Consider the following 72,089-nt stretch of genomic DNA (forward strand, 5'->3'; position numbering starts at 1 on the left):
ATTTTAGCCATTGATCGTAAACATGTGTGAACACGGGCATTGTCCTGATGAAAGAGGATTTTTTTCCTGTTTAAATGAGGCCGTTTTTCTTCAATTTTGTTTTTTAGCTGGTCCAATAAAGATGCATAATAATCCCCTGTTATTGTTTTTCCTTTTTCCAAATAGTCAACGAAAATAATTTCACGTGCATCCCAAAATACAGTAGCCATAACCTTACCAGCTGATTTTACGGTTTTCGCCTTCTTTGGACATGGTTTGCCTTCGCAATCCACTGCTTTGACTGTTCTTTCGTCTCGGGAGTATAGTGGTGTATCCATGTTTCATCTACAGTCACAAAGCGACGAAATAATTCATCCGGATTGCGTTGCATGAGCGACAACAGGGCTTTAGAGGCCACCACCCTACTGCGTTTATTGTCGACTGTGAGCAAACGCGGCACCCATCTTGCAGAAATATTTTTCATGCCCAATTTGTCATGTAAAATAGAAATGACGCTACCTTTTGAGATCCCTGTAACCTCAATTATCTCACTCAACTTTAATCTTCGGTCACTTAACACCATATCGTGGATTTTATTGATCATTTCTGGTGTAGTCACCTCTACAGGACGTCCTGAGCGTGGTTCATCCTTTGTTGATGTACGACCACGTTTAAATTCATTTAACCAGTTATAAATAGTTGCAAGTGAAGGAGCAGATATGCCGTGAACTAAATCCAACTCATTTTTTATTTCCTTTGCTGTTAACCCTTTTATATTAAAATGTTTAATAACAACTCTAAACTCAATTTTCTCCATTTTCCATTTTTCCATTTTCCACAAGCAATTTTTTTTTAAATGTACGAGAAACACACAACAACCCGACCAATCTGATTGAAACTTCGCAGCATACTGAATCGGTAGTGCCGCTGCATGAAAACAAACCGCTTGCAGTACTAGTCGCGCCACCTGTCGGCTTTTCTAAGGACTTATTGACCCACCCTCGTATAATCAATAATAAGTCGTCAAAACCTAATAGAACATTAGTAATTATAAACAATAAAAATAGGTACTACACTCAAGACGTGTAAAACGTCTATCCTTAACCATTACGGAGTTATCGACGAGACGGCGCTGATTCGGCTTAATCAGCCTAGGATCGCTCTTTACCGGCAGAACGAACATATCTGAATTTGACCAACATGTCTACCAACCTAAATTTTTGCCGTATTATGAATTGGAGATATGTAGCTGCCGATAACTGTTTAATGCATGCAATTCCTTCCATAATAATTTGGGTAATGAAAATAATGGAAACGTACTAAAGTGAATAGATCTGCTGGAAAGATACTTCTACGTCAATAATTTATTAAAATTGAGCGTTTCTGATTTTTCTTATTTGAAAGATGACGTCATAGTGTCACACCTTCGAATTGTCCCCATTCGAGGGTGTCTCCTCTGGGGTTCTAGAGGCCGGAACCATTTCCGAGCTAACTCATAGTAATGGTTGGTTAAGATAAAAAAAATATCCGGCAACGCTGTTTGTCCGAACGCAAAAAAAGGCAACGCTCCATTTGTGTACACCGCATTTATGGTGGGAGATCACTTGCAGTGCTAAAGCGCGTCTCGCTGACAGCGATATCAAAAAACGCTTCTCGCTGATGGCGAGATCGAAAGCGAACAATATCTAATAGGCTTCCAGAGATTGCAATTGTAAACATATGCATTTCGCATTACGAAAAATTGATGAAATTATAATAAATCGTAAAAGTGTATTATGTCAAATAAAAATCGCCGTTTTAGACCATTTCGAGGTGTTTATTTGATCACTCCCAAGTCACAAACGATGACCAGTAACCAGCATACCGAGCGAAGAAAGAGAATGCATATTCTTCGCCCTGACGGGAGATGGCAATAACTATATGGGTAACAATGATGAATATCATATTAATGAAGTTTCCTTGTGCGAACAGGTGCTACTTATTATGAATGGGATAGTGTGAATAAAAACGATTAAAACCAAATAAGTTTCCTAATTTCTTTATTTATAAATAAAATATAATATTATCACTAAATCCAGCTTTTAATCAAGCTATCGTCATACTCAGCAGATACCTTCCACTTGTCAAACGGCTAATAATGTTGGGTTCATTCATTCAAAACAAAAACTTCCGTCGGCTGACATTTTATTTAGACAGAACCAAGTCCAATTTATTTGGACATAACAAGGCAAACGTTTAATATTAAGAGGAGAATGCACAGAACATTAAAATAAATAACACCAATTTACAGGCTTAAACGAAAATACGATGAAAATTGTACAAGTGTTAGTAATTAGTGACGTCACATGTATTATGATTCAATTAAGGAGATGTCTTTACCTACCAGTGCATCTATCTTATATACAAAACTGATATCGGCAACTATCGATTGTAGTTGTCCATTTTTTCTATCGAAGTATTAGTATGTATTGTAACAAATACAAGAAGTTAGTTGTAATTGTTACAATAAGTGCTATGTTTTGACAACATCTCTATGTGTTAAAGTTTATAGTGCGATAGACAGTTTTACTGTTTAGACGGCTAACTTATTGTAAATGTTACAATGCGTGCTAATACTTCAGTAATATAAAAATGAAAAACCACCCTCGATAGCAATCTTGTGTACAGAATAGATGTGCAAAGGAACCTAGCGCAAAAATACGAAGCACACATTAAAAAATTTATAAAAATCGATGTTTTTTTAAATAAATATAAAAAATATTAAAACTATGAATTAGTGAAATTAGTACTTTATAGAAAACCTAATAAACTAATTTTTAATAATACCTAAATATTACCTACCTAATAATAAGATGGGGTCCTTTGACAAATTCACAGTTTATAACATTTTTTTACAATTGTAAGTTTACTTTTGACTCAAAATAAAAAATATTTTTTTTAAATGTTATCAGATACCTACATATTTATTAATTAATACAGTTGAAATTGTAAAATATCAAAAAATGTATATCGTCTTAAACCCTGCGAAACCAAACCATAACAAAATATACTTTGTCCAAAATACTCATTATCTATAAAATATCTAAAATTATGCCAATTAATCATACATAAAATAAGATATTTCATAGATAGAATAATATTTTTATAGATTATAGTTTGGTTTAGGCAGGGCATAAAAATTAAAAAAAATATTAACATGTGTGATATGTATTTCTAATTCAACGAAAATATATAAATCTGAATGGAAAAGTGTGCACCATATTGTCAGATCGCCTAAACAAAGCTACGAGCTAGCTGAGAGTCCAACGATGGTCACGCGGTTCAAGCGTCGGCTTATAGCGTCGTGGATTCCAGGTTCAAATCCTGGGTCTGGCATGTACACATATTGTTTATCAATTTGTGCAGGGTCAGAGTATGGACTGACTTAATAGGTTGAGAAAGTGGCTGACATCCGTTTCTCGTAAAAACAAAATCTGTTGGAGGCCCATGTGTTCACATTAAAAAACAACTAGCTTACGGCAGTGGCGTTCGATACACTTCAATTTATGTCACAAAGACCTAACGTCCTCTTACACAAATCCAAAATACACAAAACAACAAACGAGATTTCTTTGAGCAAGTGGGTTTGAAGTATTCAAAAACTGTATTTAGCAGACACAATAAGTATTATTGTATGGTTTAAAATAATATTACATACGGTTACATAATATCATGTCGCTATAGAATAGGCTACATAAATATTAATTATTTACTTTAACACCTTTATTGGCATAATATATTATATTGAAATAATGTCCTAAAAATGCGGAATTTCTTTTTAAATAAATAAGTCGTTGTGAAATATGCTACCAGAAGTTATGCATGAGTAATTATATCACATTCAAATGGCCTTGTCTGAATACGCCAATTAGGGTCGCCCTAATACAATAGATAAATTTTTACCCACCTGACAATTTGACCCTTGCCTGGGACGACAAATAACGGTCAGTCATTCATCAACATTCCGTCACGCATATAAACATTTACCTACGCTAAACCGTCAAGTGCCACGCACCGGATGACCCAGTGAACAATACCGAACGAGACTGATAATACGACCAGGATTGACAACCAAACCATGGAGCCAGCCTAAATAGCATAAAAGGTTAGTGCCGGGCATCCTAAACATACCCTCCCCTCTTCTCAGCATCCGAATCATTCCTGCACAGTTTACAGTTCACTGAAAAGCAAAGCCAGTGTCTTTTATTTTAGTGTTTTTACAAACAATTTGCATGCGTATAAGCATTTACACGAATTAGCTTTTCACCGGAATGGGTCCTTTCATGTAATTTCATCTTATTAAAATCATTACTACTGTTATCTCATTAAAATGACCTTTCAACAGAATGAGTCAATTTTTGCGATATTATGACACTGAACGTTGTGCATGAGTAATTACATAAATATAAGATTTAAATGGCTTCTCACCAGAATGAGTCTTTTTATGCCATTTAATGCTACCAGATCAAATGCATGAGTAAATATTAGATAAATCACATTTAAAAAACTTATCACCAAAATGAGTCTTCGTGTGTATTTTCTGCTACTTAACGTTATACATGGGTAATTACATTTATCACATTATGACTTTTCACCAGTATGAGTCAGTTTGTGTCTTTTCATGTTACCAGACGTCGTGCATGAGTAAGTGCATGTGTCACATTTAAATGGCTTTTCACCATAATGAGTCATTTTATGTGTTTTCATACTACCAGAAGTCGTGCACGAGTAATTGCATATATCACAGTTGAATGGCTTTTCACCAGAATGAGTCATTTTGTGTATTTTCATGTTACTTGAACGTCTGCAGGAGTATTTGCATTTATCACAGTTAAATGGCTTTTCACCAGAATGAGTCATTTTATGTGTTTTCATGCTACCAGACGTCGTGCATGAGTAATTGCACTTATCACATTTAAATGGTTTATCACCAGAATGAGTCATTTTATGTGTTTTCATGTCATTTGAACGTTTGCATAAGTATTGGCACTTATCACATTTAAATGGTTTTTCACCAGATTGAGTCATGTTGTGTGATTTCATGCCACTAGACTGTCTGCATGAGTAATTGCATTTAACACAGTTAAATGGCTTTTCGCCAGAATGAGTCATTTTGAGTGACTTCATGACGTGACCAGGACGAAATCTTGAAAAATGACCATCGTCACATTTAACCAGCCTTGCAACGGAATCGTTCGTTTTCGCAATTGTGGTTTTGTGTATCGCTTTGTGAAGCAACATCAGGTCTAACGATGAAAAAAAATCAAAACAGATACTGCACACAAAATTTTGTTTATGAAACGATTTTTTTTCCAGTTGTAGAACTGCCACTAATAATACTGTGTTTACCATATTAATCGATTGAAAAATATCCCGTTTACTATTGCGACAGGCGACATCTTTGAACATTTCTATATATTCCTTCAGTTCTTTCTTGATGTCTTGTTCCTCAATCTGCAGGTCTTCGCTAGACACCTGTGCTTCAGTCGCATCCCAGGACGATATGAGACGCGGAACATTGGCCGCTACAGTGCTTCTAGCGATAATCTAAAAAAGACATACAAAAGTTTTAATAAATTATGAGAATTTCATATAACCCGTCATTATAACCATTATGTACCATGTCAGTCGTAGCGATTCTAATCATGCACAAAACCCTTTTATTCGGCGCTTTTGTTTAAATTATTAAAATATGTATTATTTCTCCACCGTTGATCCATTCAAAAATTCACCTGTTTCGTTTAAATGCGTTATCTCAAAAATTTTGTATAAATAGATATATACTTATATATTTTAAAACTATGTTACTCTTTGTCTTTTCATTAGTCTTCCTCATTTTTCTTAAGTAATTTCTTTATATTTATGTTATTCTTACTTTCTATCTTGTTAGGCTTAATTATATTATAATTTATATATGGAAACTTTGCTGGTTGTAATAACTTTTCTATTATTCTATTGAAAAAATATTTTTGTAATTAAAAAGTAACTGTTCGTTTCCTTAATAAATTAAAAAAAAATAGTAAAAGATCCAGAAAGAAACATTATGCCTAGACACGGCTAACGTCAAATACTGTCGGGGAGATGATATCAGTAAGTAAAAACCCAACCATACACCAATGGTAAATGCACATTGATTATTCATTAATAAATTATCATTCGTTAAAATATAACGAGGTAAAGGTAAACTAAAAAATCAAATTTGAATTATTTTAAAAACACACACGTGATGTATCAGACCTATAATAAAGTTAAGCAGTTTCTATTCACTTATTGCGCAGAACAGCGCCATCTTAATCAATAGAAATGCCCTGACAAATGAACACGACAAGACTTCTATAAGAATTTCCCAAATATAATCTTTCGACTGTCTGACCTGTCGAGCAGTTTTTTATTGGAAAATAATGTAAAAGTAGTTTTTGAGTATTCTATTAAAAAGTTAAAAAATAATAATGAGTTCTTGAGATTCTATCTTTGACCCCATTTCTAGACAAATGAATAACTCTTATTCTTTGAATATATTATTTTTGCTTGTTTTCAAATAGGTCGTGGGAGCATTTTAACCAAGCTTCTTTTATAGATTTCACATAACTGAACGGTTTTCCATTTTCACTGTCTGTCAGAAATACTACTACTAGCTCCACCAAGTTTTTGTTTCTTATTTCGTACAGGCATTTTTGTTGGTAATAATGAAATAGTTTATTACTGTAGTACTCAGATGAGGCATTCTCTCACTACAGTGGTCTCAAGCATTGTAAAGCGATCAAAATCAGAAGTTCGCGGAGCGGCTTCCTGAGGCTTGATGGGGTAAGTACGACACGAATGTCATTTGAGTACGACACGAGTTGCGTCGTTTGCGCATCGATTGGCAAATACCGCTGCTAAAAATGATAATAAAAACTGTAGAAAATACGCATAGCTATGTCGTCACTAATATTTAGTAGTATATAAGTACTTAAGTATATTTATTTTTATCAGTTCTTTGTATTGTTTTATTAAATATTATAAATTAATATTATTTTTATTTAATTTAATTATTATTAAAACATTCGCGTGCCATATGTCATCACTGCTATAGACTAATGATTGGTCAGCAGTGGGAGGAGCAGGAAAAGTAAGACCACTCGTTGTCGGAAAGTTTCCGAATGCTTAGACTTGTACTTGAGTCGGCGTTGCGCGGAGTGATCGATCGATTAAAACCGACTGTGGTACTGGGTGGTGCAAATTGGTATATAATCTTTGTTTTTACTTCGATTTTTGGAGTCCCGAACATACTTCAATTTAAATCAAGCACAATCTTAAAAAGCTTGACATAATCATAATTATAAATAGATACTTATATCATTTTATAAAACGCGTTTTCTATCCGAAACCGTGTTCTTTCAGATCTTCAATTCCATCGTGTACAAATTAATTATTGTAATGTCCTTTAACACTTTATATAAACCTACTCGATATATGTGAGAACGTGACTATAGTGTGGTACTTTTATATATATTTATGAAAATCCAGAATGTGGTTCTCGTTGACCTCATGTATGCCCATCCCTAATCTATTGTCTGCTTGTTTGCAGCTGTCTTGAAAATGGGATTGGTTTGATTTTGATAGATGAGGTTCATCATAATTACTACACTAACATTAACACATCTTCCACAAACGTAACGTATAGCTTAACGCTACATAAGACATTTTTTGGAAATCGATGTTACCACCGTTTTTTGCATGATGAAATAATTTGACTTTGATAACTCGTCTCTGTTCTGGCAGAACACACTAACTGGAGAATACTAGTTTTGAGTAATTTGACTTTGAAGTTGTTAAAATGTTTGAAATGGTCTATCATGTGAGTTTATTAAGAAGGTTTTAGTTTAAGGAATTAGTGTCTTCTACTAGAACAGTGACGAACTGACGAATAACAGGAATGTATATTTATAAAAAAAACACATATAGGTTATAAATTTGATTTGTGATTTATCTAGAATTCAATACGAAACGAGAAAGACCTTATAATTTTGTTGTTTTGCAGGCAATCTGGGATCTAATTTTGACAGCTCAACAGTGGGATCACTCATTTGAGAAATGCTTGTACATAAAGAAATGCTCAGGCTTTGTATCTTAAGATGACGCTGATACTGTTCACAATATTATGTATGGATGAAATATCGAAAGTAATTTTAAAGTAAGCACACGTATAAACTGTTCATTGAAATTAGATCATTCAAAATATTCTGCGGAATGACGAAACCACAGACTGACTTTGTCGCCATGCCAGCATGTGACGTGAGCATTATGTCATCGCAGCATTATTCTGCTACCTACAAACAATAATGTTATGACAAAAGTACTTTCTGAAATAATCGGTCGATCGGTCATCATCAGTGACAGACATCAAATTCAAATACTGTAGGTCAATGAACCCACTCATACTAAACCAGATAAATAGCTGAGTGAAATAGTTGTACGAAGCGTGTATAATCGAGACGAGGATAATATGTACCTTTGGAAATTTAGTCACAAAGCTGTGATAGGATACATAGCCAATGGAAGAAAATATACCTAGCATAATATACAATTACCTGCTGTACTGGTCCGTTATCTGAATGCGAACATCCAGGTGTTGGATCTTCATCATAGAATGGGTGTGTTGCGTCTGCAACGCACTCGCGTTTAACGTCAACCAGCTGGAGGTCAATCTCGGGATTAATTTCAGTGAAATGCGTTGCCGGGTTCTGAAAGAAACGTTATAGATTTTTGTAATCATATAAAAAAACAATTTTGAGCACGCGTACTTATTTTATGACAATACTTACTTATATAATTGAGGTAAGTACCTACCTAGCTGTCAAAATGTATGTCAAAAGGTTTTTGAAAGAAAGTTTGACATCCTCGTATGTTCTTAAACAATTTGTAATAAATATAAACCTATCGTAAGCATTCTGCTAAAATAATTATAAAAAATCGCAGGAAAGGACTAAATAAATAAAAACTAACCTCAAAATCGCAACTGAAATCGTCTGTGTTCTCCTGCTTTATATAGGTGCGCGTGTCAGGGTTGTTTTGATGGCTAGTCGTTACATCAAACTTGTCTTCAGTACCAGATTGGTCTCCATCACATTCTCGCTTGACTTCCATGTTTGCGTATCAACAATCGTACCTATGCAATGTGCTAGAGACAACTTGAATTTTTCTGTTCTGTTATATAAAAGTGTTGCCGAAAAACAGTTAATAATATTCCATGTAGCATTTATCTGAAAAACCAGAATGTACATAATATGCTAATTTCAAGAACAGCGACTAAACGTAGAACTTTTATCGTAACTAAAACCTATGTCCTGTCGCTGGAGATTAGCAGAGAGAGGAGCCGTCACGAAAAAGATATCGTCAGAGTTGCTATCATAGGAGAAAAAAAAAACAATTGGATTAATTTGTTATTATATACCGAGATGCGCTGTTCTCGTTATGATGGAGGATATGCTGACGATCATTTTCATACCATTGTTTTGTTTAGACAACAAAATACTTAAACATATTATTAAATTGTGTCACCATGTTAAGTGCGTATTTTTATTATAGTAGTGCTCCCGGAAATACTTTTCAGTATGTCGGCAACACTATTCTAACATTACCTTGAAAGGATCCTGTCTGTCACGTAACACGTTGATTCTGGAATATATACACTTAACATGGATGTAAACAAAGAATGTGATGGAGAACACTCGGATATAGAAGACAAGCCTTTGTTTGACACGCTGACGAGCCGTGCAATCAACCCGGACCCTTGCACTCATGTAACGCAAGAGAATGCGGACATTTCAAGTTGCAATTTCGAGGTTAGTTTTTGGAAACTAAATTCTTTTACAATCACTTTAGATTGAGAATAATAACGATTAGTATACTATTATAATAATATGTTGCTTATTTACAATCTATGTAAGGTCATTCGATGACATTAAACGTGGTTTCAAAAGAATACTTTATTAAGCAATTTGGCAGCTACGATACATCTGTTATATTATAGGTTAGGTTAGGTTATCTACTAATTCTTGTTAAATATAAATATTATACAATGTTATATGGTGATTACGAGACCCGAAACTGTTTTCACCGTGTTTACAAAATGTAATAATGCTTCTTTCAGTACCTTGATATGGCGGACCCCTCTAATATAAAATCTGAGACAGATGATCAACCAACTGTCGTCAAGCGCGAGATTATTGAAGATATAACACACCCATTATATGATGATGGGTTGTTAGAATTCAGATTACAGGCCAATTGTAAGTAGTTATAGTGTGTGCTGTCTTATATAGAAGGTTGGAATTTGAAATTCAACTCTGAAACTCATTTCTCCATTATTAATTCGCTCACACTGATATTTTAAAACAATTTATGTGTACCTAGGTTTATAAATCTTTCGTCAAATCATGAGCATTCATTTATGATGATTTATACATCATAATTATTCGAATGTAAAGCAATAATTAATGCGATTATCTAAAATTGCGATTAATTGTATGGTGAATGGCCCGTGAGTCCTTTTTAGGTAGGTAATACAAGGTAAGCCTATTGTCTATAAAAAAAACTACTTGCAGTCGTTAAATACGTGAAATTGGGTGAGAATAGACCAATTATTCTATTTTCAAAACTTATTGTAACAGATTAATGTTGTAAGCCTCAAATTCTACTAAATTATCTACCATGCTACACGACAACATAAATTCAGGCGTTCCAGCTAAAGGGTTTGACAGGTCAAAACTGGCGCACTGCGCATGCGTTATAAGTAAACCGGAATAGTTTTAGATTTAACGTTTAGTTCACTGTGCTAGCTAACTTCAAAACATTTTCTGACCGTCAGAAGTGGTTTGGTCGGAAACGTTAAATCACTTCTCACGATTTGTCATTGTAATAACTGTCCAGGAGGACCTAGCCTAAAAACGATGTCATTTATTATATTCCGTACCTATGGTATGTTCTCTACATAATATTATTGCGTTACCTATGAACATTTTAATAATTTTAGGATTAAGAAAAATTGAGATTCTTCCGCATTTATATAATTCGTGAAATGTTCATATTAATATTTTAGACATTTACACAGTAAGAGTTCAGTAGAATAAGGTCGGTTTATTATAGCGTAGTAACCGATATCTATTATTCATTAGTAACAATAAATCGATTTTGGTCGTATTTTCCCATGATTCCACACAAATGTTGTATGCATAGAGTTCGATTCGATATCATCACTTGTTTGATATTTAGTGAGAGGTGGTAGGATTCGCTACTCGACTGAAAAATTACAACAAGATGGATTGACTAGACTAAATGATTTTACTAAAATACCCGACTTAATTTGTCTGTTCGTACACGTTTAGTTACTAAATTATTCGCCACTCGACTTAACTACTCGCCTGACCCGGAGCGGGTTTAAGGGTGTTTCCATTAGCGCAGCGACAAAATTAAACCGCATTGACGTGCCTATTCAATCGTGAAGACTCAACATCTGAAGGGCGAAATGAAGCAGTACGCAAACAAGAAGCAAAACGCAACATTATCTTCAAAGGAGGTATAGTGCTACGAACGGTATCCAATAATGCAACAGAAATACTGAATGGATATTTATGATCGTGTAAGAGTTTGCATTATATTTTTGATTATGCTCACATGACATGATCAACCCCAACTAGCGGGTTGACATTAGATTTTCCAGCCTGGAAATGACCTGCCAATGGTTTCGATAACCGGAATCGTTTCACAAACGCCTCGTCTGTCATTTTGAATGGATCCGTCCGGTAACCAGATCTTAACAACAAAATTTCAGCGTGAATCACTTCCATTTTAGGTACGTGTACAATAACCTAAATTGTAGTAATGACATTTTAATATTATTTAATCAGTTCTAATTAGTTATCACTGAATTTTTAAAACGATTGATTGTTAAAGTACGTAGCAAATTTATCCTTAAAGAAGCTACTTACTTCACAATTTACCTTATAATAGTGTTATTACAATATTCAGTACCTACGAAAATTTGAACGGAACTTCCAATGTATTTTACATTTGCCACTCTTTGACTGTCGCCGGCTACTTTACTACATGGCACTGGTGTCGTTAACTTTGGTTGGGAAGAAATAATTTATGATATACCTATACATAGATTTTATTCTTGCGCGCCCGGCAAAACGTAACTTCGTTAATATAAAATTTTAACAACAAGGAACTTTAAAAACTAAATACATGCAATACTATCTCAATAACACGAAATGGAACGCAATTTTTAATGAACCCACGAGCCGGAACGGTATCTTTTAAAATTTTACGAACCAGAATAGCGCCCCGGTCTATTTCGAGCCCTGATTGGACCATCACTGATTGTAACTTGGGAACTATCTTACATTGATCATTCATTTGTTGAACTTTGATTTATGATAATTTAACCATGTTGCGTGTTCGCAACACATAAAAATAGTATTGGAGGGCCATTTTAGAAAAAATACGTATTTTTTATAGGAGAAAAAGGTTGCATTTAATTTATTTTGAATAAAATGACAGTATTCTCCGATCGTAGATATCTACCACATCATGCAGACTGCATTGTATATAGGTACGTACTTGTTGTATGTTATCAATGTCATCCATATATGCAATGTGTTTCATTTATGCTTCATTTTTTAATAAATTAAGATCGATGATTTCACTAGAATGTGAATCGCAAAAAAGCAGTGCATTTATTTGATGTAATTGAGTCTGTAGGGTCTCACCTAGATTGGACTCCATTGGGTCTATTCTATACTTATCGAACACTAAATTGATAAATAGTATCAAACTTAGGGTAGGTTTGTATCAAAATATTTGCACTTATTGTAACAATTACACGAAGCCGGTTTTTATTGTTGCAATAAGTGCGATATTTTAACAGCATCAAGATAGGTGCTGTTAAAATATAGCACTTATTGCAACAATAAAAACCGGCTTCGTGTAATTGTTACAATAAGTGCTAATATTTTGATACAAACCTACCCTAAGTTTGATAATATTTTTCACTTTATCACTTTAGCGGTCGATAAGCATAGAATAGACCCACATGTACGCCAATTTTGTCTATTAACCAATCCGTATAGTCAAAAATGAGCGTCATCGCATAAGTAAAAGATTATTTTGACAATTTGGAATCGGTGAGCGGTCGTTACTCTATTCATGGTTGCCTGTCTAAATACTGTTCATTAATGTCAAAAAGCATGCGCAGTATCAGCTCGGTTTGACAGCTAACCCGTTCGTTGGTTCTATCTAAGCAAACAACAATCAGAAAGGCAAATGACATTTAATGAAAATCGGGCTCAATTTACCGAGAGTACACCGCAGAGAAACGGCAGATTTTTTTACAATACTTGAAAGCATCTAAGCGACACTTTTTGAGCATAGACAATCATTGAAAAAATTGGTATTATATGGCTAAATCGCTATTATAAGCGTAGACAATAAGTACAAATATAAAAATCTTTTACAATGAATAAAATTCAAACATTTTCAATTAGGTATCTAATAAAATACGCCGTTTTCAAAAATCAGTATAGCATATTAGAGTTCGTCAATGCATTTCATAAAATTTTAATAATTATAAAGTTAAATTTGACACAAAGACACACGTGCTTAAACTTTCGTATAAAAACGCTCTAAATAGGTAGGTATGTATGCAAAAATAAGGAACATTTTTCAAAATAACGTTATAGATAACAATATTTTTTATATAAAATTTAGCCGTGTTAACTAAACGATATTGCTATTATTTCAGATAATTCCGACTTAAATTTAATCAATAAAATAAGAAATACGAGTGAAAATGGCTCGAATGGCTTTTATTTACTCTTTGATTAGTGATTGTTTTTATAAGATAATAATATGTATCCATAGTCGGTATTCCGTATTTATTTTGTATTCATTTAATTAAATGTATAATAAATAAAACAGGCTCCAGTTTATGAGCCCCACGAAAACATTTCGCTTCCACAAACAAATGTCCCGGTCAAATAGCCTCGATAAAACGGCTCTTACTGATTGAAATTAAACGTCAATGGTTTTCATTAAAATGCCACCTTTCCTACTTAAAACTTACCTTTCGGCATAATTTACCAATCATAAATATTCATGAAACGTGTTATCTTTTATATTAAATATTATATTAAACTAACCTTGTATTTTTTTAAATCTTAATTTTCTCGATTATGCGTTAATACGGAATACTGACTATAGACATATATTACAATCTTATAAGAAAAATCACTAATAAAAGAGTAAATAAAAGTCACCCAAGCCATTTTCACTCGAATTTATTATTGTATTGATCAAATTTTAGTCGGAATTATCTCAAATTATAACAATGTCGTTTAGTTAACACGGCTCAATTTTATATATAAAATATTGTTATCTATAACGTTATTTTGAAAAATGTTCCTTATTTTCGCATACCTACCTACCTATTTAGAGCGTTTTTATAGGAAGGTTAAAGGCTCGCACAAACCAACGCAAATATTCACCAAGTACCCCGTCAAAATATCCCGAAAAAAGCACCCGCCATCGGTACGGAAGGTCCGGTCAAAAGAGTCTCAAAAAAGCCAACGCCGCAGATGCATCCTACTTACCTGTTGTTAATGAACAAACGTAATATTTATTTACGTAGGGGATCAAAAGATACAATGAAAGCCATCAATTTGTCATATATTTGGCTATTTTTTGAGACCCTTTTGACCGGATCTTCCATATCGATGCAGGTTCTTTTTTCGGGTTATTTTGACGGGGTAAATGCGAATGGATGGCAGTGTCGGAGACAAATTGTAACTTTATGAATTTTTTTATGAAATGTATGAAATAACTTTGGCGAACTTTATCTATACTGATTTTTGAAAATGGCGAATTTTATTAATTTAAAATGTTTGAATTTTATACATTGTAAATGATTTTTATATTCGTACTTACTGTCTACGCTTATAATAGCGTTTTAGCCATATATTAGCCGTTTTTTCCATGATTGTCGATGCTCAAAAAATCTCGCTTAGATGCTTTCAAGTATTGATATAAGAAATCTGACGTTTATCCAGGGTGGACGTTCGTAATATAGAGCCCAGAACACGATATAATTATTGTTCTCTATGATGATGTATACACACATATAAGTGCATTGTTTTGAACCGCCTATGGATCTTTCCGTAACAATATTTGACTCTCACTTCGCTATTTGATAATGTCTGAATTAGCTGAAAAACAAGAGCGTCAAAAAAACAAATTGAATGTTATAACTCATAATTGATAATATTGATATCGATTATTACGATTTTTCTAGGTTTCTACCAAGGGATTTTTCACGAAGCATCACGATACAATTGAGAGTCAACAATCATCAGGTGATGGCATCGAGGATAGAACGATACAGTATTCAGAAGTGACTAAAGACGAGTATCACATTAAACAAGAAATCTTAGAACGAGATGCGCCAAAGGAAATTCGACTTATTCTAAGAAGAGTAATCCATTTTTCACGTAATTTCATTTGTTGCATTTGTAACGAAGTTTTCGGTTGCGGAAATGCTCTGAAAACTCACAAAATGGTGCACATGGACGTGATTCCTGATCAAAATCAAAGCATAGTAGCCTCACAACATAGTAATGTCAAAGTACATTCAAAGAAAATTACTGGTGAAAAACCTTATAAATGCAAACTATGTTCATATAGAAGTACGATATCTAGTAATCTTAAAAAACACACAATGACACATACTGGTGAAAAACCTTATAAATGCAATTTGTGTTCATATAGATGCTCGCAGATTAATGATCTTAAAAGACATAAAATGACACATTCCGGTGAAAAACCTTACAAATGCAATATATTATGTTCATATGGGTCCTCGAGACTCGATGATCTTAAAAAACATAAAATGACACATACCGGTGAAAAACCTTAAAAATGTAATGTATGTTCATATGGGTCCTCGAGACTCGGTGATCTTAAGAAACATAAAATAAAACATACTGGTGAAAAACCTTATAAATGCAATTTGTGTTCATATAGATGCTCGCAGATTAATGATCTTAAAAGACATAAAATGACACATTCCGGTGAAAAACCTTATAAATGCAATGTATGTTCATATGGGTCCTCGAGACTCGATGATCTTAATAAACATAAAATGGCACATACCGGTGAAAAACCTTATAAATGTAATGTATGTTCATATGGGTCCTTGAGATTCAGCGATCTTAAGATACATAAAATAAAACATACTGGTGAAAAACCTTATAAATGCAATTTGTGTTCATATAGATGCTCGCAGATTAATGATCTTAAAAGACATAAAATGACACATTCCGGTGAAAAACCTTACAAATGCAATATATGTTCATATGGGTCCTCGAGACTCGATGATCTTAAAAAACATAAAATGACACATACCGGTGAAAAACCTTAAAAATGTAATGTATGTTCATATGGGTCCTCGAGACTCGGTGATCTTAAGAAACATAAAATAAAACATACTGGTGAAAAACCTTATAAATGCAATTTGTGTTCATATAGATGCTCGCAGATTAATGATCTTAAAAGACATAAAATGACACATTCCGGTGAAAAACCTTACAAATGCAATATATGTTCATATGGGTCCTCGAGACTCGATGATCTTAAAAAACATAAAATGACACATACCGGTGAAAAACCTTAAAAATGTAATGTATGTTCATATGGGTCCTCGAGACTCGGTGATCTTAAGAAACATAAAATAAAACATACTGGTGAAAAACCTTATAAATGCAATTTGTGTTCATATAGATGCTCGCAGATTAATGATCTTAAAAGACATAAAATGACACATTCCGGTGAAAAACCTTATAAATGCAATGTATGTTCATATGGGTCCTCGAGACTCGATGATCTTAATAAACATAAAATGGCACATACCGGTGAAAAACCTTATAAATGTAATGTATGTTCATATGGGTCCTTGAGATTCAGCGATCTTAAGATACATAAAATGACACATACTGGTGAAAAACCTTATAAATGCAATGTATGTTCATTAAGATTCTCGAAATCTGGTTATCTTAAAACACATCAAATGACACATACTGGTGAAAAACCTTATAAATGCAATGTATGTTCATATAGATGCTCGCAACTTGGTAATCTTATAAAACATAAAATGACACATACCGGTGAAAAACCTTATAAATGCAATGTTTGTTCATATAGATGCTCACAACTTAGTAATCTTATAAAACATGAAATGAGACATGTTGGTGAATAACCTTTTTAAAACAATATTATTCATATTAGTTGTATAAAATACTATTACGAAAATGTACGAAAATACTATTCATACCAGAATAGTATTTTCATGTGACCCACGAAATGTTGGTATGATTTGGAATTATGCTAAGAGACTTCAGAGCGACATTTTTTCTTGAAGGCGCAGTGTCGTGTCTAGCTAACAAGGGAAAACAATTTAAATATAATGAATTATGACAATTACATATTGAAATTTCTCTTAACGTGTTTACTGTCAACAAATGGTGATACTGCATTGTATTATTAATTTAATAAATCGCAAAATAATAAATACATATTTTACTTTTACTTTTTAATAAATCTAGACCGGTTTCGTCCTCTTCAAAAGGACATTATTAACTTTAGAATTGCCTCTTGAGGATGTACTATAAATTTTGCTTTTTATTAATTTAACCAATAATATATATAGAAATATTATATAATTATTTTTTAGGTTCATTATCTTGAGTAACAATGACATACCTTTTTAGTTTCACCGTCTGCTTGAAGGGTGGTTATATGGATTATTATAACACAAAAGGATTACACTGGTTTATAATGTTGAAACAAGCATTGCTTTCTGTTGGCATGGTATATCCGCCGCGTGGGCAGTGGACCCTTGCGTGGTACTACCGCTTTCGCATTTTTTTTTCATACTGATTGGAAAATATCTCTAATTATTATCTTGTGAAGAGAGGGAGGGAGATGCGTAGGAAGTCTGAAAAGTATAGCTAAATTCCCGAATATTCTCAGGTCTTTTTGGGTTTTGAAAATGTACCGTTGCTTGGGATCGAAGCGACCTTGGCTCGGCCGAGGCTAGGGGACAGAAAATAGCCTTGGGCGCAGGCAGGTATTCGAAGATCGCCTTCCGCAGAAATCGTTTGCGAAATGTTATTTATTTTATAATATTTTTCAAGGATTGCAAACTTTTATCAGCGGTATGTTTGTTATTGAGGTATTGTTTGTGATATGAAATTGGTGACGTTTTTATAAAGAAGGGTTTTACCTCATCACACAGTTCTTATTTTAAAAGCCAACATTGCAAAGATCAGATGCTACATTCATCATAATAATAAGTATATATTGTATTTTACTGCAGACAGGAAACATATTCAAATACACTGACAGAAACGCTGTGGCCATGTTTACTCTTTTTAAAGAAGAATTAACGCGTGCCATGTGTTAAGACGCGCAAATAACCTACGACGTGAATTGTCCACACTTCATTTAAATGATAATATGACCGAATGATTACACGCATTTAGTTTCAAACAATTGGTACTGCGCCTTTATTGGTATGCGTCAAACACTGTACAATTAGACATTATCTACCTACTTTATGACACGACCTTAAAATGCGTGCCTTCTGCCAGCATTTCTTACGACGATTTTATGACGTCACAACTATTTTGGTCCGATTGTGAATGTCGATTCCGTGTTGAATTATAAATATTTTATTACATAATATATGTAAAATGCTTGCGTGCGTATAAGCAAATATAATAGTGAATTATGATAATTTCATACTCTAATCACACTATGAGTCGTCTAGCATATTTCACGACATATTAATTTTAAAAAAATCCCGCATTTTTGGGACATAATTTTAATATAATATTATACCAATAAAGGCGTTAGCTACCCGTTCACTAATTAGCTAGGATAGAGTATCTGTAGTAAATACTTTGAAATAATGGTCAGTCAAGAAGGGACCGAATGTGCGTACGTCATTTTTATCATCAACACTGATAACGTAAACAATTAATATATTTGTAGCCCATTCTATAGCGACGTAATATTATGAAAGTTTGATATGAACTATTCTGAAAAATTTATTCGTCAATGAAAAACACTAATAAGTTATGTATTCATTTGTTGATGATATTGTATAGATTGATAGAATTTCCTAAACTTATAGTGCCTGAAAACGTGCATGGATTTACTTGCAACAATAGTGTGTATTTTAAACTATCGCGATAATAATTATTTACACGTGAAAGGGCTGACTGTCTCTCCAATCTCATTTTTCATGCGTATGCGAGACGCGATGACATCATCGTTTTGGTGATCTTTGCCAGATTCAGACAGGTTCGGACAAGTTTGTAGATAATAGGTAGACGTAAAAATATTCTATGCGGTGTAGTTCGTATTTCTTTCGGCAGGTTCGCCACTATCGTTACATTTCACATGCGCACACCTACGCACCTCTAATTTTTACGTGAAAATTCAGAACCTTCTGAACTCTTATGATACATGCATGCAATCTTGCATCTTGCACGATAATGCGAGTTTACGTATAGGTACCTGTTCTTGTTACGCCCGCGATAATACGTACTGTCAGCAGTTAATCCATGCACGTGTAAGCGGGGTATAAGAGGCAGTTTAGCAAAAGTGACTTATTACGTAGGTAGGTCCAACAATCTTTCACGGACTTAGATTAGGAAAGCTTATAAGATCATAGATTAATTCAAGAAAATATTAGTAAGAACCTATGTGTAATCACAAAACAGATAAAATTTTGTGTTTCCAGTGGGTCTATTCTATACGCAAGGCGGCTATCGGCTGCTATCGAAGGTAGTTTATTATATAAATAATATTAATATAATATATTATATTGATGCGGTTAATTGTTACAATAAGTTAACCGTCTAAACCAGTGCTCCGAAACCAGTGTGCCGCGAGACGATACTAGGTGTGCCGCGGAGCATTGCTTAAAAAAAACATTACTTACTTATTAGCCAAATTTGCGTACATGGCTGATAATACATTTGAGCACCTGCATGAACTTCATAAAATATTGCAAGGTCAGAATGAAAATATATTGACATGATCTGATAGATTAGAAAGAGTTAAGACAAGGATCTCTACAAATGTACCGAAGGACCTACCAGACCAATGAAATCAAGCAATAAATTTTGGATCCGTCTCAAAAACATCAAGGCCATCAAACTTAGTAAAGTAGCGCTAAAAACTTTTACGTTCATTGCAACAAGCTCAGGTATCATATAAAATGTTATTTTATTGATATTACAAATACATGGCAATATGTTTGGTTCTTTGTTTACGTTATGTATATATAATTATTTATCAAATAAGTATGTCATGTAATTTTGGTGCATGTCCCCCACAAGCTCAGGGGGGTGGCGTGGCAGGTCAAGCAGATAAGTGAGATAAACGCAAATTATAAATTTGCCCTAATAGACAAAAAAGTGGCCTGCGGCGCTGATATACTTCGCTGGCATTAATATTTTAACACATACGATTGACCGATACAATTTATTAATATTGTGTCAATGTTCGACAAATATTTTATCATTGTTTATCCGACAACTCACCATAATTCATGTGGATGTATTAATAAATACAAAAACATCACTAAACATAGAATCAATACGATTAATTTTATCTCGAACACCATTCGAAAAACGCTATGTTAAAGTATAACATTGTCTTTAACCTTAGCGATAGGTAGCGGGAAACCGAAGATTCTGGCCTCAAGTCCATGGTTTGGTGTATAAATTGTTTTACGTGTGGTGTTCCGCGGAATTCTGGGAAGACCTTTAGTGTGCCGTGGGTGAGAAAATGTTGCTAGAGTGAGATAGTTTAGGCGGCTAACCTATTGTAACAATTGTAATACCTTAATGCATAAATTTGATAAAATATCGTCGATAGCTGAATGTTTACTTAATAATCAATGGGAAGTATATTATTTTGTAGGTGCATAATAACATTATTTGTGATTTATTTTAAAACAAGTGCAAAAAATGAACACTACTTATCGGCGGCAATATCTCAAAAAATAGGGGGTCGTTTTTAATCTGTTTATCAAAGGCGGTACTGTGCCAAGAGACGTCACTTCATGTTAAATCTATTTACATAGACACAATAATTTCTTGTGTAAATTACAAATAAAATCATATATATAAGAAGCCAACTATATACATTATATCAGCGGCGGAGGGTGGAAGTAGGCTGTTAAGAGTCGACTTAATTGGTGCATATTAAAGTTTTTCAGTCAAAGGTTTTTGTTTTCTTTGATCTAAGACTACAATGGGTAGATAGTGATTGTTAGTTTTTAAAAGTTTAGTTCAATAAAAACAAAAACGTATGACTAGCAAAGTTCAATGTAAACTATTTATGGCGGATCTTAACAGCCTATCTCCACCCCTCGCTACTGATGGCTGATACGACTGGCTGGAATTTTATGGGGATTTATTGAAATGTTAAACGTCAACCTTCGATAGAAATCGGCGAATAGAGAAGCAAATGTTACAATATATAAACTTGAATGTACCCCATGTCCTGGTGTGTAATCTGAATGCGAACATCCGGGTTGAGGATCTTCATCAGAAAATGGTGTCATTTCGTCTTCAGTGAACTCATGCTTTATGTCAGTCTCAGTGACATTCTTCGTCGCAGCCAACTGAAAAAAACAACGTTTATATAACATGTTGTCAATATGTACATATTATTATTATAACTAATTAAAATGTTATAATCTAGGTGGAAGTAGGCTGTTCAGATCCGACATAAATAGTGCACACTAAGCACATACCTACTTATTTATTTTCATTAAACTAAGAACACAAACTGCAGATCTTGCTGGTTAGTTTTTAAAATTCTATTAAACCCTGCCTAAAATAAACCATAATATATTAATAAGCTAAGAGAAAAACAGTACACAATTTTTCAATCATATTTATTTTGGTTAAATTAATAATATATTAAATCACAGATGGTGTTGGTTAGTTTTATAAAATCTATTAAACCCTGTCTAACCAAAATTATTCTATTAACAAAATATCAAAAATAATATTGAATGCATGAATGGCATAACTTTAAATATTTTATTGATATAAGAATATTACGGCTTCGTTTACGCTAGATGCAGCATTATCACACACTAAGGTTGGGTTAGGTTAGATTAGGTAAGGTCAGGTTATGTTTAGTCTAAAAAGAAAGTTATAAAAGGCACCATTACCTGTATTTCTTGAAACAAAGTTTAATATCATCGTAATGTTCCTACATATTTTGTCATAAACGAAACATTATAATATAATCTTATACTTATCGTTGTTATTCCAAATTAATGATTGTGAAAGACGACGTACTAAACAGTTTCAAAAAACTAACCTCAAAATGCAAAACTTTATAGAAAATGCATATAACAATGTATACTAATTATAATTACTTCAATTAGTAAGTAGGTGACCCTACCTAACATGTCACAAATGTATCGTAACTGTCAAATAGTATAATCCAGTCATTTTTTGAAACAATATTTATGTCATCGTATGTTCCTACGCAGTTTGTAAAAAAAGAAACATATTATTATTACACACCAATCGTTGTTATTTCCGATCTAAAAAAATCAGTTTCAAAAAACTAACCTCGAAATTACAACTTGAAACGTCGGCATTCTCCTGCTTTACTTGAGTGCGAACTTCCGGGCTGATTGGGTGGCTAATCTGCGTATCAAACAAAAGCTTGCCTTCTTCTTCAGACTGTACTCCATCACATTCTCGCTTTACGTCCATTGTAATGGTAAATATGTCAGGAAGAACGTGACAAACAGGATCCATCCAAGGTACATTAATTTTAGAGAAGTGTTGCCAGAATACGCTATTATTTATTATCAATGGCCGAAATTCTGAGACTTACATTCCATGGAAGCGATCAAACAATAAACTGTGTTTTATTGGATTTAAGTTATGTACCTACTATTCTATTTGAGAAGTTTTTTTCCACTCGGGTTTTGCGTTTCGATATTTACAAGCAATAGGTACTAAACTCGTATTCACCAATGTCAAAAAATACAAACTAATGTATAGGTACCTGCACTGTTATTTTCAACCTTTATATTAAATCAGATCTATTAATACAATAAAGTAGGGACACTTAATAAAATTGCCTACCCATTCAGTCAAGGATCAAAAGTAAGTATAACGGATAAAACATTGTCGAAGGGCCATGTCTTAATACTTTGCCTTGTCTTTCCGTGCATGGTGCAAATCACACCCAAATTTAATGTCCGTGACCCTGGCTCAAAATACGGGTGGCATTTAGTTTGTATTGCACTGACAGATGTCTTCTTTGCCACGTTAAAGATTATTATTGTATTATTTAACAACATCTTTAGAAGAAAAACTGAAAATAGAAAAAATGCAGATGGGCCATTTTGCCATTTGAATTTTGAGATGCGCTGGTCTCGTTATGATTGAGGAAATGTTCATTTTCATTTTTCTGCATTGTTTTGTTTTGACAACAAAATATACAAATACTTCATTCATATTATTGAAGTGTGTCAAGTGTTATTGTACCTATTCATCGCCATCTTTAGATAATTCAAGCCTGAGCATATCTTTTTGCACCTTCAACAAGTGGTCCACTGTCCAGCTGTCAAAATTAGATCCCTGATTGCTTGACATATTGATTCTCCCTTTCTCGTTTCAAATTGAATTAAGTTTAAAAATCTCAAATCACAAATATTAATAAATCAGGTATAAATAATATACATTCCCGTAATTCATAAGTTGTCAAAATCAGACTAGTCCTTCACAAAAAACCGGTGGTAATATCAATTTGCAAAAAATATGAAGCATTGATCTATGCATTACATTTGTAGGTGTATTAATGATAGTGTATTATTTATCAAGTAACTATTCAAATCAATCTTTCGCTGTGTGAACACGGATCAGTATAAGCACTTTATAGAACAATAACAGGTCATCCATAGACAAAAAACTGGAGGGGCGGAAAAATTAGGATCAGTCGTTGTGAATTAACGGCTTTCTACTTGAGTCGGTAATGACCTATTAAATTAGTTACGAAGGAAAATAGTTTTCAGTATTGTGGCAACACTTTTCTAACATTACAAATGGATCCTGTCCGTCACGTAACACGTGACTTCTGGAATATATACCCTTAACCCTTAACATGGATGTAAAGCAAGAATGTGCTGGAGTACACTCCGTTATAGAAGGCAAGTCTGACACGCTGACTAGCTATCCAAACAAACTGGACCCTCGCTTTCATGTAACGCAAGAGAATGCGGACGTTTCAAGTTGCAATTTCGAGGTTAGTTTTTGGAAACTAAATTCCTTTACAATCACTTTAGATTGAGAATAACAATGATTAGTTTAATATTGTAAACTGTGGCTTTTTTACATACTATGTAGGAACATAAGGTGATATTAAACTTTGTTTCAAATAATTACTTGTTTATACAATTTGACAGCTATGATACATACCTACGTGTGATATAAGTTAGGTTATCTACAAATCTATGTTCAATATAATTATTATACATCGTTGTATGGACTTTTAGTGAACTGAAACTTTACTGGTTTTACTGTGTTTACAAAATGTAATAATGCTTCTTTCAGTACCTTATAGCGGAACTCTCTGATAAAACATGTGATAATCAACCAGCTGTCGTCAAGCGCGAGGTCATTGAAGATATACCACGCCCATTATATGATGATGAATACCCTCAACCGGGTTGTTCTAATTCAGATTACAGGCCAATACAACAGGTACGTTCAATTGTACGCAGGTATATGTGCCGTTTTCTTCCCTTGATGCCGTCTTATATTGAAGGTTTGAATTTATAATGCATCTTTGAAACTTCATAAGGAACCAGGTATTATAGGTAATATAATTCAGTCAAACTTGTTTCATTTATTGATTGCGGAGTAGATTCGAGCTATTGGCGATTGCTAAAACAGATATTTTGAGACAGTATTGAGTAGGTATATAAATCTTTTGTTAAATCACGTAAGTATATTTAAATATGGTGATTTATACATCACAATCATTCGAATGTTAAGCAATAATTAATGTGATTATTTGTAAATATAATTAATCGCCCGTGAGCCCTTTTTAGGTAGGTAATAAAAACTACTTGCAGCCATAAAATAAACTAAACGGAAGCAATATCTACGTGAAATGTAGTGAGAATAGACAATTCTATTTTCAAAACTTTTTGTAACAAATTAATGGGTATTGTTCGGTTATCAACCTAATCTAACCTAAACTAACCCGAACTACCAAATAATCCAGTATACCGGGTATTTTCAAAATTAGTTTTCCGCTGTATTCCTGATAACCGAACAGCAATTAATTACCTAAAATACCTAACTATTAAACTTCAGAGTGACAGTTGGTAATTTGAAAATAAAAAAAACGAGTAATAATTACATAATTTAGTAATATAAGTTAAAGTATATAGAAATAAACCAACGGCGCTTCAATAGGCGACCCATTTTCTTACGTGTCTAATATAACAAGATAATTAAGAGCTAGTCGAAGAATCTAGGTTATCACAAGTTTTGTTTTGGTTTTGTTACGCGAAAGAAGTATAACTTCTAACGTGCGTACATAATTACACACACAATTTTTTTTTAATTGTCCGACTTTGAAATAAAATATATTTCGAATTTTACTGATCATTAAGATATTTTTATTGTTCTATTTTATTTCTCTGTTTTATATTATTTTTATTGATTTTTTATTTCTATAATAAAAGAATTTTTATATAAAACACTAATTTTAATAAAATTTTATATGAAAAGGAGCATTTGGTTTTTTTCTATTAAAACCATGAAGCCGCATATCGATGGTGCAGATCACAAACCTTCTATGTCAAATTTTTCGATTTTGACTTTATGGTATCAAAAAATCAACAAAAATTTAACGGATCTGTTGAACTTTACCTCATATGTCAAAGAGAAATATAGCCCAGTTTATTGATCTTTTAATTAAAACTCCTATGTCATGTTCATCGTATTATGCTGCACAAACCTCCTACACGATGTGAAGTTGCTGCACATTGCTTCTATATCAGTCCATTGTATGAAGCTATCAGTGAAGTTTTACAAGCAAAACTATATACAAAAAGATTTATTAGAGATAAATGGGTTTTAGGTCTACGTTTTTTATAATATAAACCCAAATAATGAGTTCCTGAAGTAGAAAGATCATGCGGTTAGCATTGTAAGCAAATAAAAATCAAGAATTTTCGGTATGTACAAACCTATACTTTCAGATTCTGTTCAAGATAATGAAAATATTCTATCGACTGAGATAATAGGAAGGCATATATTATTAATGGTGTAAAGAGAAACAAAAGCAAAGTGCATGGAAACGAAATATATCTGCAAATAATAGAGTGAAAGAACAGGAATATCCGGACCGAGTTAGAGACAATATTAGTAAAAAAAACATACTGTAAAAATAAAAACAAACGAAAGCTTGGTCCACATTGCATCTCACAAGCATGTGTTTCAAGAAACTCGGGAATTTCGACCACTTTTGGTTGGATATGTCATGGCCACAGAGAAAATCATACGTTTCTTTACTAATAGATTGTATAGAGCCCAATCAGAAGCTATGTAAGAACTCTGGATGTATGTAGAAGGGAGTATATCTATTACTACCACTTAAAGATAAAAGAGGAAAGAAAAGAAGTTTGCCGATAAATGTTCTGTAATACTTTCACCATACGAGTTTAGAGTGCTAGAAATTGGGCTAAAAATGCCATTCACGGGATACCAAAACCAGCAGTGCAAGGACAATGAGCAAAATGTTGATACTAAGAAAAGATATGCTGCAGAATTTATCGATTCACTACCAAGAATGAAGTCACATTACTACCGTAGGGATCAATTAAGAATCTTTCTTAAACCAATGTTTCGTTAGAAAATGGGTCTTTATCGAGTTTACAAAGATAGATGTAATGAAACATCAAATACATAAGGCATTGTCACAGTGTACATTTAATGAAGTTCACTCATAAGAAGACTTAGAAGCTCCGACATTTTCATGTCATGATTAATCACCTAACGAATCTCATATTAAATTAGAAACCAGTCCATTTAAATATTGAGCGATGGGTGCGTGTATCGAAATATGAACAATATTCTTGCAAAGTTAATGCACTCCTCGGATTGGCAGTAAAATATCAATTCGAGATTACCTACTCAAAAATACACACGTTGGACACACGTAAATGGAAGGAGATTCTTTACATGCTGCAATCGAAAGAAAATTGAAGAACAGGGAAATTTATCTGCCATCTAAGTATGCAGTGGCTACATGAAAAGCCATAAATATGTAATTTCCTTATAGAACGCACTATGTAACTCATGGTGTTTTACTTAACTATAATGTTGCATTGATTCAATACAACCATTATAATAAATTCAATACAATGCAGTTCCACCATGAACTATTGACAGTTAATAATAACAAAAAGTAACTATAATGGACTAGTGACTTCGATACACGTTGGTAAGACCAGAAACAAAAAAGGGGATCCAATTGTTAACGTTGTGTGTCACTTGGCTTACCTTCCAAATGGGAAAATCCAGTACACAATTAATTTTAGTCATGATATTAAAGAGCTACCGAGACGACCGAAGATCATAACAGTTCCAATTGTTTATCGAAGATTGCACGGTTCAAGTAAAAATATCGGCCAACAAGTTCAAGCACCTTCAGGAACTAAAATGTCCAAATCCAAAGGACTGTCACCATTTTTATGACTCTTTACCACATTTATAATTTAAATATGTTTAAATTTAAAAAAAAGCTTCATACATAACATAGTAGGGTTTGATTCTGTTTTGTTTATGTTTGGTCATTTAAAAACATGTACATTAGTTAAATATACTTACATTATTTTTTATTTATTAATTAATTATGCAGCCATTCAATATTTAACTCCTATGTTATCCAAACTGTTTCATTATTTTTTAAATAAAACTAATTTACTTTTCTCATAAAATGTAATGTAAAGGAAAACCTCCTTTGTCAAATATTTCAACAAATCTGAGTGCACAATACTTCTATGTCATGATAAATGTAATACGGCTTAAATTAGTTATAAATAAAATTATCCAATCATTAGAAAACACAAAAACATTAGACTTTGGATATTTTTTTTTTAATAAAAGTCTTACATTATCAAATAAATCAGTTTAAACCTTCCCCTGTAAAATCCCATTTTTTGACTAAGAAGGTTTGTGATCTGCACCATCGATATGCAAGTTTGTTCGTCAATTCTCGTTCGTCAACTATATGGCCGCAACTGCAAAAATCTACAATATAATTTAAAAAAAATATATTTTTATATTTATGAACTACAGTAGGGTAAAGTACCTACACAAAATTATTCTAACATGGTACAATTTTTTGCAGCCTATTTCAGTTTATTAAATTGTAGTTAATTATTTTACATTCAAACTCAAATTACACAAGATCATGTTATTTGCAGTTACGACCATATAGATCTCAATGTGCGATATGTTTACAAAAGGAAGCATAAAGTACGCAATGTGCTGCAGTTAGCTGGAATGTCTTTCGGTAAGTATACATTCACTTGCCAAATGCAGTCGTACATTGGTGGTCACTGAAAGCAGAGAATTCAGATGTGGCAGGTCTTATCCAGAAATGGATTGACTCTGGCTGATCCCAATGGTGATACCGTTATATAATATTATTAATCATGTTGTTATTTTCAGGAGTGTGAAGACAGCCTGATCAATATAAGGTCGGAGAATGATAATGAGCGTGTCATCATCAAACAAGAATTTGTTGACGATGCAATTCGCCAAATCAATAATGAGAATCCTCAACAAGGCTCCTCTGATCCACAATACAGCCCAGCAGATCAGGTACGTTCATTAACAGGTTCACTAGTAACACAACTTTTAAACTTTTTTTATATTCGAAAGATCGATATCTAAATGGTATTAAAATTTATATGGTCACCGCTTAACGAAGAAAATTCTGGTCACCAAATTTAGATGTCACTTATTCGAGCACTGCTAGTCGTATATCGCGAACAATATTGACTTCCAATGGTTTTATCAGCATAAACCAGTGACTCCACGAAATTTTACATGAAATAATCCAGTTATATCAAATCGCACGACCTTGAAGGAGGCTCGAAATCAACTAAAGCAATCGTTTATAATCGGTTTACGAAAGAAAATAAATGACAATCGTGATGTACTAACCTCATCAGGCTGCGGAGGAAGCCGGTCCGCGAACTTCTGATTTTGATCGATTTAAAATGCTTGAGTTCACTGTAGCGAGAGAATGCCTCATCTGATCGAAGCAATTCTGGGATCATTTTGTGTGTAAAGAACCAAGCTAAGTAATACAGTAACAAACAATTTAATTCGTACTAACAAAAATGCCTGTACTAAATAAGAAACAAAAACTTTGTTGAGCTAGTAGTAGTAATTCTGACAGACCGTGAAAATGGAAAACCGTTCAGTTAAGGCGGTGTCACCCCTCTCTCAGGTGTGACCGCCAATGGTTGATAGCAAACCTCGCGTCGAGAGGCAGGATGTTACCAGTCCCTCAGAAGTATCCACCAATTAGTGGTCCCTGATATTCGACTAGCTCAGTATCGTGAGAGGGATTCCATCCAGTGAGGTAATGAAGCAGGGGGTGGACGCACTCGTTGACGGTGCTCCACTACAGAAACTTCATTAATAAAAACTCGCTTTAAAATATTTGTATTTTATTGTCTATAGCACATCCCTCTACAGAGGTCAAGGTCACAGGATAAAGTTTATAGTATAAAATTTATAAAAAATATATTTAATATATTTATGGGAACAAATTTATTTATAATAAATGTTTTTTTGTATATATAGTCTTTTAGTTATGTCTTCAGTTGATAGGTAATAATTAAAAACTTAGTATTTAATTATTTATAAGTATAAAATCTTAGTTAATTAAGCACATAGTTATGATTTCTAAATTGTCTTATATTTTGTTATTATTAAAACTAAATCTTAAAACACTATTTAATTTGAGAGGTAAATGTTTCAATTAGATTTGAAAGATCGCACACGGAATTATTTTACGTCCGTATATAATTGTCATTTTTATAACATTCAGTACGAGTTTCGCAATACTGTTGTAAGCGTGATGTCATCCACATCTGACACTGATTTTGCGCGGGCGGAAATCCCGTTAAAAATAACTCGCGAGTACGTAGTACTATGATTATCGAAACCCTTCGTGGGTTACGGAGAACGTTGTGATGGCAGGATCCGAACGAAACTGCAGTTGGAACTGAACTGATTATCGTAAAGTAAATCTCGTAATGATTTGATTCGCCGATATTAAAATTGTTAACGAAGAGTGCGTAGTAGACCAAGAGGTCTCGCACGTCCTCCGGAGAATATCGCTTGGACGGAACTGATTTGTTTGAAGAGATTATACTCTTTTATAGAGATCGGGAGGGGGTTCTGCCAAAGAGGAAAAACCCTTCCGTCTCTTTCTGCAAGAAAGAAAATACGTGGTTAACGCATTGGTTACAACTTCCTGATGTGAAGGGTAGGTGATTAAGTGGAGGCTGAGGGCCTGTAGGCGTAAAGTGACTTTGTCTTGTCTATCCGTGCATGGTGCAAATAACACGCAATGTCCGTGTGCTTGGCTCAAAATACGGGTAGCATTTTGTTTGTATTGCACTGGCAGATATGTTCTTTTGCCGCGTTGATGATTAATATTGTATTTAACATCTGTAGAAGAAAACTTGAAAATAGAAAAAATGCAGATGGGCCATTTTGCCATTTGAATACCGAAATGCGCTGATCTCGTTATGATTGAGGAAATGCTCATGTTCATTTTCGCTCCATTGTTTTGTTTTGACAACAACCTGACAATACCTAATTTATATTGAAGTGTGTCACCGTGTCAAGTTAGTGTTTGTATCTATTATTAATTGATATTAGTTTCGACGGTAAACACTTTTCAGTATTGTGGCAACACTCTTCTAACATTAACCTGAATGTATCCTGTCTGTCACGTTGTTCCTGCCATATTTACACTTAACATGGATGTAAAGCAAGAATGTGATGGAAAAAAATGACAACATTTCTGGCGAATCACACTCCAGATTTATGACGACATTTACGTTTTATTTTATACTGCTCGCCAATTGATCGTCAATTCAGCCAATCAAATGCTTTAAAAATGTCATCATCCTACTGAAGATTTTACATTGCCCGAAATAGATTAATTACGTTATTGATTTTATTTTCTCGCGCTAATTCAAAATATTACGGACCTACGCAAAATGATTTTATATAGTGCAAAGAAGATTATAGTTATAAATTATCTTTAGTTTACAGCGTTAAGCTAATGATATCGCCTAAGGTGGTCACAAAGAATTGTTTATTTTTCACCTCGATTTCTAGACTTTTTATTTACTTACATTTTTCTTATAAGACCATTTGGTCTACCTGAAAGAAATCATCCATAGTTCACTCTGAGTGGCTGTAAGTCAGGTCTCGAGGTAGGCCGCGTATTCTAACGTGGATTCGACATTCTCGATCGGACCAAAAAAGCTGTGATGTCATAAAATCGTCGCAAAAAATTCTCGCTGAAGGCGCGCATTTTTGTGGTCGTGTCAATAGGCGACCAATTATTGAAGAAAGAGCTCTGGGAGACCCTTTTTGGCTAATTGTAATAATGATACTGTTACATAATATTAACAATGTTGCTATTTTTAGAAGCGTGAAAACGATATGATGAATATTAAGTATGAGTATAATGATGAGGGAGTTATCATCAAAGAAGAATTTGTTGAGAATGCAATCCACCATATTGATGATGAATTAACCCAACCTTGCTGCTCTAATCTACAATACAAGCCATTAGACCAGGTATGTTTAATTACAAATGTTTTTTTTAAGTTCGATGATACTTTAAATTGTAAAAAAGATTACAAGTTAAATTTAAATATTTTTTTTTCGAAAATTCGACACCTTAACATTAACATTTGAAAATGATTTCGGGCATGTAGCCTTAGTATTGTCAACTAAGCAAATTCTGGGCGCCCAATTTGGACTACTTTTATTAATGCACTGCCGGTCGTATAGTACGTGAAATGTTGGCTTCTAATACCTTAAATACTGCTGCTTTATCAGCATATACCAGTGACTTCACGAAGCCTCACAGTATGTAATCCAGAGATATCACATTCCACAAGCGTGTATGCCAATTAATTGACAGGTCCATTTCTCAAAATCAAGTGATCGCCAATACTTAATTTAAATAAAACGATGGTCGCGATAGCTGTATGGCACATCTTGTTGAAATTAAATCACTGTTCTTTCGAATAAATCCATAGTTAAATCAAAATAATCATGGTATGACGAGGATTTCCATTGATCTTGACGTGAGCTTTCACCCCATTTTTGAAGAATGGTGCGTCGATGCCACCAGCGTGTAAACCGCATAAAACGGTGCATTTTTGTGGATGTAATGAATACGAAGGAGTCTTCTAGATTGGTCTTATTCAGTGTGGACGATTTTCCTTATTAACAAACCCGTTAACGGCCCACGTGCTCGTCGTAGGTCAAAATTGAGTTTTTATCGTATTTTCAAACCATGATCCTGGACACTCCTTAAACGTTGTAGATAATCTATTTATATAATTTTGAAGCCTTATTATCCTTTATAGTTATTTTAAACATTTGATGACTTCATTAAGTATTTTTGTTACATAAAATAGTATTCTTTTAAACCTCTCGCTCTAATGTTTTAGAATATAGTCATATTTCGGTAAATAACTGTGCGGTGGTGTTAAGATTTTTTGCATTTATTAATTTTTAACCGCATTTATAAAACCATTAGTATAATTTATTTTGAGATAATTTTTGTAAAATATTCACGATAAAAAATTATATTGATAATCTCTGTGATCCCAAATTTGACAAGAATTAGGCATTTTATTACTCAAACAATCGGCAAGATTAACACATTTGAAGATGATTCTAAAGATATTTATTATAAGCTATGTCTTTGACCATTCAAGTGTCATAAAAATCTTATGAATAATGATTGCTTTATAATATTTATTGACCTAAGATAAGGTAGTGTTTTTTTGAAATACGCCATTTCTTTTGTCATTCCCCAGTGGTTAAGCTACAACATAGGGCCGTAGCCATAAATTGACAAACTATAATTGAAGTAGGGAGTAAAATGATATTGACGCGCGTGTTTGAACATGTACCGTTTAAAAAAAAATAAAAAATAAATCGGTTAGGTTCATGTTCAAACACGCGCGTTAACATAATTTTACTCCCTACTTTAATTATAGTTTGTCAATTTATGGCTACGGCCGTATGTTGTAGCTTAACCACTGGGGAATGCCAAAAGAAATGGCGTATTTCAGAAAAACACTACCTTATTCTTAGGTCAATAATTATTATAAAGCAATCATTATTCATAAGATGTTTATCACACTTGAATGGTCAAAGACATAGCTTATAATAAATATCTTTAGAATCATCTGCAAATGTGTTAATCTTGCCGATTTTTTGAATAATAAAATGCCTTATTCTTGTCAAATTTGGGATCACAGAGATTATCAATATAATTATTATTATATAATTAAAATAAAAATTATCTCGTAATAAATTATACTAATGGTTTTATAAATGCGTTTAAAAATTAATAAATGTAAAAAATCTTAACACCACCGCACAGTTTAGTACCGAAATATGACTATATTCTAAAATATTAGAGCGAGAGGTTTAAAAGAATATTATTTTATGTAACAAAAATACTTTATGCAGTCATCAAATGTTTAAAATAACTATAATGGATAATAAGCTTCAAAATTATATAAATAGATTATCTACAACGTTTAAGGAGTGTCCAGGATCATGGTCTGAAAATACAATAAAAACTCAATTTTGACCTTCGACGAGCATGTCCCCCCTTGAAAAAATGAGCCTCATCGCTTAACGCAATTTCGCTCTAAAATGTATAAGTAGTGTAAATCGACAATAGCTTTTTTGAGTAAATTTGAATAACTAATTAGAGTTGTTCAAGCGTGGTTCTTTTCATGAAGATTTGCCAGACTGTATATACTGATCATTAGGTATGTTTACATACTGTTGCTTAAAGTTTAGAAGAGATCTTCATTTAGCTACATATTTTTTCCGACTTACACGTGGCGTAAATGAAAACTGCCATTCTTCGTGGGATTCATTTGTGTCTGATAATTATCTTGAGAATCGTGGGCATCCATTTTTTGTTCACCAAAGGTGCACAACTAACCTGCCATTGGTAATGGCAATTGGGATGGCAATAAGATTGTACAACCAAATCACATCAGCTATTGACATATTTCACCTGCATCAGGATGAGTATATGTAGGCATTGTTTTATAAATTCTTAAAATAGGGTATGCTTAACTCATTCGGTGACTTCCTTATTATTTCAATTTTTAATGTCTACTAATTGTACTGTTTTAATGGCCATCTTTTTTTTTTTAAATATATATGTAATACTCTTTTATTATTATTTATTTTCTTCTAAATGACATGTTGTAAACGTCTTGTAATAATAATTTGTAATTTTCACCATATTAAAAAAAAAGAAAAGATTTTGATTATAATTGTCAACGAGTGAGCGCAGTGTAACGTATCGTTTTGACACAAAAACACTTTACAAACGACATAGTATCAGTGCTATATTAGGGGACATTGGAAAATAAGTATATTTTATTGATATTTTTCACATAGTATTGCTTTGAATATATTAATATTCCAATTCTTTTTGTAGATTTCTACCCAGAAATATTTTGCAGTACGTAAGAGTAAACCATTGGATATCGTTAAAAAAGATACGGTTGATAATGACCCAAGTAACAACAAAATAAAACATGCAATCAATAAAGACATTAAAATGATGTTGCAGCATTCGGAAATAACCATCGACGAACAGAACATCAAACATGAATTTAATAAATTAAACTTGCCAAAGGAGGTTCGACTTATGTTGAGAACAGTTACATATTTCCCACGTAACTTTATTTGTAATAATTGTTGTGGAGTGTTTGAAACTGTAAAACATCTAAATCATCACTACGTTTCATGCATGAAGTCTCAGAATCTTAAGTCATACATGACACATACTGGTGAAAAGAGACATCAATGCGATGTGTGTTTTAAAAAAATTCTGCAAATTAGTAATTTAAAGACGCATCAAAAGATACATACGGGTGAAAAACCACATCAGTGCGATGTGTGTTTTAAAAAATTTCTACAAAATGGTGGTTTAAAAAAACATAAAATGACACATACTGGTGAAAAACCACATCAATGCGATGTGTGTTACAAAAAATTCATCGCAAATAGTGACCCCAAAAGACATAAAACGACACAGGTTTTTAGTCAAATTTCTGCAAATTAGTAATTTAAAGACACATCAAAAGATACATACGGGTGAAAAACCACATCAGTGCGATGTGTGTTTTAAAAAATTTCTACAAAATGGTGGTTTAAAAAAACATAAAATGACACATACTGGTGAAAAACCACATCAATGCGATGTGTGTTACAAAAAAATCATCGCAAATAGTGACCTCAAAAGACATAAAACGACACAGGTTTTTAGTCAAATTTCTGCAAATTAGTAATTTAAAGACACATCAAAAGATACATACGGGTGAAAAACCACATCAGTGCGATGTGTGTTTTAAAAAATTTCTACAAAATGGTGGTTTAAAAAAACATAAAATGACACATACAGGTGAAAAACCACATCAATGCGATGTGTGTTTTAAAAATTTTCTGCATATTGGTAATTTAAAAACACATCAATTGACACATACTGGTAAAAAACCTCATCAATGCGATGTGTGTTTAAAAAAATTCATCGGAAGTGGTGATCTCAAAAGACATAAAATGACACACACGGGTGAAAAACCACATCAGTGCGATGTGTGTTTTAAAAAGTTCACCGCAAATAGTTCACTCAAAATACATAAAATGACACATACTGGTGAAAAACGATATCAATGCGATGTGTGTTTTAATTTTTTTTTGCTAATTGGTAATTTAAAAACACATCAATTGACACATACTGGTGAAAAACCTCATTAGTGCGATGTGTGTTTTAAAAAGTTCATCACAAGTAGTGAACTTAAAAGACAAAATTACACATACGGGTGAAAAACCACATCAGTGCGATGTGTGTTTTAAAAAGTTCATCGGAAGTAGTGATCTTAAAAGACATAAGATGACACATACAGGTGAAAAACCACATCAATGCGATGTGTTTTAAAATTTTTCTGCAAATTAGTAATTTAAAAAAACATCAATTGACACATACTGGATTATAATATATATTATATATATACCGGACATAAAAAGATTGACTCGAATGGAGACCAGGTAAACTGGTTGAAAATTTCTTGGTTCCAATATAGAAAAGATAAACCTAATAATATATACTTCAATTATGGAAAATCTGAGGAATTTCGCAGTATACCGATACAGCGGCGCCTCAGTACAATACAGAACCTAATAATTCAATTAAATTTTATCCAGGCATATTATAATAAACCACAACCAATAGCCAAAGAAAAAATCTAGATTTAATGGTGCCTAACAGCAATACCACCAGTTTTACAATCATTTAACTATCGGTGGTGATATTCATGATAATGAATCGGATTGAAAATGATATTATATCTTAATATAATATTATTGAGTGTTTGTATCTTACAAAAGCCCAAACCCACTCTGATAGGCAGGACGCGCCTTCGTACACTATACCAACATTTTATTTTTATTATTCAATTTATTATTTTCTCTTATGTGATTATTTGTATTAAATTTATTATTAAATAAATTGCATGTACCATTATTTATCATCAACCTGAAATGATGATTGTACCTTTTTATGATTTCTTCCATATATGTTATGTTAACATAATATTGTGATTGTATTGAATTGTTTCGCTGTAAATTAAAATGAATGTTTTTCCATCCAAATAAAGTTTTCATTAATCTGTATGTAATCTGTATGAACCAAAATTCTATATGTATTATAATAAAATTATTTCGAACAGGTCAATTTTTGATCATCAATTGACTATCATTTTTTGATGACTAAAAATTTGTTTGCAACACGAAAACGTAAGTAGTACGACTTACTTTTTATAACCAGATTTTAACCAGTGTTTAACAGAGAAATGATTACAGGTTAAAACAATCAAAATTACACCATTCTACGATTCTCAGTTTTGCTAAAAACCCTTGTTAAAACAAAAAAAAGTTTGTTTTGCCTCTCCTGAAAAAAACGACTTTTTGTTGTAGGTTTTTGTGTTAATAAGGGGACGATGTGATAATTTTAATAAAGGCAGTAATTAAACACACTATTTAACTGGTATTAAGGTTATATTTCTTATACAGGCTAATTATTTTATAAATGTGAGACATTGTTTAAATTCTTAATTGTAAATCATTATAAATAGGGACGTAGGTAGGAACTTATATTTAATTATAATATTTTATGAACATTTGTATTTATATAAAAAAACAAGACATTGTGGAGATAACAAATCTAAATTCAAGACGTACACAACATGAGATTTCTAATATCACAAATATTAGGTACCCTCACAAGAGAGAAGAAGAGAATAGGTACCTACCTATATAAAATAAAAATAATAAAAACATACTTACTTAGACCCTAAGTACAATTTTATCCAGAGAAATAAAATTTTAAAAACAAAAAACATATCACGTCACCGAAAATATCTACTATTTGGGGAGCTCATTGATTAGTCTTGTACCACTCGCTAATATTGTCAGATCGCGTAATAAAGCTATGAACTAACTAATCCCACGATGGCCGCATGTCTTAAGCAACGGCTTATAGCGTTGTGGGTTCTAGGTTCAAATCCTGGGTCTGGCATGTACATATATTGTGTATCAATATGTTTAACATTGGGTGATTCAGATAAATGGACCTATCAAATGAGGAGCACCCCCAAATTAATCATTTCATTTTACACTCCCGTAGTGTCATGAAAACTATGTCTAAAACGATCAGGAGTGATGTAATAATTATTATTAGGAAACTTTTGGTTTATTGCAAAAGGAAAAAAAGAACACGTAATTATCTAAAAAGAGAGTCGATACATTATTTAAACTCGCATGCCGTGCGCGCGTTGCCGCCATGACAGGTACATCACTGAGAAGTCTCCTATTTTCAACGAGAGTGACTTTCTGTAATCGTCAATTTCTTCTTGTCGGATTTTATAGTAGGTCGATAACTATTCTCTTGGAAACTAGGAAAGATAATAATATAATTTTCAGCCCTGTCAATGTGTTTTGATATTTTTCTAAGATTTATTCAAATGTTTAATAGAAATATAAATATTTAAAAACACAACTTGACAATTTTTAAGAGTACCATTACGCTCGTAAAACAATACAAGGCAATGGAAAGCGAAGGTTGTTTATCTCTATTTAAATCTATCTGGTTTTTGCTATTCTATTAAATGTATAAATGCACATCGATAATTGTTGACCAAACTGTGGTGTCGCAAAAAAAATATTCGGAGAAGGTGAGGGGGGAGGGGGTAATGGGTTTTAACAAGTCAGTGAGTTTAATTTTAACTTTATTGTCGATTTCTGCTAGTGAAAGATGTTCGTGGTTTTACACCAGTCTTATGGCCAGGCAAGTGGCTGACATCCATTTTTCGTAAAAAACGAAATCTGTCAACACAAACCTTCACTCTGTGGAGGCCCATATGATCCTATCAGGATTGGACATGGTCGAAAAAAATAAAAAAAAATGCAGAAAACTCACATAGCATTGAGTGGTTTTTTATCGATCTGGGTCATTTTTGATGTATTTTAAGATATTAATTATGTTTAAGAAACACCGTCGCATTGCTGTCGTTTTTAACCAGTACGTGGAATTTTATGATTTTTGAGATCACAACTTCGTGTGAATTTTTGAAAACAAATCGCATAGATGTGGTTTTACACCAGTATGTGTCATTTTATCTCTTTAGAGTGCACTATTTGCGATGAACTTTTTAAAACATACATATCACTGATGCAATTTTTTAACAGTATGTGTCAATTGATGTCTTTTAAAATTACCCATTTGCAGAAATTTTTTAAAACACACATCGCATTGATGTGGTTTTTCACCAGTATGTGTCATTTTATGTATTTTTAGATTACTATTTGCGATGAAAATTTTAGAACACACATCGCATTGATGTGGTTTTTCACCAGTATGTGTCATTTTATGTATTTTTAGATAATTATTTCTAATGAACTTTTTAGAACACACATCGCATTGATGTGGTTTTTGACTAATATGTATCATTTTATGAGATTTGAGATCACTATTTTTGATGAACTTTTTAAAACACACATCGCATTGATGTGGTTTTTCACCAGTATGTATCATTTTATGAGATTTGAGATCACTATTTTTGATGAACTTTTTAGAACACACATCGCATTGATGTGGTTTTTCACAAGTATGTATCATTCTATGTATTTTTAAATGACCAATTTGAAGAAATTTTTTAAAACACACATCGCATTGATGTGATTTTTCACCAGTATGTGTCATTTTATGTATTTTTAGATTACTATTTGCGATGAAAATTTTAGAACACACATCGCATTGATGTGGTTTTTCACCAGTATGTGTCATTTTATGTATTTTTAGATGATTATTTCTAATGAACTTTTTAGAACACACCTCGCATTGATGTGGTTTTTGACTATTATGTATCATTTTATGAGATTTGAGATCACTATTTTTGATGAACTTTTTAAAACACACATCGCATTGATGTGGTTTTTCACCAGTATGTATCATTTTATGAGATTTGAGATCACTATTTTTGATGAACTTTTTAGAACACACATCGCATTGATGTGGTTTTTCACCAGTATGTATCATTCTATGTATTTTTAAATGACCAATTTGAAGAAATTTTTTAAAACACACATTGCATTGCTGTCGTTTTTCACCAGTATGTCTCATTTTATGTGTTTTTAAATGACCAATATGCAAAAATTTTTTAAAACACACATCGCATTGATGTGGTTTTTCACCCGTATGCGTCATTTGATGTAATTTGAGTACACTATTTGTGGTGAACTTTTTAGAACACACATTGCATTGATGTGGTTTTTCACCGGTATGTGTCATTTTATGAAATTTGAGTCCACTATTAGTGATGAATTTTTTAGAACATACATCGCATTGATGTGGTTTTTCACCGGTATGTGTCTTGTTATGAATTTTGAGATTACTATTCTTAACAAACTTTTTAGAACACACATCACATTGATGTGGGTTTTCACTTGTATGTGTCATTTTATGTATTTTTAAATTACCAATTTGCTGAATTTTTTTAAAACACACATCGCATTGATGTCGTTTTTCACCAGTATGTGTTATGTACGAATTAAGATGCTGAGACTTCGTGTATGAAACGTAGTGATGATTTAGATGTTTTGCAGTTTCAAACACTCCACAACAATTATTACAAATAAAGTTACGTGGGAAATATGTAACTCTTCTCAATATAATTCGAACCTCCTTTGGCAAGTTTAATTTCTTAAATTCGAGTTTGATGTTCTGTTCATCGATGGTTATTTCCGAATGCTGCAACATCATTTTTATGTTTTTATTGATTGCATGTGCAATTTTGTTGTTACTTGGGTCATTATCAACAGTATCTTTTTTAACGATATCCAATGGTTTACTCTTACGTACTGCAAAACATGTTTGGGTAGAAATCTACAAAAAGAATAGGAATGTTAAAATATTCAAAGCAATACTATCAATAAAATATACTTATGTTCCAGTGTTCCCTAATATAACAGTGATACTATGTCGTTTGTAAAGTGTTTTTCTTTTATTAATATAAGACGTTCACAACATGACTTTTAGAAGAAAATAATGATTAAAAAAGAGTATTATATAATTATATATTTATAAAAAAGGAAAAGATCAGCAATAAACAGTAGAATTAGTGGACAGTAAGAAATTTATATAACAAGGAATCACTGAGTGAGCTAAGCAGACCCTATTTTAAGAATTTATAAAACAATGCCCACTTATACTCATCCTGACGCAGGTGAAATATGTCAATATCTGAAGTGATTTGGTTGTACAAGCTTATTGCCATCCCAATTGCCATTACCAATGGCAGGTTAGTTGTGCACCCTGGGAGAACAAAAAATGTATGCCCTCGATTCTTAAGATAATTAACTGACACACAAATGAATCCCACGAAGAATGGCAGTTTTCATTTACGCCGCGTGTAAGTCGGAAAAAAATATGTAGCTAAATAAAGCTTTATTCTAAGCTTTAAGCTACAGTATGTAAGCATACCTAATGATTAGTATATTTATAGTCTGGCAAATCTTCATGAATAGGACCGCGCTTGAAGAACGCTTATAATTTATTCAAATTTACTCAGAAAAGCTGTAGTAGAATTACGCAACTTACAATTGCATTTTTTCGCAAAATTGCGAAAGCGATTTGACTCATTTTTGCTTAACGGGTTTGTTAATGAGGAAAATTGCCCACACGGAAAAAGACTCATCCAGAAGACTCCCTAGAGTTCATTACATCCACAAATATTTACCGTTTCATGCGGTTTACACGCTGGTGGCATCGACGCACAATTCTTCAAAAATGGGGCCAAAGCTCACGTTAAGGTCGATGGAAATCCTTTTCAAACCATGATTTATATTTGGATTTAAATATTATGGATTTATTTGAAAGAACAGTGATTTCTTTTCAACAGGATGTGTCATCCAGCAATCGCAACCATCGCCTTATTTCAATTAAGATTTTGAGAATTGCACCTGTCAATTGGCATAAAAGGTTGTGCGATTTGATATCTCTGGATTATTACATGTGAAGCTTTGTGAAGTCACTGGTATATGCTTATAAACCAGCAGCATTTAATGCTTTAGAAGCCAACTTTTGCCTAGCCTAGCCTAGCCAAAAATTGTGCACTCTTGCGTTCATACTTGTTTGTTTTAGTTCAATTAAGAGTACACATTACAGATGGCTGGGTTAGTTTTTTAAAATGCATTAAGCCTAGCCTATACCAAACCAAAATAAATAAAAAATATTCTTCCATCTATAAATAATTATACAAAATTCTGTATGATTTAAAAACATATAATTGTCTGGTTTCGGAAGGTTTTTGTTAAATTTTAAAAACTAAAATCAGTAAATTATTTTAGTCATAGTTCAATGAAAACAAATACGTATATACGAATGAAGCAGTTTTGAGTGTACTATATTTGTGTTGGATATTAACAGCCTATGTACACCCTTCATCGCAGGATGATATCTGTATTGTCTATTACAAATAAAAATATATAAGTATATTAATATATTATACACATACATATCAGAAGATGACAATATACAATACATTATATTATATACCTAACAACAATAATTAAATGAGCATGTATATTATAAGAGTTACCTGTGAATTACTGTCAAACGTCGACGAATCAAACTTTTCATACAAGTGACTGCTTTGGTCGACGGCTTGTGCGCATGGAAAAGCCACTTCATCGAAAGTCAGCGACGCATCGTGCATACGTTTATGGTACTTCAAAATGTGCGAGGATGAAAAAAAATTACAACACACGTTGCAAACAAAATTTCTAACAAAAAATGAAGTTCTGTTCAACCTCAGATGGACTTCTTTCGCAGAAGCAAGCGCCATTTCATTTTTGATGTCCATTTCCTGCACTTCAATTTCACCAAATGATTGTCTCTCAAATATAGCAGGTGCTATCATACAATCCATGTCGCGGTTTACGAGCGGAGTCTGTCAAGAAATAAAATACAAACATAAATCAATCAAAACATTTATACTAACAATATAAAAATCAACCGACATAAAGAATGCAAAGTTTCTGGACTATGACCACCTAGAAGGGTAATTTTTAAACGAAGCAGTATCGAAGTCATTGTATGAGAAAGTGATTAGAATGTATGAGAAATTTAATTTCTAATTAGATTTTGACAACCGCGTCTTAAAGTGGCGGAGGCTTTTGAGCTTCATAAGCTTCGATGGTTGAGGCGCTAATTTTGACAGATGGTAAACAGATTAAATGTCGGAGCGTGATGTTGAAAAACTAACTAAGTATATATTGTGTTTTGTTATACAGAAACATATATATTTTAGTAATAGTAGGTTTGTTAAATACATCGGAAGTTCCGTTCACATTCTTGTAGGTACTGAATATTGTAATAACACTATTATGAGGTAAATATTGAAGTAAGTAGCTTCTTTAAGGATTCATTATCTACGTACAACAATCAATCGTTTTAAGAATTCAGTGAAAACTAATAAGTACCTACTGATTAAATAATATGATAATGTCATTACCACATTTTAGGTTATTTTACACGTACCTACCCAAAATGGAAGTGATTCACGCTGAAATGTTGTTGTTAAGATTTGGTAACCGAACGGATCCATTCAAAATGACAGACGAGGCGTTTGTGAAACGATTCCATTTATCGAAACCATTGGCAGATATATTCATTTCCAGGTTGGAAACTCTAATGTCAACCGCAACTAGCTGGCATGAGAGCATAGACAAAAATATAATGCAAATCTTACGCGATCATAAATCTCCATTCAGTATTTTTGTTGCATTATTGGACACCGTTCGAAGCACTATACCTCCTTTGAAGATACTTTTGCGTTTTGCTTCTTGTTTGCGTAACGCTTTGTTCAAAAATTTCCCTTCAGGTGTTGAGTCTTCACGATTGATTAGGAACGTCAATGAGGTATGATTATGTCGCTGCGCTCATGGAGACACCCTTAAGCCCGGTTCGGATCAGGCGAGAAGTTTAGTCAAGACGCGAGTAATTTAGTAACTAAACGTGTACGAACAGACAAATTGAGTCGAGTACTTTAGTAAAATCATTTAGTTGAATCAATCTATTTTGTTGTAATTTATCGGTCGAGTAGCGACCCCCACCACCTCTCACTAAAACCTAGCAAGTGATGACATTGAATCGAACTCTATGCATAGAAAATTTGTGTGGAATCATGGGACAATACGACCAAAAGCGATTTATTGTTCGCATATGGTTACTAATGCATAATAGGTATCGGTTACTACGCAATAATATACCTACCTAATTCTTCTGAACTCCTACTGTGCAAATAGTTAAAATATTAATATGAACATCTCACGATATATAAATGCAGTAGAATCTCAATTTTTCTTAATCCTAAAAATATTATAATGTTCATAGGTAACCCAATATTATGTTGAGAAAATGACATAGGTACGGAATATAATAAATGACTATCATTTTTAGGTTAGGTCCTGTCTTATTACTTTATTACTTGGACAGATCGTGAGAAGTGGTTTGACGTTTCAGACCAAACCACTTCTGACGGTTAGGTTAGAAAAAGGTTTAAAGTTTGCTGGTAGAGTTTGAGTGAACTAAACGTTAAATCTAAAACGATTCCGGTTTACTTATAACGCATGCGCAGTGGGCCAGTTTTGACCTGTCAAACTGATTAGCTGGAATGCCTTAATTTATGTTGTCATGCAGCATGGTAGATAATTTAGTAAAATTTGAGGCTTACAACATTAATTTGTTACATAAAGTTTTGACAATAGAATTGGTCTATTTCCACCCTATTTCACGTAGATATTGCTTTTGTTTATGGTATTTTACAGCTGCAAGTAGTTTTTTTATAGACAATAGGCTCACCTTGTATTACTTGCTTACCTACCTGAAAAGAACTCACGAGCGATTAATTTCATTTATTCACCATACAATTGATCACAATTTAAGATAATCGCATTGATTATTGCTTTACATTCGAATGATTGTGATGTATAAATCATCATTAATAAATACTCATGGTTTGACAAAAGATTTATAAACCAACACATAAATTGTTTTAAAATATCTGTGTGAGGTAAAACCACTAAATGAAACAAGTTGGAGCGAATTAATAAAGGTGAAATGAGATTCAAAGATGCATTGCAAATTCCAACCTTCTATACAAGACAGCACACAATATAATAGGTACCTATATATACTTACAATTGGCCTGTAATCTGAATACGAACAACCCGGTTGTTGAGGGTATTCATCATCATATATTGGGTTTGAAACATCTTCAATAATCTCACGCTTGACGACGCCTTGTTGATCATCTGTCTCAGATTTCATATTAGAGAGGACATCCATTAGGCACTGAAAGAAGCAATTATTATATTTTGTAAACACGCTAAAACCAGTTTCAGTTCTCGTAACATCCATATAACAATGTATAATAATTATATTTAACATGAATTAGTAGATAACCTAACCTAACCTATAATATCAAAGATGTATCGTAGCTGTCAAATTGCTTAATCAAGTATTCTTTTGAAACAAAGTTTAATGTCCTTACATAGTTTGTAAAAAAGCAACATATTATTTTAATAGTATACTTATCGTTATTATTCTCAATCTAAATTGATTGTAAAAGAATTTAGTTTCAGAAAACTAGGTAACCTCGAAATTGCAACTTGAAACGTCCGCATTCTCTTGCATTACATGAGTGCGAGGTTCCGGGTTGTTCAGATGGCTAGTCAGCGAGTCAAACAAAGGCTTGTCTTCTATATCCGAGTGTTCTCCATCACATTCTTGCTTTACATCCATGTTAATGGTATATATTCCAAAAGCAACGTGTTACGTGACAGACAGTAGCCTTTCAAAGTAGGTACCTAAGGCTAGAATAGTATTGCCGCATTACTGAAAAGTATTTCCGTGAGAACTACCTATAATAAAAATACACACTTGACACGGTGACATAATTTAATAATATGTATGTTTTGTTGTCTAAACAAAACAATGGTACGAACATGATCGTCAGCATTTCCTAATTCATAACGAGAACAGCCATTGCCCACTGAAGAATGAAGCCGATACATTACACGACTGGTCCTGCTTTTTTCCCCTCCCGTTGTCTATGGATGACCTGTCATTGTCTAAAGAGTGCTCATACTGACGCGTCTGTCGTGTTCCTTTGTCGGAGTAGATATTCTAAGTTTCAGAGTTCTTTCAGATTATTTTATCGTATCTTGGGGACCTTGGAGTGCATCAAGTACCTATGTAAACTTCTTCTGTGTAAAATGTCAATGTGACAGTCGATTCTAAACGACAATAACTAATAACTTATTTATACTCTTCAGTCTGTTATGTATATAATTTTGTAATTGTGATTTTTGATGACATAATTATAAAATAAAGAATCTCTTAATAAAAGTAAATGTGTTCGATTGAGAATCTAGTAATAAAGTAGCTAACTTGACGCCTCGACTGCCAGCCGTTCGCATGAGACGACGGTAAAACAGGGCGCAGGTAATTGTGTCACTTCGACGCGTACTCTATCGACCTTAAGTGCTCAGCCGTAGTGGTTTGGCGGGCGCGGCGGTGTCTTGCAAAACTCAAACGTATAACCGTGTGTGAAATGTTCGTTGACAGTGTCTTTTTTGGGGCATAATACACACGTTTATACGTTTGAGTTTCGCAAGACGCCGCCGCGTCGTGCCCGCCAAACCACTACGGCCGAGCACTAAAAGAATTTAAAACTACCGACTATAAAAAAGCCGATCTTAAAATATATATATAAATTGACTAGTTTAAGAGTGAAAGCTAAGAAGAAAACTATTAAGTTAACCTGGGTGCCATATTTTGGATTTTAACCGAAATAGATAAATATGTAAAATAAACATTCAAGTGAGTAATATTGTAAGGAGAAAATAAGAGACCATTAAATTTTAACAGATCTTTAATATGGAAATAGTTGCATCTAGGTACATAATATTATGATTTAGAAACAAGTAATAAGTAATCTAAGAAATAAGTTAATGTAATTGGTAGATGCCTAATTTATTGAACGAACGATGACTGAGAGTTAATTAACGTTTCTACAAGCTTGGTGGAACTAATATCACAATGAAGGGAAATACAAAACCGGACGTATACAAGTGTTCTCGATGGCTCTTGCCATCAGCGCCAGAGTTTCGTCAAGAAACGTCCATCTTAGAGACCACTTATCACAAGACGTCTGGTATGGCCAAAGGTGGAAGAACAAAGAGGTCGAGGGAGCTGTCCGAACCGCTCCGAAATTCAAAAAGCGACAAATTTTTCCACACGATCCGCGAAGTTAACTCGTCCAAAGACAAGTCAGTGAGACCAGTCGAATTAATGAATATTGTAGGTGATGTTTATAATATAGAGGTCTTCTTAAAATACATATAAGTCATTATAGAATAATATCTAAGTCTACTAGCTAGTACGTTACGTTATCAATAAATAGTATGGCAGTGGATCACACTCGGTATTTAAAAATAGTTATGCTATGGTTTTATTAATCTAAAGATAGCGGTGGAACAGCGCATTTAGGTCTAAAATAACAAATAAATCACATTGGGTTTTTTTCTCCTATAATGTCAACACTGACGATATCTTTTTCTTGACGGCTCCCATAAGTCCCATAGTCTATGACGGCTCCACTTGGATATTACAAACGACTGACTGCCTGAGATATTTCTGCGTTAATTAAACTTCTTAAGATGGATGTAAAACGTGAACTAGATGGTTTTGAATCTGACACAGAAGTCCAGCAATGGTTTGATGTGCCAATAATCCATCCAAACAAACCGGTTACAAACATTTGTATAAATCAAGAGAATGCTTATGATGCCAACAGCACTATTGAGGTTAGGTTTTCCAAACTTATTAATCATTGTAAGATTGTGTTTATTCTTCATTGAAGTGGTGTCTCACTAATGCAAATACAACAGTTGCACGATGTATTGGACTTTACTAACGGAAACATGACGTAATAAATTATACATTGTTGTATTGACACTTCACAAGGATCATTTGACTAGATACCTACCTACCTATAGGTTCTGCGTCTCTGTGGCTGCTGGTTTACTACTTTCATTAATCTGAAGGCAACTTAACTATTGAACGTTTATTAATAATAGTAGACAGTATCGAACCGTGATAATAGATCACATACGGAAACGTCCGTGTTTTTATGCTCAACGCATAATAGGTACTAATATATGTGTAAATGTATCTATAGTCTATGTGTAAACGCGTATTATAAAATACCTTCTGTCTTGTTTTTCAGATCCCTGTAACCAGCCTTGCTCGTATTAAAACTAAGATTGATTCCCTCCAAGTTGATTTCAAAGAAGAATATGGCCAAGACAGTTTCCCGCAACCTAGTTGCTCATATTCAAAAAGCGAGCCAATAAATCAGGTACATACTTACATATTTATACAATATTTCATTAATATTTTAAATAGGTAAATATTGTGTAATTCACATCGTGCTTGTATGCGATCATTTATATTAGTCTCCGTTATTATTATATCATTGGATACAAATTGTGTTTTGTTATTATATGTTTTATATAAATTTAACGGAACGATCAATTGTTTGGATTTTACACTCCTTCGGTGCCTTGTTTTAGGATTCTAGATTTGTGAAAAAGACTGCTCGTTATTTTTATTAGTATATTGGTATTATATTATTGACATTCAATAATCTGTCTAATTAAGTGGGTCGAATAAATTTGTTGCATACTAAATCCCGGTGTTGTGAGTTACTACAGCAGTGTTTGCCAAACTTTTTTTTTCACGGCACACTCGTGAATGGGATTTGTTCCGCGGCACACAAAATGCCTTAAAAAGCAAATGTTCCTTATTAATATGGATAAAGGAAATCATAGTGTGGGTAGATCCCATTTTATTATTATTATTTTATGAACAAATATGTACACAGGTGGTAATAATTTTATTAGTGAGAAGGATGCAATTGATTTTTAGAAAGAATTCTGTAAAATGCGGCTCTATATTAGATAAACAAACACGTAGCTCCACATCTACCATTTGTAACTGTTCTCGTTTTACGATTTCATTTCCACGAGTTGCTGAAAAACCAAATTCGTAAAGATACCACGATCCAAACGGCAACAGAGATTTAACTGCTGCTGTAACCAATTGAGGATATTGACGCCAAAACGATATCCAAAATGCTGACAACTCGAGCTTAGAAAATGAGGCTTTGTGCTCAGGATCGTTATTTAGATCCTTTCAAATGTCCTTATCTGTTAATGTCAGGTGTCTACCGTCGAATCTTGAGAATGGATTTATCACCCACTGATACATTTGATAATCATCATTATCCACTGCTAGATGAAAGCCTCGCCAACCTTCCTCCAACTCTCTCGGTCCTGTGTCATTCGCTGCCACGTATTTTTGCCGAACTTTACCAGTTCGTCAATCCAGCGGCTTTCAGGGTGACCTGTGGCCGTTTCGTGCCGTTTGGGTACCACTGGATGACAGCATTTGTCCAGCGGCCGTCCTTTCGGCGAGCAATATGCCCCGCCCATCTCCATTTCAGCTGTTTGCCAACGTCTATTACATCGCGTACTCCTGTTTTCTTCCTAACCCATTCGTTTCTCTTACGGTCCTTTCGCGTGATGCCCAACATACATACATATCCAAGCCTCGCTGTGTCAATTACTCAAGATCATGTGATTTGCAGTTACAACCCTATAGATCTCAATGTGCTATATGTTTACAAAAAGGCAGTATAAAGTACGCAATGTGCTGCAGTTAGCTGGAATGTCTTTCGGTGAGTATACATACACTTGCCAAATTCAGTCGTACATTGGTGGCCACTGAAAGCCGAGGATGCAGCTGTGGCAGGTCTTATCCTGGAATGGATTGACTCTGGCTGATCATAATGGTGATACTGTTACATAATATTATTAATCATGTTGTTATTTTCAGGAGTGTGAAGACAGCCTGATCAATATCAGGTCGGAGAATGATAATGAGGGTGTCATCATCAAACAAGAATTTGTTGACGATGCAATTCGCCAAATCAATAATGAGAATCCTCAACCCGGCTCCTCCGATCGACAATACAGCCCAGTAGACCAGGTACGTTCATTTACAGGTTCACTTATAACACAACTTTTAAACATTTTTTTATATTCGAAACATCGATATCTACATTGGATTAAAATTAATATGGTCACCGCAGTGTTTCTCAACGAAGAAAATTAAGGTCACCCAATTTGGATGTCACTTATTCGAGCACTGGTGGTTGTATATCGCGAACAATATTGGTTTCCATCGGGTTTATCAGCATAAACCAGTGACTCCACGAAGTTTTACAGGATATAATCCAGATATATCAAATCGCATGACCTTGGAGGAGGCCAATAATTGTCAGGTCAATTTTTAGAAATCAACTAAAGCAATCAGTTTTTCGAACTAAAGTCCATTTGTAGTGGCGAAAAGAGACCCACAGATGGCGCCGCCCATTGACTGGACGCCGCAAGCGCTTTATAGACGGATTAGGTTTTAACCATATGTTAATACCGTAATTTTTATCTCAGTCTTACGGCCAGTCATCTTAGTCTGATAAGGTCTGACCCTTTTGATCATACGGGCGCTCAATTTTGAAACTAAGCGCTTTACACTGTCAAGATTCGTTTCTAGTGTTAATTGTGGTTATCTTTAAGTCTTATCTTGTTAATCTATTTAAGTAAAGGTACTGCAATAGGTATTTTAGTAAAGGTGAACTCTGAATAAATACTAAACCTGGAACTATTTCTATTTTATGAATAAGTTTTCCTATACATTTTTATTTCTTGTTACAATTCATACCTACACCAGTGTGCTTATTTCAGATTTTAATAGTTTTTTAGTACCTAATAATAATTGTGATTATGATATATCGAGTAGGTTTATAGAAAGTGTTTAATGACTTTACGATAATTAATTTGTGCACGATGGAAATAAAGATCTGAAAAAGCGCAGTTTCTGATAGAAAACGCGTTTTATAAAATGATATATAAGTATCTATTAATAATTATGATTATGTCAAGCTTTTTAAAATTGTGCTTGATTTAAATTGAAGTATGTTCGGGACTCCAAAATTCGATGTAAAAACGTAGATTATGTAGGTACCAATTTACACCACCCAGTACCACAGTTGGTTTTAATCGATCGACCACTCCGCAAGCTACAAGCCTAAGCATTCGGAAACTAGCCGACAACAAGTAGTCTTACCTCTACTGCGACTCCCACTGCTTATCATTATTTTATAGCAGTGATGGTGCTTAGTACTTATATATACGATTAAAAAATAATGACGACATAGCTCGTATTTTCTATAGTTTGCAATATTATTTTCACCAATAGTATTTACCAATCTATGCGCAAACGGAACCGACGAAACCCGTGCATAAATGACTGAAAAAGATAATAGGCAAATACTTTTCAAGAATTTATGTTTAATGTAAATATATAATTGAACATTTCGCGCTTAATGCTTTATGCATGACACATAATATTACCGCACTCACCTCATCAGGCGGCGGAGATAGCCAATCCGCGAACTTTTGATTTTGACCGACTTCTAATGCTTGAGACCAGTGTAGCGAGAGAATGCTTCATTTGATCGCAGCAATTCTGGTGTCATTTTGTGTGTAAAGAACCAAGCTATAATACAGTAACAAACAATTTAATTAGTACCAACAAAATGCCTGTACCAAATAAGAAACAAAAACTTGGTGGAGCTAGAAGTAGTAATACTGACAGACAGTGAAAATAAAAAACCGTTCAGTTATGCGGAATAAATCGTCTCTGTTCTGGCAGAACACACTAACTGGAGAATATTGTTTTAAGTAATAATTTGACTTTGAAGTTGTAATAATGTTTGAAATGGAATATCATGTGACTTTATTAAATAATCGTAAAAAGAATAACTTCAAAATAAAGACTGTTTATTTATTAAGAAGGTTTCCAGACGGTAAAGTTTGAAATAAGGAACATTTTAGTATAAATAACTCAATATGTCATTTTTCGAATTAGTGTCTTCTGCCAGAACAGTGACGATATAAAAGAAGTGTGGTTAAAATGCTCCCACGACCTTTTTGATAAATTTCAAAACAAGGAAAAATATATTCAAACAATAAAAGATATGCCTTCGTCTAGGAACACGATGAAAGATAGAAACTCTCATTGTAATTTTTAAACCTTTCAATAGAATTCTTAAAAACTAATTTTTCATTCTTTCCCTGTAAAAAACGGTTCGTCAGACAGGAAAATTTTGGCACGCGTACGTAAAAGGGTTCGGTAACTCTGTTCTATAGAGTTCTTGTCGTGTTCACTTGTCATTCAATTTTATTGTTTATTTTTATTGATTAAGACGGATTAACTTTTTTATAAGTCTGATACATCTCTGGTGTGTTTTGAGAATAATTTAAATTTTGCTTTTTCATTTGCTCTACCTAGTAAAATTTTGACGTTATGTTATTGTATTATTTATCAATAATCAATGTGCTTAACTTACTTGTATCATCTCGCCGACTGTATTCGACATTTGCCGTGTCTAATATTTGTACCTAGATCTCTTACTTATAATGAACTGTTATTTAAAAATCTCAAAATTAATAATACTTTTAAATGTTTTTTTTAGATGATCGCTGGAAGCACTGTACCAGCCAATGTTGCGAGTCTCGTATCGTCTTGGGACGTGACTGAAGCACAAGCGTCTAACGAAGACCTACATATAGAGAAACACGACATTAAGAAAGAACTCAAAGAATATATTAAAAGGTACAAAGATGTCGCCTGTCACAATAGTAAACGTGATATTGTTCAATCGAATAATATGGTAATCACAGAATTATTAGTGGCTGTTATACAACTGGAAAAAAACTCGTTTCATAAAGAAAATGTTGTCTGCAGTATCTGTTTTGATTTTTTTTCATCGTTCGACCTCATGTTGCATCACAAAGCGATACACAAAACCACAATTATTGCGAAAATGACCGATTCCGTTGCAAGGCTGGTTAATTGTGACGATGGTCATTTTTCAAGATTTCGTCATATTCACTTCATGAAGTCATTCAAAATGACTCATTCTGACGAAAAGTCATTTAACTGCGATAAATGCAATTACTCATGCAGACGGTCAGGTACCATGAAAACACACAAAATGATACATTCTTGTGACAAGCAATTTAAATGTGATATATGCAATTACTCATGCAGACAGTCAAGTAACTTGAAAAGGCACAAAATGAGTCATTCTGGTGAAAAGCCATTTAAATGTGATAAATGCAGTTACTCATGCAACGAATCTGGTCGAATGAAAAAACACAAAATGATTCATTCAGGTGACAAACCACTTAAATGTGATATATGCAACTACTCATGCAGACAAACAAGTGGCATGAAAAAACACAAAATGACTCATTCTGGTGAAAAGCTATTTAAATGTGCTAAATGCAATTACTCATGCAGACATTCAAGTAACATAAAAAAACACAAAATGAGTCATTCTGGTGAAAAACCATTTAAATGTGACAATTGCATTTACTCATCCAAACAGTCAGGTCACATGAAAATACACCAAATGACTCATACTGGTGAAAAGTCATAATGTGAAAAATGTAATTACTCATGCAAAACGTCTAGTAGCATGAAAATGCACAAACAGACTCAATCTGGTGAATGTCTACTTAAATTATAATTACTCGTTCATAAAATCTGGTTACCTGAAATTGCATAAAAAGACTCATTCTAGTGAAAAACCATTGAAATGTGATAAATAAAATTACTCATACAGTCAGGTACTATGAAACAACACAAAATGACTCATTTTGGTGATAAGCTATTTAAATGTGATTTATGTAATAATTACTCATGCATTAGATCTGGTAGCATGAAATTGCATAAAATGACTCATTGTAGTGAAAAGTCATTTACATAATTATTATGATAAATGCAATGACCCATGCATATCTTTTAATGAGATGAAATTACATGAAAGGACCCATTCCGGTGAAAAGCCATTACGTGTTAATTCTTATACGCATGCAAATTGTCTGTAAAAGACACTGGCTGTGCTTTTCAGTGAACTGTAAACTGTGAAGGATTGATTCGAATGCTGCGAGAGGAGGGTGTGTCTAGGATGCCAGGCACTGACTTTTATGCTATTGAGGCTGGCTCCATGGCCTGGTTGTCAATTATGGTCGTATAATCAGTTTCATTCGGTATTATTCATTGGGTCATCGGGTGCGTCGCACTTGACGGTTTAGCTTAGGTAAGTGTTTATATGCGCACGGTTGTTGAATGACGACCGTTATTTGTCGCGCCAGGCAAGGTTAAATTGTGAGGTGGGTAAAAATTTATCTATTGTATTAGGGCTACCCTAATTGGCGTATTCAGACAAGGCCATTTTAATGTGATATAATTACACATGCATAACTTCTGGTAGCATATTTCTTTATTATTTAAAAAAAAAAACAGCATTTTTGGGACATAATTTCAATATAATATATTATATCAATAAAAGCGTTGGCTACCCGTTCACTAATTAGCTAGGATATAGTATCTTTGAAATAATGTTCAGTCGAGAAGGGACCGAATGTGCGTACGTCATTTTTATCATCAATCGATAACGTAAACAATTAATATTTTTGTAGCCCATTCTATAGCGACATAATATTATTATGTAACCGTATGTAATATAATTTAGCACCATACAATAATAATTATTGCCTCTGTGCTAAATACAGTTTTTGAATACTTCAAACCCTCTTGCTCTAAGAAATCTCGTTTGTTGTTTGGTGTATTTTCGGTTTGTGTAAGTGGACGTTATGTCTTAATGACATAAATTGAAGTGTATCAAACTCTTCTACCGTAAGCTAGTAGTTTTTTAAACCTTTTCGATCCTAATAGGAACTCATGTGACGCAAACGTATTTTGTTTTTACGAGAAACGGATGTCAGCCATTTGCTCAACCTAATAAGTCAACACTCCCTACACAGATTGAAAAACAATATGTGTACATGCCAGACCCAGGATTGAACCTGAAACCCACGACGCTATAAGCCGATGCTTAAGCCGCTTAGCCATCGTGGGACTGTTAGCTAGTTTATAGCTTTGTTTGGGCGATCCGACAATATTTTGCACACTTTTTCATTCTATTTATTTGTTTTCGCTGAATTAGAAGTACATATCACACGTTGTTTGTCATTTTTTTTAAATTTTAATGCCTGCCCAAACAAAACTATAATCGATAAAAATATTATTCTATCTAAAAAATATATTATTTTATGTATGATTAAATGGCATAATTTTAGATATTTTATAGATAGATGAGTATTTTTTGATAAAGTATATTCTGTTATGGTTTGGTTCGCAGGGATAATTCACAATTTAAACTATATTATTTTATAAATAAATAATAATATGTTAGTATCTGAAAACAATAAACAGAAAAATATTTTTTTCTTAAGTAAGAGATAAACTTACAATTGTAAAAAAATGTTATATGATGTGAATTTGTCAAGGACCCCATCTTATTATTACTTAGGTACATATTTTTATTGTCATATTAAGGTTTTATTGTAATTGAGTTTATAAATTTTTCTATGATGTAGGTTCTTAACGGCCCACATGCCCAACGTAGGTAAAAATGGAGGTGTTATGGTATTTTCAAATCATTAGCCTGAAAATTCCTTATACGTTGTAGATAATCTATTTATAAAATTGTGAAGCCTTTATATCTTTTATATTTAGTTTCAACATTTAGCGACTACATCAAGTATTTTTATTACATAAAATAGTATTCTTTTAAACCTCTCGATCCGATGTTTTAGAATATAGTCCTATTTCAGCACTGTTTGTGGCTAAGACTTTAGGTATCTTAACTAATCTGTAGTTTTATTTAAATGCTGTGTCCCATAACTGTACCACTGGCGTCCCATTACTATGTCAAAGGTGTCCCATTACTATGTTTTCTAATTTTTTTCCGAAGAATTTTAATATCTAATAAATACTTTTGGTTATATTATTTTAACATGCATTTTCTTAAAATTCATTCAATTCCGTATCTTTACATACCAGGTGTTCCCTAGAGGCTAATATTCTTTGACTTTCACACTTTTTAAAACAAAATATTTCCTATAGCATTCATCCTATTTTAAAAAAATACTACCTTCTTAGGTCAATATTCATTTTAAAACAATCATTATTCGTAGGATGGTTAGCACATTTGAATGGTCAAAAACAAGCTTATAATCAATATCTTTATAATTATCTTCAAATGTGTTAATCATGCCCATTTTTTGAATAATAAAATGCCTAATTCTTGTCAAATTTGGGTTCACAGAGATTATAAAATATATTTTTTATCGTAAATATTTCACTATATAATATTAACATTAGTGTTACTAATGGTTTTATAAACACGTTTAAAAATTAATAAATCTAAAAAATCTTAACACCACTGCACATCGATGTACTTAAATATGACTATATTCATAAACATTTGATCGAGAGGCTTAAAAGAATACCATTTTATGTAATAACAATGCAAACAAACATCAAAAGTTTAATATAAATATAAAGGATATAATTCTTCATAATTATATAAATAGATTATCTACAACGATTAAGGAATGTCCAGGGTTATGCTCTGAATATTCCATAATACCTCCGTTTTTACCTACGTTGGGCCTGAGGCCCCTCAAGAGTTTTTATACTAATTCATAGTTTTAATATTTTTTATATTTAATTTATAAAACATCGATTTTTATAAAAATATAAATGTGTGCAAGCTTCGTATTTTTGCGCTAGGTGCCTTGTACATCTATTTTATACATAAGATTGCTATCGAGGGTAGTTTTCATTTTTATATCGAAGTATTAGCACGTATTGTAACAATTACAATAAGTTAGCATTCTAAACAGTCAGAACTGTCTATCCCGCTATAAAATTTAACACATAGAGGTGCTGTTAAAACATATCACGTATTGTAACAATTACTACAAACTTCTTGTAATTGTTACAATAAGTGCAAATACTTCGATATAAAAAAAAACTACCCTCTATAGTGACCGATAGCAGCCGATAGTAGTCTTGTGTATGAGGGTGGAAGTAGTCCGCAGACAGTGCAATGTGTAGATAGCAGTTAAAACCTAAAAATTACAACATTTTAATAATTCAATATTTTTAATAATCAGCAAAACACTGCCGTGAGAACGGACATATGATCACCTCCCGCCGGCTGAAGAAATGCTTAAGTGCCGGGTGTCAGTTGTCCATCACAGGAATGAACGAGTAAACAGTGCATTCCTGTCATTGTGTCGTGTGAAATCCATTGTTGGACTGATAACGTTTGTACCTTAATCAAATTTCGCAGACAAAATCCCAGGAATCTATCCGCAATGTGGGAACAAAACAATAAATTTACCCACGCTGTGGATAGCATTTCCTTTGTCTACTTTCAATATAAAAACAGACGTGGCAATCCAACAAGAACTCAGTACCTTAAATTCGCTCGTCTTAATAACACGCCGCTCGCTTCAACGTTAAAATAACTTTTATCACAAACACTATCGTCGTAATCTAATTTATAAACTTTGTATTATTCAAGCTGTAAATTGAATCTGTAATTTGTGTTAAGGGATAATAAATTTGGGGAATTACTTTTATACGCATCAAAACCTTCTGATTTTATTCATCACCTACCCCTCATCACACCATCCCTTGCAACAGTGGTGACCCGTAAAGTAAAATTCAATTCATTCATTTTCATTTTACAGACTTCGTTTAATTTTTTTATTAACTACTATTTTACTGTGTTTGTGAGAGAATTATTTTTTCGTTGGAGCTCGTTTTCCCGCGCAGTTTTCAACATCCGTTTTCCCGCGTTAATTTTCTTAAATTCACTTGCCTTGTCAAGATGCCCAATGGACAGTTCTCCAGCGGGTATGGCAGCAATGCCGGAGGAGAAACGACAACACCAGCACCAGCCCAGCAGACCACACCTCAGATCAGCCGCGTGGCAGTGAGGATCCCACCATTCTGTCCAGAAGACCCGGAAATGTGGTTCTGCATGGTGGAGCGAAGCTTCGAAGCAGCTGGCGTCACGACTGACGCGACCAAATTTGGATACATCCTGGGAGCTTTGGAATCTCGTTACGCTTCAGAGGTTCGAGACATCATCCTTAACCCACCTCGTGAAGGAGCCTACGAGCACCTCAGGACGGAGCTGACGAGAAGGCTGAGCTCTACCCAGGAGCAGAAGACCAGACGACTACTGGAGCACGAGGAAGTTGGTGATCGCAAACCATCACAGTTCTTGCGCCACCTACGTTCTCTCGCAGGAGCAGCCGTTACTGATGACATCCTACGCACGCTTTGGATGGGTCGCTTACCACATACCATGCAATTGGTACTGGCGACACAGAAGGACGCGGATCTCAACAAGGTTGCAGACCTAGCTGACGCCATGGCAGATTCCACATCAAAGGCATCCATTGCTGAAACCACGATGGAAGACCTGTGCGGCATCAGCAAGCTGGTGATCACCTTGCGGGAGGAAATCTCAACTCTTCGCGAGGAGCTCTCCAAAGAGCTCGCAAGAGGAAACCGACCATCAAGGCCACGTCACCAGTCACGATCAGCCAGCCAAAGGAGGAACCATTCCCGACCGCGAGACCAAAGCCACAGCAAACCTGGCATGTGTTGGTATCATCGTAGATTCGGCCAAGATGCGGAGAAGTGCGTCACACCATGCACCTTCAACAAGGGAAACGCCACGGGCAGTCGCTAAGCGCGGCCAGCGATTACAGCCCTACCTCCAGCCGCCTCTTCGTCACCGACCACGCCACGAAAATACAATTCCTTATCGACACCGGAGCGGACCTTTGCGTTTTCCCACGCACGAAAGTACAGGGGCGCCGACCAAAATCACAGTACGAACTTTCAGCAGCAAACGGATCTGTCATTGCTACGTATGGCAGTATCTCACTGACGCTGAATTTGGGGTTACGAAGAGAATTCACCTGGAAATTCGTGATTGCAGATGTCACCAAGCCCATTATTGGTGTTGACTTCCTAATCCATTTCGGATTATTAGTCGATGTCAAGAATCGCAGACTGTTGGATCAGACGACTCAACTTACAACCTCTGGACGCCACAGCAGCACTGAGATAGCAACTGTCAAAACTGTCGCAGGTAAATCCCTTTATCATGGATTACTGCAGCAGTTTCCGGATCTCACGCGCCCAGATGGAGCTGGTAGAGAAGTCATCCACAACACGAGACATCACATACGAACCACCGAAGGACCTTCTGTAGCTCAACGTCCTAGACGCCTAGCTCCCGACAAACTTCACATCGCCAAAAAGGAATTCGAAACCATGACCAGACTTGGAATAGCACGACCATCTGAAAGTTCTTGGGCGTCACCCCTTCACCTGGTGCCCAAATCTGAAGATCAATGGAGGCCATGTGGTGATTACCGCGGATTAAACGCTCGAACCGTACCTGACAGGTACCCCGTGCGTCATATCCAAGACTTCACACAAACATTGCGTGATAGGAAAGTTTTCTCCACGATCGACCTGGTGAGAGCATACAACCAAATCCCAGTGGCTGAAGAGGACATTCCGAAGACTGCCATCACAACACCCTTTGGATTATTCGAGTTTCCATTTATGTCTTTCGGCTTGAGGAATGCGGCCCAGACTTTTCAGCGCTTCATTGACGAGGTTCTGCAGGGTCTGGACTTCTGCTACGCCTACATAGACGACATCCTGGTAGCCTCCACAACAGAACAAGAGCATCTTCAACACCTGGAAATTTTGTTCAAACGCCTACAGGAGTACGGCCTGGTTGTCAACTCCACGAAGTGCCACTTCGGAGTAGAGGAAGTAAAATTCCTTGGCTACCTGGTTTCCAGCACCGGAACTCGACCACTTCCAGATCGTGTCAGCGCTATTCGCGAATACACCCGCCCAGACACTCAAAAAGGACTACGACGGTTCTTGGGAATTTTGAATTTCTATAGGAGATTCGTCCCCAAGGCCGCAGAAACGCAAGCTCCACTGAACTCACTCCTGCAAGGAAAAACTTCCAAGAAAGAACCTATCATCTGGACACCAGAAGCAATCAAGGCCTTCGAGGAATGCAAGAAGAGTTTGGCGGAAGCAACGCTATTGAAACATCCGAAAAGTGAGGGGACTCACTTAGCGATAATTAGTGACGCATCCGATACTTCCGTTGGCGCAGCACTTCAACAACGAGTTGACGATCAATGGGAACCGCTGGCATTCTTTTCAAAGAAGCTAAGTCCAGCGGAGAGAAAATATGGCGCTTACGACCGCGAGCTTTTAGCTATCTATCTAGCTGTCAAACATTTTCGACACATGATAGAAGCTCACACGTTCACCATATTTACCGACCACAAGCCCATTACGTTCGCATTCCAACAAAAATCGGACAAGTGCTCACCAAGACAATTCAGACACCTCGATTTCATCGGACAATTCACGACCGACATACGTCACGTCGCTGGAAAAGACAACATCGTCGCTGATGCCTTGTTTAGGATAGAAGTCGTTGAAGACACACTGAATTATGCCAACCTCGCAGCCGACCAGGAAACTGACAACGAAATGAGTACATTTTTACGTGACGGATCGGTACTTCAGTTGAAACAAGTACTTATTCCCGACACAGACATAAAAGTATTCTGTGACTTGTCAACACCTATCGCAAGACCTTTCATAACCAAACCGCACCGACAAGCAGCTTTTAATCATATCCACAGACTTTCACATCCCGGAATTAATGCGACCGTCAAACTTGTCACACAACGATTTGTTTGGCCGTCGATTAAAACGGATTGTCGAAATTGGGCCCGCAACTGTCTTCAATGCCAGAAGAACAAGATCACACGTCACATATCAGCACCACTCGGAAACTTTGCACCTTCAGGACGATTTGAGCATGTCCACATCGACATCGTCATCCTTCCTATGTCTGAAGGCTGCAGATATTGCCTCACCTGCGTTGACAGATTCACGCGGTGGCCGGAAGCATTTCCGATTAAGGACCAAGAAGCGGAAACGATCGCCCGTACATTCTACAATGGTTGGATCGCCCGTTTTGGAACGCCCTTGAGAGTGACAACGGATCAAGGCAAACAATTTGAGTCGAACCTTTTCAGACAATTAAATCGTCTGACTGGTACGGCGAGGATTCACACGACAGCATATCACCCAGCCGCAAACGGTATGGTCGAAAGACTGCATCGTCAATTAAAAGCCGCTATAAAATGCCACGAGAATGAGAGATGGACTGAAACATTGCCGACAGTGTTAATGGGAATCAGAGCAGCTTGGAGAGAAGATTTAAAGACGACAGCAGCTGAGCTTGTGTACGGCGAACCCTTACGCCTACCAGGGGAATTTTTGTGCCATCAAACCAGCACAAACCAAGACCCAAGCAACTACGTCACGATCCTAAAAAAACATTTCCAACAACTGCAACCTGTAAAAAGCCAGCAACACGGCGAGAAACGCGTTTTCATTTTCAAAGACCTTGACAAATCGACACATGTGTTCTTACGCGATGATACAGTTAAAACTCCGCTAAGATCTCCATTTACCGGACCATATGAGGTCATCACGCGCAATTCGCGAACATATGTCATTTGCAAGAGAGGAAAAAACGTCACCGTTTCTATCGACCGTTTAAAACCAGCGTACATTCTCAAGGAAAATAAAACAATGGAACAGCCTGAGAAAAATCCTGACACCGTGGGAGCTCGTGTTACCCGATACGGCAGAAGTGTCCATTTTCAAGACCGTCTCTAGGCCAGTGGAGCAAATATCGGTCAACAACATCAGGCACGAGCCGAACAATGCAATCGGGGTCGTGTTTCAAAACAGCACGCGGAGTTTCCGATTTCAAAACAGCAACGTTAGCGAAAGCAAGAACACACATCGACCTAGAATGTAGGTCAGTGGTGTACGCAATATTTAAAATGCAGGCATAAACAATTTATTCACAATAAATGCGGATAACTCAACTGGATTATTCAGTATTTTACCATCATCATCACCAAGAGACACCAGCATACGAAAATGGGTGCACAACAGACAAAGGAAGAGATCATCGTCGCACAGACTGCGTCGGGCGGAGCAATTGTCAACGACACGTCGACAGGCCAACTGTCGTGGGCAACGCTTGCCTTGATTATCGTCATCATTGCCGCAGTTTCCAGCTACCTGCTATGGACAAATTGCAAAAAGCACATCACCAAGAGAGTCATCAAGGACATGAGAGCAGACGTCCCGGGATGCAGACCACCGCAGCATCCACCGAGACAGATCTGATTGGACCTTCAAGCGACCACCTCTACCTACTTTCATCGCGATTTGCGTGCCGCATTTCGCTGGAAGGGGGGTATGAGGGTGGAAGTAGTCCGCAGACAGTGCAATGTGTAGATAGCAGTTAAAACCTAAAAATTACAACATTTTAATAATTCAATATTTTTAATAATCAGCAAAACACTGCCGTGAGAACGGACATATGATCACCTCCCGCCGGCTGAAGAAATGCTTAAGTGCCGGGTGTCAGTTGTCCATCACAGGAATGAACGAGTAAACAGTGCATTCCTGTCATTGTGTCGTGTGAAATCCATTGTTGGACTGATAACGTTTGTACCTTAATCAAATTTCGCAGACAAAATCCCAGGAATCTATCCGCAATGTGGGAACAAAACAATAAATTTACCCACGCTGTGGATAGCATTTCCTTTGTCTACTTTCAATATAAAAACAGACGTGGCAATCCAACAAGAACTCAGTACCTTAAATTCGCTCGTCTTAATAACACGCCGCTCGCTTCAACGTTAAAATAACTTTTATCACAAACACTATCGTCGTAATCTAATTTAAAAACTTTGTATTATTCAAGCTGTAAATTGAATCTGTAATTTGTGTTAAGGGATAATAAATTTGGGGAATTACTTTTATACGCATCAAAACCTTCTGATTTTATTCATCACCTACCCCTCATCACACCATCCCTTGCAACATGTATATAATAGACGCGCTGATAGGTAAAGACACCTCCTTAATTGAATCGTTATACGTGTGACGTCACTAAATAAAAAAAAATTACTCAATAATAGTTATGTACAAAGAGATTGGACTTGGTTCTGTCTAAATAAAATGTCAGCCGACGGAAGTTTTTGTTTTGAATGAATGAACCCAACATTTTTAGCCGTTTGAAGGTAGAAGGAACCTGCTGATTATGACGATAGCTTGGTTAAAAAATGTATTTAGTGACAATATGTATTATATTGTATATAGGTATAAATAAATAAAATCGGAAACTTATTTGTTTTTAATCGTTTTTATTCACACTATCCCATTCATAATAAGTAGCACCGGTTCGCACAAGGAAACTACATTAATATGAGGTTCATCAATGTAACCCATATAGATACTGCCATCTCCCGTCAGAGCGAAGAAGATGCATTCTTTTTATTCGTTCGGTATGCTGGTTGCTGATCATCGTCTGTTATTTGGACTTGGGAGTGAAAAAATAAATACCTCGGAATGGACTAAAACGACGATTTTTATTTGTTTTATATATGCCTTCATCCAGCAGTGAATTGATCCCGGTTGATGATGATGATTATGTATTTCTACCTTATAACTTATTGTTTTAATATTATAAGTACTTTTCAGAACTGTGGTATTTCTTTACAGAATCGCAAAGCGTCTCTGAGAATGCTGTGTCAATGAATAATGATCAAGAAAATGTTGATTCACCTAGACCATTTAAAAACGATCGTCGCTCTAATCCCAATTCATGGAAGCAAAATAGAAGAAAGAAAAAATAAACTGCATGGGAAATCTTATCGATCTATGAGAGGGAAACAAATGGACTGTAAAGTAATACAAAAGTCAGATGTGCAGTGTGGCCATATAAATGCAATGACAACTTTGAGGCATTCCATATTTTCGAATTATTGGTCCATTGGTGATACGAAAAGACAAAGGATATAATATATTAGTTCTTTAGTTGAGGAAGCAAACAAAGTAAACTGTCGTGTAGGAAATATGTCAAGAAGGAACAAGACAAGAAATTTTTCCTTGGGACATTCAACATTTCGGATTTTTTTATAAGAAACGTTTTAAAAAGGAGAAATGAATTAAATGATGGCCAAGACGACAAACAAGGAAAACACGCTCCAGCAATTAAGAAAGATGAAGAAGTGCATACCTAAATATATTGTTGAGCATATTAATTCATTTGCGAAGTTCATCGCATTACTGTCGTAAAAAAACCAACTTCGAATACCTGCTCAGCGATCTCAACGTCGTCAAAATGTTTGAATTGTATAAGGAGAATTGCCTAGAGAAGAGTTTGTTGCCTGAAAAAATATTATACTAAAATAATAAATGTATTTAATAGTCAATTTAAATTAAAATTACACTAATCAAAGAAAGCCATTTGCGACTCATGCTTTAAGTTTGATAAAGCCTCTGATGCTGAAAAGGCTATTAGAAGTTCGTGAGTTCGTTCTATTAGAATTACAATTCACTCATCGACAGAAAAAAGGTCGTGAGTTAAAAAATCTATTTAAAGATAGCTATACTGGAAGAGATTCATTTTGCCAAATTTGATATTATGGAAGCGGTAAGGTACTTACCTTCTACAAATGCTAAAGCCATATTTTATAAACGACACTTAGCCGTATGACGTCATGGCTACAAAATGCACGCCTTCAGACGGCATTTCTTGCGATAAATTTGTGACGTCACAACTTTTCAGTCCGATCGTAAATATCGATTTTTGCATACAATTACGCGGCCTACTTCTAAACAAAGCTATAATGATTATGTAGTGAGTCCCATAGTACAGTCTGAGCGACTTATAGCCACTCAGAGTGAACTATGGATGAGTTTCTTTCAGGAAGAACGAACGGTCTTGTAAGATAAAATGTAAGTAAACTAAAATGTCTACAATTAAAGTTAAGAATAAAAATAATAATTTGTAAACAAATTATTCGTAATCATTAGCTAAATTTTGTAAACTAAAGCTAATTTATAACTGTAATTTTATTCGCATTATGTCGCAAATGTTAAATTAGATTTTTTCTCTCGTAATAAATACGCACTTATATAGAACATACTTACTTATATAGTAAATAGATAGAAAGGTAATTAAAAGATTAACTACATTACAAATTAATTTTTGCAATAATATACATACGCACAAAAATTCATGAGTAGGTGGTATTATAATATTTAATAAGCACGATTATTTCGTAAGAAAATAAAATCGATACATCGACTACATCATGGAATAACACACTAACTCTAAATTATCAAATTTTCAGGAGAGCAAAAAAACCATTCAAAAAAATGTGTAATAAAAGCCGTTTATTGCGTGCAAATATATTTTAAATTATAATTTATATCTTTAAATAGCGTGTCATTACAGCAGACAATCAACTTTCGCATGATATTATTTTGGAAATAACACCCTAATTGTGTTTTACCACGTTAAGTTTGACAACTAAAATATTACATCTCGATTTGGTGTGATTTTTCCCGTTTATATTTTTTAGAGGGTGTATATTCGTCGGTGTTTTGTAAAAAGGGCGAATCAACCAAAAAGCTATTTTTCAGGAGGAGGTTTCTTAACTTTTGACATTTATTTATTAACAATCCCGTTGCCATGAAGGACTCGCACTTTATTTAGGCCCTTAAATCATGGATACCCCATTTATTATTATATACAGAAAAATCTACTTTTAGCTATTTGTAGATAAAATGCTTATGCGTAAAAATAAAAATGCACAAGTAGTTTAATTGAATGTTTTCTATATAAAATTAATCAATTTCCAAAGTCTGATCGATATTTTGATAAGACAGTGATAGGGCTATCTAAAAAGATATACGTTAGAGAAACCCACATAATAATTTTGCAAAGTGAGACACTATTATAAAATGTTATTTGTTAGAACAGCAAGAACAATTTATGTGTTTGTTTAATTTAATTATATGACTGATGCGCTCGTATAAAACATCCCATAATATAACGAACCTTGAAGTTTAAAATGTTCACTGCATCTGACGATAATATGCTAAAATAACCCTTAATATAATGTTATTAGTGTTCATTTTATCATGTTAACTTTGCTTCATATGGCGTTTATTCCCAAACACTTACCGGAAATTCCCGGTATCTCGGGCAGGTCATAAAAACCTTTTTACCCAGATTTAGAAGAATACAAACCCTTATTTACAAGGTCTGTAAAGTTTACATCAGTTTGTGGAACATGTGCATTTGAAAATATACCTACCTCGAGTGACCTGCACAAAAACGCACAGCAAGCGGTCGGTTTGCCTTTGTGCCTATGAGTACTTGCATATTCTACCTCTATAATAAATTATATTGTAGTTATAAATTACTAATAATAACTTATGCCCGAAAAGAATATTTAGTCAGGACATGCATTTCAAATACAACTAGATATTCTTTTGTTTATGAAGTATGTAGGTATACAATAGTCGCAGAAAGTATTTTCAATAGTATACACGACTTTCTCGTGGTACGAAACACTATGATTTCTTTCAGTTGGTTTCGTCCAATGAATAATTACTTATATTTATTTTTATCTTTTTTATTTTATACAAAATAATATTAGTGAGTACATGTCTAAATAATCAATTATAGTGAACCTGTTGCGATTACATGTAGGTATTATAATATAACATTAACTCCATGTTATTATGTCCCTAAAATCAGTGGATTTTAGTTAGGTAGGAGTAATACATTTTAAGATTACTAATTATTAATTTTGCTTTTAATGTCATAAGTACCAAATAATATTATTTTATTATAAAAATGTTATCATACTCAATCTGATGTAGGTATAAACATAATATAATATTATTTCTCTGCACCCCATGTCTGTAAAATCAATTCATTTTATGTTGGTATACCATTTTGGACATAGTCCGTACATAATGGTATTGACTAAATTTAATGTAAATTGCAAAAAATACCTCTATCACATGTATAAAATGTTTTTATGTATTTTGTATATATTATGTAGGTAATGTTATTCTTAATATTTTGCATTTCAGAAAGTGAGTATTTTTCTTAGAAATATAATAGTAGGTAGTTTTATTATTTCGATTGTTTTATATTATAATATAAAGTTATGAGTCACCATTTAAATTTTAATTAGATAATATTATGTAGATATATTCATTTGTAGTTTGTATAATATGTTATGCTTAGAAAATTAAGTTAAAACGTAGTACAATGAAATAGTCGTAATGGGAAAACCACAGATTTAAAAAAACCCGCAATTTAACTGTACCTCCACGGTGGTGTGGAATTCAGTACAATTTTTGAAGTAAGGGGTCTTTCACACCGTTATCTTCCACCTAAGTAAATCTAATGATTGTTTTATTATATGTAGGTAAGTATAATGTTTAGTATCTACAAAAATACACAAGTATTAAATTACGGTTCCTATCAAATACATCAGTGATTTCCAAACTTAATGTTATTACGCCTCCTTTTTAAAAAAAAATGAAACTTGGCGCCTCCCCCCTTTATTTCATTAAATAATTCAGACACCTTTTTAAATAGTCAAAAATGTAGGCACTAATACAAAAATAAAGAAAACTTAAATATATAAATAATAAACAAGGTTTTACTACTTATATTACTACTTATACTTATTTAAATTAATTTATTTTTCATGCGATGGATGTTTAAAAAAGATTTTGCGAAAAGCGAGCCCCTAGGCCAGGATATTTGTCGGGCCCACCTACCTATCTCTGAGGTTAAGGGCAGTGTGGTACTATAATGTAGTGTTTCCTAAATTATACACATACACGGGAGTTATCATTACATATATCACTCATGATATAGGTATCACATCAAACGTACAACTACCTACATATTTAATATATCATAGTTTTGAAATCAAATGATTTTTTTACTATTAGAGTAAATTTGTGAAATAAATAATGGGGAAAGTGCATTAGCAAACTATCATAACGCTCAGTAAATAGATTTTTGTTTGCTTCAATATATCTGGCGCAAAATCATTTAAAAGTGGAAACATGACGATTTTTTTTTTAAATTTTGATTTCCAAAGCTCCAATTTTTTATGTATGCCTTCACTTTGTCTTTTTAAATCAGTCAATGCATTAGTGGTCCTTGCATTGATTTATTCACTTTTTTTTAATTTTAACTAAATAGACAAATTTAACAACAGTTATCATTCGTTAACAAATTTGCCTCAAATTTCAATATTATGATTTGATCCTTGTATATCATTTTTTCACGAGATAGCCAGCACACTCAACAATAGTATAGAAGTGAGGTATTAAAAAATTAGTCTACATATTATCTTCAGACAGTTTAACAAACAACGTTTTTTAGGACTGTTTTTATGTAGTTTATAACTAGCGGCTGTTTTATAAACTTTATTTGCAAACTGCAATCATGACGTGGCTTTATTTGTGTAAAACTTTTCGTGCCTACCTTCGCAACACTGCGCACCTACCAGTTTGGCAATATATAATATGTATGAAAGTACATTTTTATGGAGATACAATATATTTATTTTAACATAGACTAGAAAACCTCTTGTTATGAAATTCTCGAAAGGTGGGTATATTATAGACTTACTACATGCGTATAGGTACACATAGCGTAGTGATTTAATTTTTATTATGTGTAATTATTTCAGCATAATAAACATAACATTAAATAATTTTAGTGGAAACTATAAGATTGAATTATTTTTGTTTTTAATTATTCTTATATAAATATTTAACGTGTTTTGAAATTATATTATAGGTGAGATACCCGGCTTCGCACAGGGTCGCTTAGTGGATACATTTACCTTAGATATTTAAAAAATAATAATGAAATTATCTTTTTAATATTAAAATATCTGTGTAATACAATATGAAAGTAATTCTAATAGGAGTAAAGGTCAAACAAAAGAACTGTAAATTAAAATCGAATCCAAAATATGCAAACGTTATTAATAGTATTAATATGTAGTAAAAAATTCAAAATTGGATGGAACAAACAAACAACAAACTTTGTATTTTATATAATACTAACCATCCCAGGTGTGCGAACAACAACTGAGAAAAATTTCATCGCAATCTGATGAATGTTATAAGAACGCATACGAATAGAAGAAGAAGAAGAAGAAGATAATTGTACTAATTTAGAAACCTTCGCGGGTGTTGGCACAATTACTGACGAAAGTTTTATTAAAATCGGATGAATGGAATAGGTACGCATACGAATAGAAGAAGAGGAAAAATATTGTTGTACTAATTCAGAAACCTTTGTAGGTGTGGGCAAAACAATTGACGAAAGTTTCATTCCAATCGGACGAATGGTATAGGAATCATACGAATAAAAGGATATAGAATAAAGACGATGAAGAAGAAGAAGATGGTTGTACTAATTCAGAAACCTTTGCGTGTGTTAGCACAACAACTGACGAAGGTTTCATCGCAATCCGATGAATGGTATAGGAACCATATGAATAAAAGAAGATATAATGAAGAAGAAGAGATAGTTTTTCTAATTCAGAAACCTTTGCGGGTGTGCACACAACAACTCACCAAAATTTAATCGCAATCGGATGAATGGTATAGGAACTATATAAAATAAATGAAGATAGAATGAAGAAGAAAAAGAAAATGGTTGTTCTAATTAAGAAACCTTTTCAGGTGTTAACACAACAACTAACGAAGGTTTTATCGCAATCGGATGAATGGTATAGGAACCATATGAATAAAAGAAGATATGATGAAGAAGAAGAAGATGATTTTTCTAGTTCAGAGATCTTCGCGGGCATGCGCACAACAACTGATCAAAATTTCATCGCATTCGGATGAATGGTATAAGAACGCATTTGAATAGAAGAGGAAGAAAATAGTTGTACTAAATCATAAACCTTTGCAGGTGTTACCACAACAACTGACGAAGGTTTCATCGCAATCCGATGAATGGTATGGGAACCATGCGAATAAAAGAAGATATAACGAAGAAGATGGTTTTTCTAATTCAGTAATCTTCGCGGGCATGCGCACAACAACTGATCAAAATTTCATCGCAATCGGATGAATGGTATAAGAACGCATACGAATAGAAGAAGATAGAATAGAAAAAAAGGTTGAAGAAAATTGTTGTACTAATTCAGAAACATTCGCAGGTGTCGGCACAACAACTGACGCAAGTTTCATTGCAATCGGACGAATGGTATAGGAATCATAAGAATAAAAGAATATAGAATGAAGACGACGAAGAAGAAGAAGATGGTTGTACTGATTCAGAAACCTTTGCGGGTGTTGCCACAACAACTGGCGAAGGTTTCATCGCAATCCGATGAATGGTATAGGAACCATATGAATAAAAGAAGATATAATGAAGAAGAAGAAGATAGTTTTTCTAATTCAGAAACCTTTGTGGGTGTGCACACATCTTCTTCTTCTTCGATGACGCTACAGCTCAAGTCGAGCCCTGGCCTCCTCCACCGCTATCCTCCAGCCGGAACGGTCCTCCGCACGTCTTTTCCAGTTCCTGATTTTTAGTATCTGGTTGGCATCTTTTGTAACATTATCACGCCATCGTGTGCGTGGCTTTCCCACTGGCCTTTTTCCTCCTGGGTTTCCTTCGAGGATCTTCTTCGGTATCCGTGACTCAGGCATGCGCTGGACATGGCCTGCCCAGTTTAGCCTCTGGAGTTTTATGAAGTTGGAGAGTTTTGAATCTTGGTATAAGCGGTATAGTTCCGTGTTGTACCTAATTCTCCACTCCCCATCATCATTCATGGGTCCGTATATCCGCCTAAGGATCTTTCTCTCAAAGCAATCCACCATTTCAGCTGCTTTTACATTTAGCGTCTATGACTCGCACCCGTAGTGCACACATCAATTCACCAAAATTTCGTCGCAATCGGATGAATGGTATAGGAACGCATATGTCAGACAGACTTTCATTTGTATGTATAAGATATAGTCTATAATCTGCGCGCAAGTGCAAGCAATAAGTTGACAAAGTTTTATCGCAATCGGATGAACGGTATGGCAGCGCATAAAAAAACGAACAAACAAACTAACAAATATTCATTTTTATATTATAGATTATAATCAGGGAATCGATATTGCAAAATTATAAGTATTTTTTTTATATACTAGGGAAATTATCTAAAAGTAGGTAAGATATATCTAAAGTCTTAGAGGTATAGACTTAATACGTGCGTATAAGTTCAAGTAGCGTAGTTATTTATATTTATTAATGTGTATTATTTCAGCATAAGAAACATGATATTAAAATATATTTAGTGGAAACTATACGATCAATCGGAGTATTTTTCTTGATTAATTGTTCTTATGTAAGTATATTATTTTAATGTGTTTTAAAATACGATTTTTAAAAATACTTAATAACATGATACAATAAGATCACAGTGTTTTAAAATTATATAGGGAATCGATATTGCAAAATTATAACTATTATTTTATGTGGTGAACGTGATAACGCAAGTCCACACAGATGTTATCCTACCTAATAACATCCCTCGTTCGCTTCGGATGAATTAGCCACCCCCACTCTCCGTGAAATGGCAGCGTATGTTGGTTGTTCCATTTAAAACAGACCGAGACACGCCGTGGCTTAGATATGACGTATTTTTATCGATGTCCGATATTATACACGATTATAAGATAATTGCATGTAATATACACAGAATAAAATGTTAAACGATGACTAAACAGTATTTAAAAACATACTTTACCTTTTGAAGCAATCAATTAGCTTTTAAAATGCCTTAAAATGCCAAATTTCTATCGGGACACTGAGTGGACGGCATGGGAACGGGCGTAATTTTTTTATCATGGTAAGGGAAAGGTTAAACTTTGTTTCAAAAAATTACATGTTTATACAATTTGACAGCTACGATACATCTGTGATA

The 72,089-nt window shown here is 34.1% G+C and overlaps 3 protein-coding genes across 3 annotated transcripts; 1 reads left to right on the forward strand and 2 right to left on the reverse strand.

The window, feature by feature from the left end:
* The first annotated feature begins 9,628 nt into the window (after positions 1 to 9,628).
* Positions 9,629 to 17,609, forward strand: LOC147075521 (uncharacterized). The gene is made up of 3 exons (XM_085942420.1): positions 9,629 to 9,845; positions 10,154 to 10,292; positions 15,350 to 17,609. The coding sequence occupies exons 1-3, from the start codon at positions 9,699 to 9,701 to the stop codon at positions 15,391 to 15,393; spliced, it is 330 nt and encodes a 109-aa protein (XP_085798546.1). The 5' UTR covers positions 9,629 to 9,698; the 3' UTR covers positions 15,394 to 17,609.
* Positions 17,610 to 35,756: 18,147 nt separating this feature from the next.
* LOC147075522 (uncharacterized) lies at positions 35,757 to 40,170 on the reverse strand. Its single transcript, XM_085942404.1, has 2 exons — positions 39,463 to 40,170; positions 35,757 to 35,768 (listed from the first exon to the last, which is right to left on the reverse strand). Exons 1-2 carry the CDS (start codon positions 40,168 to 40,170, stop codon positions 35,757 to 35,759), a joined length of 720 nt encoding a protein of 239 aa, XP_085798530.1.
* A 2,304-nt stretch (positions 40,171 to 42,474) lies between these two features.
* Positions 42,475 to 45,891, reverse strand: LOC147075523 (uncharacterized). The gene is made up of 3 exons (XM_085942418.1): positions 45,706 to 45,891; positions 45,250 to 45,402; positions 42,475 to 42,997 (listed from the first exon to the last, which is right to left on the reverse strand). Exons 1-3 carry the CDS (start codon positions 45,850 to 45,852, stop codon positions 42,617 to 42,619), a joined length of 681 nt encoding a protein of 226 aa, XP_085798544.1. The 5' UTR covers positions 45,853 to 45,891; the 3' UTR covers positions 42,475 to 42,616.
* Positions 45,892 to 72,089: the final 26,198 nt, after the last annotated feature.

The sequence above is a fragment of the Rhyacophila brunnea genome, unplaced genomic scaffold (genome assembly GCF_057557595.1).
Source record: "Rhyacophila brunnea isolate RB1 unplaced genomic scaffold, BYU_Rbru_1.0 scaffold_142, whole genome shotgun sequence".
NCBI classification, from domain to species: Eukaryota; Metazoa; Arthropoda; class Insecta; order Trichoptera; family Rhyacophilidae; genus Rhyacophila; species Rhyacophila brunnea.

What these genes read in the sequence shown, in the direction of transcription:
- LOC147075521 (XM_085942420.1), top strand. Translation starts at nt 9,699, where the DNA reads ATGGATGTAAACAAAGAATGTGATGGAGAACACTCGGATATAGAAGAC. An exon ending in TTTCAAGTTGCAATTTCGAG is followed by an intron (nt 9,846 to 10,153) that starts GTTAGTTTTTGG and finishes TGCTTCTTTCAG; the next exon opens with TACCTTGATATGGCGGACCC. An exon ending in ATTCAGATTACAGGCCAATT is followed by an intron (nt 10,293 to 15,349) that starts GTAAGTAGTTAT and finishes CGATTTTTCTAG; the next exon opens with GTTTCTACCAAGGGATTTTT.
- LOC147075522 (XM_085942404.1), bottom strand. Translation starts at nt 40,170, where the DNA reads ATGAGACATACTGGTGAAAAACGACAGCAATGCAATGTGTGTTTTAAA.
- LOC147075523 (XM_085942418.1), bottom strand. Translation starts at nt 45,852, where the DNA reads ATGGATGTAAAGCAAGAATGTGATGGAGAACACTCGGATATAGAAGAC. An exon ending in TTTCAAGTTGCAATTTCGAG is followed by an intron (nt 45,403 to 45,705) that starts GTTACCTAGTTT and finishes TGCTTCTTTCAG; the next exon opens with TGCCTAATGGATGTCCTCTC. An exon ending in ATTCAGATTACAGGCCAATT is followed by an intron (nt 42,998 to 45,249) that starts GTAAGTATATAT and finishes ATTTCTTGACAG; the next exon opens with ACTCCGCTCGTAAACCGCGA.